We start from the raw sequence: 60,948 nt of genomic DNA, 5'->3' as shown, positions 1-60,948 counted from the left end.
CTTAGGAAACTACAGTTTAGTAACTACAGATTAAAGTAGCTCTCAAAACACCAGTTAGCATTGTGAAGGTTCTTTATCGCTAAATGATCCCAAAAAGTTCAAACTGCATTAGTTTTAGTAACAGCATAAACTGTTCTCAAAAAGATCGTACTGTCCCAGCAGGAGGGTTCTTCAGAGTGCAGTTCAGCGGGAGCTCAGAGAAGGGAAAGCCCATTTCATTCGTAGCTAGCAGCCAAACCACAGCAGGCCTTCTGGGAAACAATGCTCCTAAAAGAAACCTCTTGTTTCTCATAAAAATGTCCATAACATTTTACTCCTTAACATAATGAATTAGTCTATCATTTTACTAAATCTTGTCTGCAAGCTTCATTAAAGACAGTGTCAAGGCAATGCGGTCATAATGGTGGGAATTAACCTGACTATGTTTTTGTCCATAAATCCAAAGTGTTCATATGAACAGCTTAAGTATCGTAACGCCTGAAGAAGGTAATTTTGACTTATATTTTGGTTTGTTCCTGACAAAAGACTTTGAAATGCAGCTCACATGTCATATGGACGATAGTTTTATGGTACTTTTTTGTTATTTTGGGACTAAACGGCTCCATTCCTCATTCACTTTCATTATGAAGGTCTAGTGAGGATGTTCTTCAAAGATTCATCTTTTGTGTTCCACAATAGAAAGTCATACAGGTTTGGACCAACATTAATGTGATGACAGAGCTTTCATTTCTTACTACTCCTTTAATGTTGTTTGAGTCTTATTCTGCACATTCAAAGTAGACTGTGTTCCCCTCTTCAGTGAACCCTGATCCTATTTGCAGTGACGCCCTCTATTCTCTCTCAGAAACATGATATCACCTTGGCCACATATCCTTGAATGAATTACCATCACAATAGCCTCTATTCACAAACATTTACTGTCATCCTGTAAATAATGTGCTGATCTTTATTTTCCCCTCCACTTGAATAAAATAGCTTTTGTCCAACTTGTGTGTGAACCCATGGCTCTGTACATGGTTCCATGTGGCCACATTCCCAACAAAACAAAAAAACACTATTGTGTGAGGCCGGGTCTATTCATTTCAAAGAAAACAACTGTCTCCTGAATGTGGAGTCATCTTTTTAAAATCATTCACAGAAAATGTCCTTGAAGTTTGTGAACAGCAAGTCTAAAACCCCGACCCCATTTTCAGCAGTTCAATTGCGTGTTTGTCTGAGTGTACAAATGTGGGTTTTTTTTTTTCTTAGCCAATAATTGCTCATTAAATTAAATTAAATTAAATTAGGCTGTTTACTCTAATTCCTATTAAACACAACAGAAAGAACTTCTTCTTCTCAGTTCCTTGTTTTCCTGAGGTCATTATTTGTTTACCATCTCCTGCCGCAAAGCATATCAGCTCTAAAAATTTCCCCTGACCATATGATGTTCTGTCACTTGTTTATGAATACAAAAAGGTCATAGGTCATTTTTAAATTTATCACTGGAACAATGAGCTAGAGTTCCACTCAATCCCTTTTTTGTATCATGTAGGCCTATCTCCAAACTCAAAACAAACAAAAGAAACCACTGTTCTAACTTAAAGGCTGCACTTTAAGTATATGGGCTTGTGGGTACTGAGGTTACTTATTTAACATTACTTTTGCATTGAAATAAAAACATGAATTATATTTGATATATTTTTTATTCATATTAAAATAAATTCTACAATTAAATACTAAGATATATATATATATATATATATATATATATATATATATATATATATATATATATTTTGTCTGAATAAATTAAAAATAAAAAGTGCTGATACATATTACATACTAATATCAACAGATAAGCAATAAGGTACATCAGGTATCCTTAATTTTTAGAATATTAGTCAAATCTGAATTGCTCAAAGGTCCAGAAGTCATGACCAGGAGCATTGGGGAAGTTTGAACGTAAATCCTAAATTAACTAATTTCAATAAAGCCCTTTTGACTCACTGTCAAGAGACTTGATTCATGAAGTCTTGTTGACTTGTAGCAGGGGTTCCACTAACGGTACATTTACACAACAGCAATGTACTAAAAACTGAAAATTTCCTTTGCTTTTTTCGCATACAGACAACATTATTATCAAAGCGATGCCCGTTCACACGGATCCGCGAAAATAACTAAAGACACACGCTGTATTATGCATGCCAGTAGTTGGCGATGTCACTTTGTAGAGAACCATTAGGCGCCTATACACTGAACACGCAGTACGCATGCGCATGACGTCACCGTTTCACAAATTCATGTTTTTGTAGTTTACACGGAGAAGATAACAGTATCGGTTTCAAAAACTTGCACTTTGAAACTCATTTTCAAAAGTTTTTTAGTTGAAAACGGTGTTGGGTAAACTGCCCCTTAGAGTACATAAACCAGCAGACGCAGCTGTTATCTGGAAAAGCTACCGTTTCCAAGAAGCCTTGTTTTTGTTACACAAGCTTATAGGCCACAGCAATGCATATTACATTGATTAAATTAGACCTTCTTTTTTTCAGACTTTGTTTACTGTTTGTTATTTGAGCAAAGTTAATTTACACTATTTTCCAACAGTTTCAGCAAAAGACTGAATCAGAATATAAAACATGGCCAATGTTTGCCAGTCAAAAGAGTTGACTTTAAACTTCTTCTTCTCTTTTTTTTCCATTTTGATGCCAGCTCTTTTACATTCAGTGTCATGCATGAGATTTTTTTTCACACTTTTGATACCTGATAGGTCCTTATTTTACTTTGTGTTATACATGTGTAAAAGGTATAAATATTTTGGAGGCTATGCTACTCTGAGGCATTGTATTGTGTCATATCATATCCTGTGTTTGCAATTAATCCACCCAATCAAATAACTGTGCCAAAGGATTGAGTTCAATGAACCAAAGAAACCTTGAACAGCCAGTGTGATATTACATTTAAGAGTTTTACAGCCATGAGTAAAGGCTGACAGTCTAAGTCATAAAATCATAAGAACAATACACAAACATTTAAGGTGGGAATGTTCCACCTTCAGCTGTTGTTTATGGATAATAATCTGTATACCTTTAGTATACATCATTTCAGTGCATTCCCCTCAAAAACCCAGAAGTGCATTGTAATCTATTGGTGACTAAATGTTTTAAGTATAAGGTTTGAATTTTCCCTTTCTAACAACTCAAAATCCCTGGTGTGGTAATGTGAATACAAAACACTATACATACACATAATACATAACATTAAACATGCTATGTAGTACATACTTAAGAAACATACAAAAATGCTTTTTGGTTTATGCAATACATATTGCATAATACTATGACTACATTTGTTTCCTCATGCTGACTATTTATTCTGCAAGTTCAAGAGAGTTTCATTAGAATCATGTGATTTTCAAAGATGTCTAGATTTAGCCTGGTCATATGATTGAATTATCATGGACTGAAGGATAAATGACTGTAACTGTAATGACTGTTAGATAATGTCTGGACCACTCATAATGAATGACGCAGTCCACGCCATAATGAATGACGCAGTACACCAAAGCTATGAGATAACTGATCTTTGCCCCATAGTAAAATGTACTTATCTGCCATTTTACATAAGAGTCTTGTTTTCAATAAAACCAAATAATTAAATCCATTAATCAAAAGAAGTTATGAATAAACCTTGGCAGCTCATAATGACAATGACAGATATGTGATAAACCTAAAAGTGCCTTCTCTAAATCAGTTATAATGACTGCTAGGAATATGTCTGTCATCAGACTTAAGATATTACAATTTAATTGAATTAATTACTGTCAAGGTTCAGGACTGAACTTCATGGTGTGACTGGGCTGAGTTTAAGACTGATCATGTCAACACAATCACTAAATCCCACAACAAGCACTTTTCTTCACAGATCTAATATATTTTATTTTATATTTTATTTTTGTTATAATTTTTCCTTTTGTTATATGCAGTATTTAGTACATTTTCTCCAGTTTTATAACAAAATTGCAAAACAAGCCCTTGACACCAGTTAGAGAGTTACTAGCTCAAGTGAACCTTAAAAATTAAAATCACAGTTTAGCTAATCATAACCATCTCATATACGACCAAGCTTTAAGTATTGCTGCCAAACCCATTAAGAGGCTTTACAGGCACCCACCTGCATGCATATCATGTTACACCCATATCTGTCCACACCTTTGAAAAACACAGTCCTTCATTCTAGGATTACTATCATTGGCCCTCAGTAAAACGTGAGGTACACCAGATAAGGATTTTTGAAAATCAAGCGCTTGTGAGTAGACTGAGGCAAAATTGCGCTCAGATTACACATCATAGGAAGGTCTGTATTACAGAAGATTAAACTGAACAATCCCTAGGCATTGATCAGAACTCTGATAAATTACATCTTTGCTTCCGATCTGAGCAAAGGAGGACTATAAAACATCAAGAAAGCTAGCCCTTAGTCTTCCCATTTATGCAGCATCTGTGTGTTAAAACGTAGCCTATTTGTAGTGTAAATGAGCCCTAATTTGCACAGAATACACACTAATAAATATTGAGCATTGCACCATTATAATTACTTACTCCAAAAAAGTAACCCTATACAAATGTGTAATACATAAAGTACATATTTACAGAAGCATCTTAGCTGGAATACAGCAGTCTGATTGTTTACCATAATATATTTACATATTTAAGGTAAGGAACTAAAGGTGAATAGGGTACATTAGAGTGGCTGTGTCTGAAATCGCAGACTCTCTTGAGTACGTACTTATTTTGAATAAGTAATTACTTCACGACCACTGAAAAAGTATGTTCTATATAGAACGAGTATATGTAGTATGAATGTAATTTGGACGTACTACATCCGCCATGCTGTCATTATCATGTGACCTACTACCAGCGTCAGTTACGCCGCTTCACTGTCATTCATAAACCGTGGCCTCATGGGATTGTAAAGTGTCCATCGTAATGATAATATGCAATAATCTTGTCAGAAGAAGTAGGTCATTCGGATACTCGAGTTCTGTGAATTTTATACTTTAGTCACATACTGTTTTTCACCAGTTATATAGTAGGGATCGATTTCGGTTGCAGCCTTTCTTCTCCTGCTGCCTATTCTGCGATCCAAAATGGCAGCACAGCTGGTTTGTTTGAGCTGCGCCCTCTACTGTACATGCATGCATTTCCTTCAGCCTGAAGCTTATTCATTTCACTTTTGGTGCCTTTACATTTGCCTTTTCAAGGGCATGTACATTTGCTCAAAAAAAACAAGCAAGCCCAACCCAGGTGAGAAAAAGTAACGCAAAAAAAAGTAGCGTAACACATTACTTTCCATAAAAAGTAACCAGGTAACATAGATGCTTTTTAGAGAATAACACAATACTGTAATGCCTTACTTTTATAAGTAACTGTACCCAACACTGCATGGCTTTTGAATGACGTTCAATGGAGAAAGACACTTTTTTTGCAGCTATATGGTGCAGTTACAGCATCTTCCAGCAGGGGCTAATGGGACTGAGTTAATCAGTAAAACCATGAACTTTTCAGTTCGGGCCTGTTTTGATACATCAAAACAGTCTTGAGAATGAAGACTGTTAGCAGACTAATTTTTCAGACCTCAGTAAACTACGCATACGAAAGAGCTAAGTGGCTCAGCATGCAGTAGTTCATTTCACAAGAGCCTGGTCATATCCAGCAGCTCCAAACCCAGAGCAGGGGAGACCAGACATCTTCCCGCCGAGCAAGGGTGAGGGACACGCAGCACGTCCTGGCCACGCCATCCCCTCCACTACACTCTTTCGCATGGATTAATGCAGCTAAATTACAGCTTGTGGTCAACGCATTGAAAATAGCAGAAAAACAGCATGTTGTGGTGTCTGGCTAGGCGTTGTGATGTCTAGCCGATGGGAAGAGCTGTGAACCGCAGAGGGCTGTAAATAATTCTGTAACAGGAAGCAGGCCTGTTCACATCAGCTCCCAACTCTTTCCTCTACCTCTCGCTCTCAAGCAGGTTCTCTATCAGCACTCGCAAAACAAAGACAAGAGAAAGAATTAAGATCTGCATGCTATGAAAATCTAATGGGGTATTTTCTAGCCATTCATTGAGAATTGAAACAAATGTTGGATCACAAGCAGCTGCGAGGTGCATATGAGGACATTGCTTGTGTCTATGTATTGAAGGTTTATTTATAAAAACTTCGCCTTAGCGTAACAATGTAAATAATGATAAGGTGGGCTGATATGAACTCCACTTGGAAATATTTGTTTATAATGACGTCAGAGTTCGGTTTTATTATTTTATGACCATGTACAGTGATATATTTTTTTCAGTATGATTCAGAAGTGGAACTTTGCACAGTAGCACAGTCATCAGACTACACTCCTTCAAGCTGTAAAAACTGAAATGTTTTATAGAGGCATGATTCAGAAAAGGGACTTTTCACAGTAGCGTGGCTGCTTTATGCTCTTAAAGGGACAGGTCACTCAAAAATTTAAATTGTGTCATTATTTACTCATGTATTATTATTAAACCTGCATGTTGTTATTTTTTCCGTTAAACAAAAAAGGATAAATGCATAAGAATCACAGAAATATTTTCCATTCAATGACAATTTTTCCAAACATGTCTGATAAGGACTGAAAAGGCAAAAAAAAAAAATGCATCTGTTGTAAACAAGCTCTAATTAACATACAAAAGCAGTTTACATACACTCCACATCATAAACATCTTAAGTACATTTTCTAAATGTCTGTCTACTTCTGACAGGGAAAAAAAATACATCTTTCAGATGAAATGCGTGCAATAAATAGACGTCTCCTAGATGTACATGTGCTATCAACTTCTAAAATCTTCTAAAAAATATATATATAATATTGTACATTTGGTCGCGTAACCTATGATTGTTTTTTGTTTTTTTTTTGTTTTTTTTACTCTCATTTTGTGTTCATCATGAAAAAATAACAGTAACTGGGTTTGGAATATAGGGAACCAAGAACTGATTCCATAAAAAAAAATCAAAAAATTTAAATACCGGAACCATTGGGTTCCAATGTGAGCGGAACACCACAGTGATCCTACACAACAACACTATACTGAATCTACAGCACGAAAAAGACAGCATGTCCAGTGTAGTCCGACTCCTGAATGACTCTTACGATTTGACTCTTTTTAGTGAATAAAACACATAAAGCATACTCCATGTCCAACTCCTTCAAAAAACGTCTCTTATGATCCAGATCTTTTTAACTCAAAATACAAACAACGCAACCATGTAGTCCGATTCCCCAAAGAATAACTCTTATGTGCTGTTTTTTTTAAAACATTTTTATAGTGAATCAAACACATTCAGCACAATCAAGTTGTCCAATTCATGTGAGAATGATTCTAATGACCCAGTTCACAACTAGCTGTGAGTCTTACTTGGTAGTTAATGACAAGTATAAGATACACATGCATATGTGTTTAATTAAAGTCTCGTTATCTCGTCATCTGGAATTTTTTTCCCATATACAGTTTCTTTTTTTCTGGTGTATGAAATGAAACTTCAACACAGCAGCTTCAGGGCTTATACAGAGCCAACAACTCCCAAAAATGCCCTTGCAAAACCTTGCAGTCAAAAACGTGTTGTCAAAATGCTGCATCATCTTCCCTTTTACCACACAAGCACTTAGCACACGCCCGAATGATTAACACAAAACTGTTGCATGACTTACAGTTGGTTTCGACCCAGTCAGACATTATATAACTGCAGTAAGTCAGTCTTGATGAATCAGGGGAATATGGTGGAGAAACTGCGGCTGTCTGAACCACAACCTCCCTACACGCTTCAGCTATCATTCAAAGGCCTGACCTTCTCCATCACAGCATCACCATATTGAAGGAGGGGAGTAATTACTGCAGCTAACTATGATAAATTGACTGCCTGATTAAACGGGACACTTAAACAAACAGTCTCTTCATTAATCAGTCATGTTCACGGTTTTCCACTTTCAAGTGGGCTCTGGCAGCCATTTGAGGTAATTAAACTCTTTTCCATGACTGGGATCTGCCACTTAACGCTGAGGGGTGCACCAGGCGTGAGTTCACCCGGCCTCCTTCTCTTCTGGGTGGTTGTGCTCCAGCAGTGCCCTTGAGCTGGGCGGTACATATGGACAACATTATCCCTCCTATTTTAGCATAGCGTTAAGGAGCTAAATTGTGCAAAGAGCACATTCTCGTCATGCATAGACCTCTAAAAGAGGAAAATAAATTGTTTGCATTTCAACCACACAGTAATTACAATCATAGGGAATTATTTGAGTTGAGGTGAATTGTGTTGGTGAAGTTGAACTACTTCAATATTCGAATATGGATATTCAAAGCTTTTTTCCCACTAACTACAAGATACCTGTAGAGCCTCCAGAGTCAAATATTGCAATAATTTATATGATGCAAACTTTAAAAATTAGACAAATTCGAATTATCTTAAAAAAAAAAAAACAGGGTCATCATTAAGCTCAATTCAGTTCAGTGTTGGTTCACTTTAGTGTAAATTGAATCAGTTATGAATCAAGTTCATATAAGGAATAAGCAGCTTTACAGAAGACAATAGTGGCAAAAATATTGATAAAAATATCGTTCTCAAAAGAATAGGTAAATATATTCAATCAACATTAATTAAATAATGCTATTTTTCTCCATTCAGTGTTTGGTCTCATTTATGTTAATGTTGTAGTGTTTTACTGTGATTACTCCTGCATGTTTGTTTTGGATATTAATAAAGTGTTTTTGTTGAATTCTGCTTCGTTGTGCGCTCATTACACCCACAATGTTACAGGTCATTGATTACCAACCTAATTTATTTGCAATAGATTATAATTATTAATAATGATTTAGAACAAAATCCTGTAGTAAATACATAGACCATTTAAAAAATATTGAATAGGCTAGTCTTTTTTTAACACAAAATGTAAAATTATGAAAAAGATGAAAAGGATGGGAAACATTGATGTAAGTGCTAATAATATTTTGCTCTTTACTGAAATGACAACTATTGCTGCATGTTTAGTAAGTAACACAGCTCTTAATCCAGTATGAAACTACATGTTTTGCAATGCAAGATACTGAGAAAATAGAGGTAAAACACAATACAGGACAGAAAGAATTATGCTACTGACCCATTTTTCTCATCAAATCAACCCAGACTAAAAAGGGTCAGACTGTACTTATCCCAGGTTCATTAATACCTGGCAGAGAGAGAGAGAGAGTGGCAGCAGATGGTACCGAAGCTGCAGTGACACAGATGCTCAATCACATTTCATGTTTGGCTCCAGACACCATTCCGACTACCAGGACACAGTTTGGCCCGTATCGTAAACATTTTATTCCCATACACGTCACTCCTACGGTTAACCTACATAGACCCTGATTAAATGAGAACGCTGGTTACTGATGTTTGACATTTTCAGCAGTGGAACTGACAGTTCCGCCATCCTAAAACAACAAATGTAAAAATTATTACCCTTTCAAGCTTTAAATCTTCTCTTAATGGCTCAGTGTGTGCACATATGGATGAGAGCATAACGGAGCAGTAGAACGATCAGACGTTTCATCTTTTGAAATGCAGTTTTGGGATCGGACATGCCGCGTCTTGTGTCCTCCTGCTGACATCAAAAGGCTGATAGGAATCAGATGCAAGTTTGAGATGAGTCATGGGGAGTGCTGAAGCTATTTCATGAGAAATCATTGCGGTATTAAGTATACGTTTGAGGCAATCCAAAAATATTGCTTTCAGCCCTTATAAGCAAGCAGAAAAAAAAAAAAGATTTGACTAATTCAGAAGCAATGAAATTTGTTGCACAACATATCCTTCTTATTATCAAGGGTTTTCAAGGATTCCAAATATGATGATTGCCTTGTGACAGACCACTATTGAGGAAAATATATATATATATTCATATGTAAAAACCCATTTATATTTTGTTATAAAAAATATTAAGCAACAAAAAAAATTGTCTCTTAACTTTACTAGTATATGTCTCTTCTTGTCTGACTTCACACTGCTGATCATAAATCCTTACGGTGTACATTTCTACAGTATCCTGTATCTATGTAGGATACATAAAGCTTTAATAACATTTGGACTGAATCTTTCAGAGCAAATAACATCTTAAATCTCACATCATCCGGAATTGGTTACTTTAGGAATAATATTATGAAATAACACTTAGTTGAACGCTGGGGACTGGTGCGGTAAGGTTGCATTTATATGAGCAACATATAAAGATGTTGGATAAATCCTTTTCCTGGCACAGGGAGAGTAGATGGAGTTGTTTGGGGGGCCCAGGCTCTTAGGGGGGCTATCCCTGTTTAGGAGGCAAAGGCCCTGCGAGATGCATTGGCATGGAGCTGAATTCAAGTGTGCCAAGAGAGCAGCTTGAATCTAAAACCCTTCCCAGCCTCCATGACTACTCATTCCACTATGAAGCATCAGGCACTGGCAGCAGCCATGACGGACTTGGCAGCTGTTGGGGACATGGATGGCGTGCCTGAAAGACAAGAGAGAGAGAAAAGGAGAGAGAAAAGAAACATTCTTTGGCACAGACAAACAGAGTGAATCTCTGTCCTGTCCATACTGTCAATCTGAAACACAAGACAATTCTGAATGTTTTTTTCTCCATTCTGTCACCTGATGGAGTTTGGGTTTCTAGCCACTGTCGCCTCTGGCTTGCTTAGTTGGGGACACTTAATATTCAACAGTATTATTGACCTGACTGTACTGACGCTGTTGTATGAGAACTGAACTGAGCTGGACGAGGACATGATCTTTTGCAGAACTGTTTTATAACCGAATTGAACTACTTTAATAATTGATGATCTTTACTAAGGAAGTGAATTAACACTGAACTGACATCAGCTGAACAACAGCTGAAATGAATCATTTTCCTGTAATCACTATAAAGTTGCTTTGAAACAACCTGTATTATATAAAGCGCTTAGGTGACTAGACTTAACTGTAGGCTGGCTGTGACACTGATATGACACTGAATCAGTCATTTTTGAAAAGAATCAATTAGGTGGCAAAAAGAAAAATATATGCGTTGGCCGAGTGAGTAATCTCGACTCATTTTGATCTCATAAGAGTCTTAATAGAGAGGACTACCAGCTAACCCATCGCTTATCATTGAGAAGAGCTGTAAAAAAAATCTGACAGTATTTTGTATATTTGCAAATGACTCCATTAATAACTTGCAGTATGGATGTCAAACATACAGTCGGAGAGACTGTGGTGAGATGCCTTTTAGAACTATTCAGAATCTTGTAATATGACAATGACAATATATTTAGAAAAGGCCCACTATATACAGTATACAGGCATATATAATATGTTTATTTATATATAAGTTCGGGGTTCAAAAGTTTGGGGTTAGTACGTTTTTTTTTATATATATATAAATATTTAAATGTTATTTCATATATAGCTATTTCATATGCTAAGCTGTTAGCCAATCACAGCAGTGGGCGTTTACGCTGAAGTCTCACAGCAGACACGCCCCTTAAAAATGAGCGTTCAAACCAAACCAGAGGGCTAAAATCAGGCTAAAATGCCTTTTATTTCTAAATTGTGACAAACTCATATTTAGTATTTGCACAATGACAGGCAGCCTTCTGTGTGCCTGTGTATTTAAATGTTTAAATACACACAAAAATGTCTAAATCTTTATTTAATTTGTATCTTTGTTGCATTTATATGTTCTATTGCTTGCCTAATTTGTGAGTCGCTTTGGATAAAAGCGTCTGCTAAATGACTAAATGTAAAATGTAAATGTTGTCATTTTTTTATTTGTTCTTATTTTATTACTGACTGATACTTGTCTTCAACAATTTCTTGAGAACTTTACTTACAGTTAGCTTAGTATTAGTTTTTGCTGTGGTATTGAATTAAGAATAGTGAAATTTCACTGGTATCTAAAAGAAAAAATTTATATTTTATGTACTGTTGAAAATTACTCATATCATGATATAAGATTTTGGTCATGTTGCCCATCCCTACTCCTTGCTACATTGCAGGAAAAGTTCCCCAGTTTTACGAAGTTGGTGGTAGAGGAAGGTGAAATGAAAACAAAAGTTTCTAACAGTTGTACACCAAAATATTCTTTGCATTCCGAATTGGTCCGGATAGATTTCAGCCTAATAGTGATACTTCACTGATGGCCACACATTTTGAGTATTTTCAAAACACAAAATACTGTATTTGAAAGTATTTGGTATTTTATTTTGATACATTTCAGGTTTTTTTGTATTTTTATTTTAAATACATTTTCATGTATTTATGCCCATATCTGTATACAGTAACTATACAATTATTTTACTACATTCAGAATTTTAAACTGGTCCCTGGATGGTTTAAACAATGTGAATAAGGTGCAACAAAACATGGGAAGGTGGTTTAATTAAATTAGTCATTTTTGCCATTTTATCATTTTTGATAAGTCATTTTATTGTTTGTGTTAATTTTGTTGTTGTATATTGAAACACCCATATATATACCAGTGGACTACATTTTTTGAGAAATGATATTTATCTCATATCATTTTATAGCAGAATTATGATTTTTAGATGTATTCCTTTTACTTATCTCACTTCTTACCTAAATGACAATTTCAGTAAAAAGTGGCTCATCTTAACCCACTTGCCTGTATGTGAATTTAATAGAGTCGGACTGTTCGATCTCTGGAAGAGGATGGCCTCTCAACGTTCTCCTTCAAGCAGGCCAGCAAGAGAGCTGATTCCCAGGCAACTTATTACCATTCTTCGTGAGTGAAATTCCCCACCGATATTTACAGGTCAGCTATGGCATTGTTTCTGCAGCTGGAGTGGCTTGTTCATGCAGACTTTGAGACACACAAGAGCCTTTCCACATGTATTCTATCACTCTCTGCCACTTTTCCCCCTCAGTATTTCTTTTAAAATTCCTTCAGGATATATCATCGTTTGGAAACAACCTAAAAAAGATCTACTGCCAGCCCCCATGATGAAATCTCCCTCCCTGATATGGCTCATTCTCAGCACTGCAAGTGGTTAATGGCTGTTTTCTTTCTTTTTTTTTTGGTGCTGTCTCTCACTTTACCTCTTAAAACCTTCACATGGTAATGATTTTCAGTGTCTGGTTTGATCTGGTACCTCTCCGGCCCATCTGGAACAGTCTAGTCTAAACTGAGAGTTTTCCCTTTGATTCAATCCTCAGAGAACCATGCATGGGTTTTTCTCATTTATATCATGTCTACATTGTTTTATTTGAAACTGCAGGACCGGAATTCCCTGTACAGGGTAGCACAGAATGTAACGTGAATTCAACTTATTGAGTGTTGTTAGGAGTGAAAAATCTGCGATGAAAGGGTTTGATGTCACTTCACTCATGCAGGGGGACAAAAAATATTTACACACATGACCACAGGACATATCAGATTAGTGTATGAAGTAACACCTCGAGTGTTCTCAAGTAGGGCATTATATTCCTCCAATCACACTTTCCTGTCACTGCAACAAGATCTAAAGTTAGTTTAGTCATTTTCTAAGATGCTCCAAGTAAACATACAGTCTAAAACACAGAAACAGAGCATGAAGATGTGAGATCCTGCTACTGAGAAAACTCTCTTTGTGAAAACATTTACATGTTAATGAAGCTCTTGTTATACAGTACAAATGGGTATCAGTTAGTTCAACTGCTATTTAAGACAAGAGACCTTTAAACAGTTTTTGTTTCGTCTTCTTAGACTAAACTAACAAAGAAGTCAGTGTCAAATATGCAGACACTGAAGCTACTCACGAGCAGAAATGACACCATTATATGCAATTAGACATTACTCTTTAACAGAAAGAACAGAGTGTGAGTTTTGCTGTCTCTCGCATCCTCTTATTTGGTAGTTATGTAACAGGAGATCCTGTATTCAGAGAATCATGAGTTAAAACAGGAAAAACTCTTACACTTTTAAACTATGCTTCTGGTGATCTGCAACCAAAGGCAATGAAGCCCAAGCAAATGTGAAAATGTTCCTAAGGTTTGTCAAAGAAAATTTGCATGGCTTTCTGTAACTCAAACAGTAGAGCACGTCATTAGCAATGCCAAGGACAAATAGGTTCAATACCCAGGGAATGCATAAACTGACAAAACAAAGTATAACTTCAATGCAATAAGTCACTTTGAATAAAAGCATCTTCCAAATGCATTAATTTAAATTTGTAACGGGGATTTAAGTTGTGCATTTGAATGTCTTCACAATAACAGTTTCACACCAAACAAGGGACTGTTTATAAAAGACTCTTGTATTTGTCCCCATGTGAGACATTTATTTAGCAGTCTACAATGAAGACTTCCCACATAGGACATACCCAACAACAGCATCACCCAGTTGGAATGAGCCATTCGGTCTCGTTGGTGTCCCACTGGTCGCCTTCTGGATGAAAAGATCACTGATTTAACTATCTGATATGACATGCTGCAACCTACACTGCTACAACATTGCTGGGATCACTACCGCTTCCAGAGGTTTCCAACAGTCAACATCGCCAACAATATTACTAATAAAAAGAAAAATGGGCATACTATTAGCATTCAAATTTTCCACAGATTCTGTCTGGGTCTGTTTGAAACAACTGGTTTAAAAAGTCATGTTTACAGAGACAAAAAGCGGATACACATCATGTACTCCGCTATTACATGCTGAAGAAACAAACACGGATTTGCCTTGAAGTTCCTTGAAACATGACTTCAATTCATCACAGCAAAGTCTGTTGAACCTCCTGAACCTGCAACAGTTCCTCCATCAATAACACATTTCTACTGTTATAAGCCAAATTGGACCCATTTCTCTCGTAAAAAGTATATACAGAAACTCCCAGCCTTCACCATTTTGAAAATATTACAGGCAGGAATGTGCTGTTCCAGACACCCAAACAGCACACTGTTCCAGCCAAGCTGCATACTTGAGATGAGTGACCTCACACTGAAGCGCCAGCGCTCTGTGTATGCAAACACATTGCCATGGCAACCGAGAAGTCGGGATGACACTGGGAACATTGATATGAAAATCCACTCCATTACACACAGCAACTCATTTACGTCAGGCTCGACTCTAGCTGAAGATCTCCAACCTAAAACAACTGTCAGAGGAGATGCCATTTGCTTGGAACAGATTTTCCTTGTTCTCGTCTTGCTTCAGAGTTTCCAGTATTTATATAGGAAGAAATGAATAAAACACTTACGGACATCAACAAAATTTAGTTACTGAAGAGAAACTCTTTCAAGCAGGGGAACAAAAGACGTAGCTTGTTTGTATTGTGACTATCATCAAATTAAATTTCAGTCTAGACTCTGGTGTTTGAATGAGCATTTTTTTTGTAAATAGAGCCCTTAAAGCTGCATTCCGTAACTTTTGGCGCTCTAGTGGTTAATAAACAGAACTGCATGAGTCTTGCAGAAGAACATTGTAGCCAGAGCTACTTCTCTGTTTATGTCTATGACAAGTCACACAGGTACTGGGCTACTCCGAAGTGATACGACCCGAACCAGTCTAAAACAGTCAGAATATAAACACTTAAGTGTACCATAGTGATTCAGGATAAGACAAAAACACAGTTTGGAAAATGGATTCATTATGTACTTGTTCATTATCATCTTTGTAAATTTTGAACAGACTGCAGCTTTAATCAAGACAAACCTGATTCTGTGTGAAATGTTATCAATTTGTAAATTTTATGCTGCGTTAAAAGCAAGACAGACAAATGAAGGTTTATCTTTGAATATTTTCAGAAGTGAGACTATATTTAAATGTTTTAAGAGTCATCATGCACTGCACAGATTTCCATCCAATCAAATGCTCTCTAGAATGAGAGTGTCCTGTCCTAATACCATTCATAACTAGCAAATCATGATTAATGGCTGTACAATCAAAATGTGAATTTAATTCTTTTTTTTATTCCACTAAGAACACGTTTCAATATTAAACAGAAAAAAGTTAGATATAAGTAAACAGAAAAAATAAAAAAGTAAACAAGCAAACAATTAAGTAAATAAGCAAATGAAAAAGATTAACTAATGAACAGACCATTTTCATAGGGTTTAAGAGCATAAAAACCACAAAGAGAACAGATCAATTATAATAAACTTTATTAGATAGTTACCAATATTATCTACATCACTGAATACAAAGAGAATGATGGTCTGCAGGCAGAAAGGGTTTAAAAACAGGGAACCAAACTATCCCCCTAATGCTTAGCAAAATGGCTGCCAAACAGGAACTACATTTACACATCTAAAAGACTAGAATGGGGAGAGGGGGGGACATCTGGAAAGAAAAAAGACAATAATTGGCAATCGTACTTTCTCTGCATCAAGACTTTAAAATAACAGAGCAAGAAATATCAACATTTGCCTGCGTGCCACTTTTAACATTAAGTCATAGACAAGGCACCACACAGCAGTGTCACTATTCAATCCCTGCTTTTCTCAAATCATCAACAGGTTAAAAACAAACACTCGAATAAAACCGGCAAAAAGTAATTGTGGGAAGGGTGTTCACAGGTTTTAGGGGCCATTACAGAAAGCAAGCTATACAACCGCTTATTGATTAATGTATGCTACATAGTTTCACAGTGATGCTATCTTTAATTTAATATAAAAATGACTTTAAATCATGGCTTTCTCTTAATATACCAGTATCATGAGCCAGGCACTTCAGATATTGCAGTGTTAACTGAGGTGAGGGACTTGTCGAGAGATTAAAAAAGCTAGCATAACGCACTAGCTGTGTTTGTTTCCATGAATGTTAGCCTCTCAACTCCCCCTTCACAAACGTCAAAGACTTTTTCCAGGCCAGACGGTCAGACTAACAGCTAAAACCAGGCTATTTTTAACCTGCCAAGAGTGAGCAGGGAAAGACATCACCTTCCCTTGAGTGTGTCATCAACTTGCTGACCTGTTAACCGTGGCCACGGATCGGAAGTTGACTCAGCTACATTATTATACTGACCGCAAGGGGAAGGACAGTTGAAAAAACATATAAAAATCTCAATATCAACATAAAAAATTGCTGGTTGTTAAGCCTAAAGGTGTTGAGAAGGTAATGTATTTTGCATTGCCTGCAAAGAGTCACTATATGGACCCTCAAATGAATGACATAATACAAAGAAGGTGCCAAAATCTCATTTAAAAAAAAAAAAAAAAAAAAAAAAAAAAGAGGAAGGATGGAGTAAAAAATTATAAAAGGAAAAGGCCTTGACAAACAGCTGAAGTTTCACTAAGCCATGATTAGAGAGAAGGGTTCTTGTTTTCATATCTGCCACAGGATTCCAGCGAAAGCATTCAGGTGGATATCCAGTAAATGAGCGAAGCAAGAGGCGTTGCCACACTTGATCCTGAAAGCATCAAGCATGAGACACCCTTGGTCTGATTTGTAAAAAAAAAAATATTGTTGGTATTATACCCAGTGACCGAGAACGGCACCGAAACCAAAACAAAGATGTAATGAAACAGGCTTGCCAGAGTGAAGATTAATCCCAGAGAGAAACAGAGGTGGATGCTATGCCTTGAATGGTTGTAAAGGCACTACTATAATCATTGGTAGAGCAAGTAGTTCTTAAGGGAGGCAGGTAAGGGCAGTCCATGGATTTCACTCAGTCGTTCTCTCCCCAACGCGACCCGTACCGAGCGCCTACAGAGGTCCATTAATGGCAGAGGTTCAGCTACAGGCAGAGAGAGAGACAGAGAGAAATTCATTAGAAACAATCACTCAAATACTTTGGAAACTTGTAAATCCTGACGTAAGCTGTCCTTCCCAGTAAGACTATGATGGGGTTGTGTGTCAGACTGGGTGTTTTATATCACTCATGTTGAGATATCCTCATTTACACACATAACAAACATGGTACAGCACAAGTCCAAAACTTTGCGTAAATGTTAGGAGTGCCGGGAATCTGTCGTGGATGGGCGTATGAGGAGCGAACAAGCTTATTCTTAGTAGAGAGCGTGTGGTAATATGATAACAAGTAAAGAAGAACGCAAACGTCTTTGTTGCATATTTGGTTTTCTTCAACCTTGGGCACTTTGTCTCAGGGGTTGATTTTTATTAACTAAAAGTAACAAAGCATTTATATTTTTGAAAGTGCTTTAACACGTAGTTTGAGATGTGGTGGAAGTTACGTTGTAGTGGGAATTTTCATGGCTTTCTAAAATAAAATAATAAAAAAAAACAATATAAAAAATAAAAAGAAATAATCTGAGATGCATGCATGTAAAGTAATCATGAAAAAAAATACACACTAATGGGTGTTCAATTTTGTTTTCTAAAAGTCTATATGGCCAAAATGCCCAAAGTTGAAGAAATATTAGCGTATGGATTCATTAGCTTACAAAACTGACAAAAGCAATTCATCAGCTGATGCTGAGATAATAAAGACTTGGGTTTAACTCTTTTACAATTACAGAGAGAAGAAATTGTGGCCAACAAAGAAAAAATTCATACAGTGTGCACCTGGCTTAAAGTATTACAAGTTTCCCCACAGGTCTCATTTAGCCCAGCCATATACACACCAGCAAGTACTTTGAATTTCTGAATGGTTTCCACACAGCACCACCTGCGCGGATGTTGAGATTACTTCATAAAACGCACACTTTTGCAAACGAGACACTGGGGAAACCAAAGAGTGATGTAAGGGATGAATAACAGCACATTTATACCTCTGTTGACCACAAGCATGACGAAGAATGCATTAAAGGCACTGACACAAGACAGATACAAAAGGAAGCCAAGGCCTCGGAGTCAGAGGCTGAGTAATACTCTGGCTACTCTTCTCTCACACACAGACGGGAGGAGAATTCTCCAAAAATGGGAACACCTGTGTCCTGAACTGATGCATTAAGGCAGCAACAATACTTCCCAAATTCAGACCTTCATTAAATGTTGCTACACATGGCTCACTCAGGAAAGAGACTTCAGAGTCATTCCATCATCTAATGGCATGCAAAACATCAAGGTGATAAAAGGTATTCCTTTGGAAAGGCCATCATTAGTGGCCCGGAGACTGCTTCCACTGAGAGTAAGGCGGGTTACAGCTGTCCCGACTCCCGAGAAGCCCAGACATGAGTAAGTCTGGCCCTCACCTGCATCCTTTCACTATATGACCACAGAATGATAACATTATAAGAATGCCCTCCAAAACTGACTCATTACAGCATACTGGGTTGAGGAAATGAGTCAGATTCGCAGAAACTACATGCAAAAACAGCCGAAATTATGTAGTCAAGAATGTACAATTTGATGGAAGACATTGCATGTTAGCTAGCTCTCATTTGAACGAATGACTAATTTTCAAAACTCTTGACCTTTTCCACTCTCAAAAGAAAACAAGCTAAAAAAAAAAAAAAAAAAGGGAAATATAAAAACTTTTTTTAAATGGCTGATGCAAAAATCAAAGACTGATTGACTGCCATTGCAAGGGAACCCGTTCCTAAAACTCAGCTATTCGTGTATAAAGACTAATTTTACTCAGCAAGTAAAATATTAAGTGCAGACAACATGTTCCCAAAGGCCATATGAATTTATTTGCATCAAATACACTGCGCAAATATTCTCTCTAAAGCGGATTCAGAGCAATATTACCATAAATAGCTACAACAAATCTTACTTTTTTACAATAAGCTTATAATTTCTTATTGTTAAAACTATGGATGTCAATAAAATAAAATTAGATAAAGAAAACATTATAAAATTTTCCACAAGTACTCTAGGAGCACTCAATAAAAAAATTTAAAAACCTGATCTTGGCTGATATGAAGAACATTTTAATGATCAAAAATGTGAAATTTCTAAATTTAAAAGAACAATATACAACATTTACTCACACTATAAAAACAAAATATAACAGAAAATGTTTTAGCCATTGAGAAGCCCGAGAAGACTTCTATCAAACTATCAAATATAAAATAGGTCATAGGTGTCTCACATAAAAAGGCTAATAATAGTTTTCATTAAGGAAAATCTGCTCAAGACGTAGGCCTACGTAACAATGAAAGAGCAGAGCAAAGCGGCCAGTTTAATGATTAGCTTCCAGGAAGTGTGCGAGATAATGATGTCATATGCTGTGTTTGAAATCGCCCCCTTTACCCTCATTCACTATTCCCTACATTCCTCCACTAATATAGTCCACTTGAAGGAGTGAATGAAAACGAGTGAGTGAATTCAGAAACTGAGTGCGCCGGAAGGGCTGCCACTTTTGCATAGTTTGTGCTTGCCTTTTAATAATCAAATGAAACTTAGCAAACTGGCATCTCCAGTAGTAATGAAAAGATTTCTCTTGAACTCTGCTATGGAAAGCATGTATAAACCGCTATTAAATAATTGAATAATCAAATAAAAAGGAATTTATTCCTGTATGATATTACGCTGGACCAGCGCGGTTTGGAAAACGGATGGATGATTGTGGGATTGAGTGCACTCAATAACGTCCACTATAGTTTCTAGGGGAGTAAATCGGACAGTTCATCACGATACGACATATCGATTCTCTCAGCCAGCGATGCGATATTTGCAGATACCTCAAAATTCTGCAATACAATTACGATTCAGGGCTATATCAACTGATTTATCGATTTTTAGATATTATGTGCCACGATTACACAACCAGTTACATTTTTATTAACTCACAAATGCAACCAAAATTTTACATGAACATTTAATTAAACTCTTTGAAAATTGCACACCCTCTCCCATTTGGGACATTTACAACAGATAACTATCAAACAAACTGCAGCTGGGTTGTTTTGATTAAGTAATCAATAAATAAATAAAAAATACAGCTTACTTACAAAATTAAAAGTTCACTCAAAGTATGTTTTATATTAAAAGTTTGTTTTTAGCAAAAGCACAACTACAACAGATGTTTGATCGATGCATCGATCCATATAGATGTATTGTTACACCTCTAATAGTTTCGGAGACACCTAAAAATGGCTGTCCCCTCAAATAGTGCCCTATTTAAGGGTATAGGGGTGATTTCGGAAAATCATAGCTTTTATCAGGTAAATTGAGCTGGCTTCATATTAGGGATGGGGCCGATCCGATCCAGTATCGGTATCGGGACCGATACCAGCGTAATTCACGTATCGGATTTTCCCGATCCAACCTGCGGAGATATCCGATATCCTTGAGTCATGTCTGCGCTTTAACGTTGTCTGCTGAAATGACTCCAAAAGTGATTCCCGCCGGCTAGTCTGCTAGCTGGCTGCAAACTGCGGAATGGATTTCCTGAACGGAGGCGCGGCTCAATGAGACACAGAGTTATGAGACACGCCACCGCTCAGGAAATCCATTCCGCAGTTTGCGGCCGCTGTGTGGAAATTCTTCACACTGGAAACACCGCAGAGCAAGACAGCAAAATGCAATGTTTGCAAAGCCGTAATTCAGAGCTCGTTGAAGCTCCCTCGCGTCGTACAACACAACGAATGCAATCAAACATTTAAAAAACCACCACGTTACTGTGCGTTCACACCAAACGCGAATAGCGCGTCAAATTCGCGTCTGCCGCGTCTAGTTGGACGCTTGAATATTTTGAATCCATTCGCGCGCCCAGAGCGAAATTGACGCTCGTAAAAAGCAAAAGTTTGAAGCGAAATTGACGCGCGTCTGAGGCGAAATCCGCTTGTCTGTTTACACATGGCTGATGTTGATCGAGCATTCATCGAGAGAGTTACAGCATCGGAGCGAGGATCACCCTTTAGATAGTGTGTGTGTGTGTGTGTGTAAGATGTTTACACTTGCACTTTTCTTATATTTCAAGACTCAAGTATTTGACATTTTGGGAATGTAATAAATATTGACATGACCTACAGTTGCATATTTGTTTTCAGAATGGGATTTTTCCTGTTAACAGGATTTACTGTTTTTCTGACTTCCTTTTCTGACCTTATACTTACCATACATGCATAAATATGTAGGCCTACATATCATACTTGCCTGTTGAGAGGAGTTTATTTCAGCATCATATAAAATAAACAATAATGATAATAATAATATTAAAGCAAACACAGCTCTGGTATCGGAATAGTATCGGTATCGACCGATATCCAAATTCAGGTATCGGGATCGGATCGGAAGTGAAAAAATGTGGATCGGTGCATCCCTACTTCATATAATTAATGAATGAGAAACAAATCCCTCCATATAGACACACTAGCTACAGCCACTTTCAATGTTTAACAACCCACAGAGTCAACCTTGTTATTCAAGAGACGAGTGGAGGAGGAGCCATGAAAAAACAGACATAGATAACAAACAAGCAAATTCAAACAAGCAGAAAGAGTGATACTTACGATCAAGTCCATTGATGTACCGGATTCTGATTTCACAGTGTCCCCACACAGCACTCACTACAGGGTATAGCTTCCTTCCTTTGAGTCCTCTGAAAGCAACCCCTAAATATTGTCCGTCGACAATAAAACTTAAAGTCCCCTCGTCCATGTCCAGGACCACCAAAAACGAGTCTGGAACGATAAAGGTCTCATCAGGCTCAAGAAAAGCTGGATACGTCCTACTGGGCTGATTCTTGCCATCATGATAGAGTTTGTTACGTCCCAAGTCCCAGCCCCAGGACTCGCTATTGTTTCCTACAAGTGCAGTGTATCCTACAGAATGCAGCGGGGCTTCACCCGTCGCCACGCCAACAACGGCATGGGTTCCCCGCTGGCGCATGGCCCAGCTGATCTCCCACACATGCAGTCCCCGTGTGTATCCCACTCGGCCCCGGATAGCATCTGTACTCTGCGCTACAGGGTGCCGATGAAATATGAGTTTATTGTCCTCTTTAACAAAGATGTTAAGCGACCGGTCATCATTGTTCCACGAGTGCTGCACTTGGACATCCTGCAAGGCTGATGGCATGTCTAACAACATATCCAGACGGGAAGGCTTGGTGTAGTCTAGGGCCTGCAGCTCTAGCTTGAGAGGCCGAAACGCCGGGTCCCGCATGTCCACAGTCTTTATGCCTCCCGGAACCTTCTGCCCCATGCTCTGGGTAGTCTTATTAGCACTTTACTCCCCCTCTTATCACAAAACGAAGCAAATAACAGAGAAAGAGGGCAGTCAGGGTCCACTCCTTCACCTATGCCCCTCCACCAATAAGGAGGCCAAGGCCGCTGTTTTTATGCCAGTGGTTGCTGGGAAACCAGGTCAAAGCAGCTGCTAGTAACGCTCACCTGGGGAGATTAAAGGGAGAAAAAAGGCACACAGTTAAATGACTGAAACAAATCAACTTTATGGTTGTCTGTTTAACCACCAACAATAACAACAGTATAATCATGTTATTTTTACCATTACAGTTATAAATGACTGTTTATTAACTAATAATAGATATTACAACTATAACACAAAAGTAAAATTATCCAAACTGACAGAGTGTGTTAAGATAAAGTATTGGATGACAAGTAATTTTCTTCTATTAAATTCAGATAAGACCGAGGCATTCGTTATTGGAACAAAAAACCTGTACACAGAATCTCTTTTAGAATACAATTTGCATCTAGAAGGGTATCCAGTTATTTCATCCTCTATAGTTATATTAGTAATATAGTTATAGCAACTTGTCTTTCATAGGTTACAAAAACAGCTTTCCACCTTAGAAACGTTGATAAGCTACAGAACATGCTATCCGTTTCTGATGCAGAAAAGCTAGTTCATGCATTCATGACCTCTGAAATCTATACTGGATTAATGCATTACTAGGTGGTTGTCCTGTATCCTTAAACAAGCTACAGCTTGTCCAAAGAGTTCTTACCTGGTCAAGAAAACATGGACGTGTAGTAACCCCAATTTTATAATTTCTACGCTGGTTACCTATTAAGTTCTGTATCGATTACAAAATATTACTACTGACCTTTAAGGCCCTAAATGTTCTGCTCCTGTGTATTTAACCGATCTTCTATCGCCCTACAATCCATCATGCTCTTTAAAGTCATAAAACTCTGGACTTTTGGTAGGATCTAGGATGTCCAAGTCCACTAAAGGAGAGAGAGAGCGTTCTCACATTTGTCTCCTAGACTTTGGAATCGCCTTCCTGATCATTTTCGGGGCACAGACTCACTCTCCCGGTTTTAATCTAGATAAGACATCTCTTTAGTCATGCATTTACATAATACATCTCATAACCTTGTACTCCAGTAACTTGTAAGTTATATCATATTAAATGCACATGTTTGTCTTTTGCCTTAAATGTTATGAACAGAAACTATTTTCCATTTTCTTTTCTGTTTCTACTAGAGATCACGCCAGCTCCAGTTTGGATCCATCCTCTTACAAAGATTTCGGATGACCCAACACCTGAAGAGAGTTTACGCCAACCCCAGCTAGGACTTCAGGTGACGCCAACTCTGAATCAACATACACAACTGCCAATTTATTTTTATTTTTTTTGATCATGATGATCACAACTTGTAATAAATGCTTTAATGAGATAATTGTTTCTGCCTAAATGAATACATGTTAGCGATTACTGCTTAATTTGTATTATCTTAGAACTACACATTTCTGGAAATATAGACATTACATGGACAGTCACTTCTGATAACAAATTACGTTGTAATGTAGAAACAGGCATTTTCTGTAAAGCTGCTTTGAAACGGTGTATTGTAAAATGCGCTATACAAATAAATGTGAATTGAATTACTAGGTTTATTAAACTACTACTATTACACAAAACGGATCATGAAATGTGTATGTGCATCATGTATGTTATACAAGCAGATCTTTGGTTTTGTAACAAAACAATATTGAACTCAAGTTACATATCTAGTAAGATTTTAATGAGACACCCTTGATTAGGCACATGTTTGACAAGCAAAATAAATCTACTCTCCTATACAAACTCAGACAACAACAGTGGACTGTTAATAGCACAGTAACTGTATAATTCAGTCAGTTGCATGCTCAATGCCTCACTTGTGTGTGTTACAATATGGTTTATTGCTCCAAGGCACTTTTCAGAGTCCCATTATATCACATGACATGCGCATAGGAGAAAACAAATCTCTAGCTTTACCACAACTAACCCGCTCCTCTTGACTGATTCACACAATGCCCTTTAAAAATAAGGGATATAAAGGAGAGAAAAAAAGACAGGCTATTTCCTCTTAAGCTTGTCTAGTCTGAAGATAACAGGAAGAGCAATAAGAAGTCTGACATATAGGCATAATATATATATATATATATATATATATATATATATATATATATATATATATATATATATATATATATATATATATATATATATATATATATATATATATATAAAAATACAGAGCCGAAATGTTTTCAGTGAAAACCGCAAATTCAGGCCAGCAAATATTCCACCAGACAAGGTCAGTGGCAAAAGAGGCAAATAAAAAAAAAATCATTAGACATGCTTAGAGACTAGACATACCAGTGGCGTGTGTGAAATCCCCACCCGATGTCCTGGTTTCTAACGCAATTCCTGCCCTCCTAAATTACATCACTGTTAAATCTGATATTCAACAATTAGGGCAGTCTACTAAAAAATTAAAAAAATAATTAAAAAAAGCTTTATGGCTGTCATCTCCCACAACATAAAAAGTCAAGTCATTTGTTCTTTCCGTACAGTGCATAAATGAGCGAAACTGCTTATTGAAAACAGCATTTCATAATAAGCTGCTGAAGGGCCCCAAGGGTAATTGAATTGTAGACAAGAGTTCATTGAGGAGCATCTTAGCCCTTTCTCTGATACAAGTAAACAACCTTTTAAATGGGTCACGCCTCTCCGCCACTGGCCTACCCAGGCAGAGGAACACCAAGAAGTGGGTGGCAAGTTTGTGAATGCCAAACAATACAGTCTTCAATGGCTGTCCAACCTTTAGAAAGTAGGAAACATGTTAATTTGCACACTCTCTATGCAGGGAGCAATTAAGCTCTGTGGCAAAGCACCAACACACACAGACAACAGCCTTTTACAGATCTGTTAGAACCCGGTGACCATTTTAAACCGAGATATCGCATTATTGCATGATACACAGGGGCAAGGTGATGTTGGTGATCCTGCAGGATCATCTCCACTCTTTGCATGGTGTTTTAAAAGAGACTGCTTGGCATGTCAGGTGACAACCTGACTGTTTTTGATTGGTTGAAATGTTTTGGTGGTTTATGAGCACTGAGCAGGGACTTTGCAGGTGGTTTGCCGACCCCTTCTGTGTAGAGCTGATTGAAATGCGTGATAGGGGTTCTGGTGGATTTGTTGGGCCTGGGGAACAGTGGTGGCTTTTGTCTTGTCCACATTTAATACTTATGCAAAACTGGGCTTCCCTAGACTTCTACCTCCCAACCTTGCACCTACTTGGATGCAAATATGTACCTCCAACTTGAATTTCCCTACATGCCCCTTTGATTCAATTTTGAACATTTTGTAAGATTTTAATGAGAAAACACCACTTTACACAAAATAAAGCTACCCTGCTCTACAAACTGATAGACAACAGTTGTTTTAATAGCACAGGAACTGTATTATTCTGTCAGTTGATTGCTCAATAACCCTGATGGCATCGTGAGCAAGTCAACCAGTGGAGATTTTGCTTCTATATACAAAACCTCCACTGGTTGACATGCTCACGATCATCAGGGTAATTTCTCTTCTCAAAAGTTGCAGCATGTATTTGCAAGATGACGGACGCTACTCTGAAATGGGGACATTATCTTCGACAGGTTTTAATCATGATACTGAGGCATCTGGCAGGCAGCTGTGAGTGAGGGGCAAAGCAGGAACGAGAAGTAGATGACAAATCATGGTGTCAACCCAAATGTCACACAGATGCTCTATTCAGACAGTGGGCAGACGAGGTGAAAATGGCAGACAAATGGCACTTTAACACTGCTTGATTAAAGAAGTGTGAAGACTTCTAAACTGAGAGACTAAATAAATCGTAGACGACATTCAAATGAAAATCATCCTTAAAGTATCCTCACATACATCGTTTTTTTAATTGCACTGCAAAGTGGTACATATACCATGCCAGGAAGGCAGCATAAACACTGGTTACAACTGCAGAAATAATGTTACAGAATTGCTTTTAAATATCAAGCAATGTTGGAGCAGAGACATAGTGGGTAGCACATTGTTCATGACACACAAGAAGCTGTTGTGCTCACAGGACCTGGGTTAGGGTGCGATTTGGGTCATGTCCCGAACCCAGTAACCCTCTCTCTCCTTCCACTTTCCTGTCAACTCTCCTATTTAAAAAGGCAATAAAATGTATATTCATAAAAATAAATATAAAAGCCAACAAACCAACATTGATTTGGTTTAAAAAAAACTTTTTATATTATTTAAACACATTTATAGCATTATTACACCCTTTGGAGGCAACAGGCAAGCAGCCTGAACTCAGCTTTGTAAAACAATTGAAAAATATGATTGCTTTAATCCAGGGTGAGTCTACGTTCATGAAGGGAGTGTCAATATAAAGACACCGTCATCTCTTTCAATACAAATCAGACCTTCATATTTCTCACACTTATTCTCATTGTTGATCATGTTTTGTCTTGTTGGTTACCTTTTATAACTTGTGTTAAATTGCATATAAGCTAAAGGAGTTTCATTTTAACTTAAAACATGAATTGCTAAAAACGCATTTGGTTTTGACATTAAGTACTTAACTTAAAAAAAAAATATATATATATATAAAATATATATATATATATATATATATATATATATATATATATATATATATATATATATATATATATATAAAAAAAAGTTGAATGACATTAAATGTCATTAAACCAACAAGACATAACTCCTTTAGCTTATATGCAATTTAGCACATAAGTTATAAAAGGTAACCAACAAGACAAAACATGATCACCAGTGAGAATAAGTTTGAGAAATATGAAGGTCTAATTTGTATTGAAAGATCACGGTGTCTTTATATTGTCACTCCCTTCATGAACGTAGACTCACCCTGGATTAAAGCAATCATATTTTTCAATTGTTTAACAGGGCTCTTTGGGGCTGACAGCCGTTATGAGAGAACAGGAGCACGCTTAACCAGTGCTCACCCACTAGACAAGCCCAACAGGTGCTGCTGTGAACCGTTTCAGAAAATGACAACACCCTTCACAAATATACACTGCAATCTGATAGAAATCTTCTGAACGTTGCTAAAACACTATGTGGAGAGGAGACCAAATTTGGGTGGTGCAGTCTCTGCCATGATGGTGGTAGAGGAAGCCTCTTGTTTTTAATGGTCCCTACCCTGTGTTCCCTACCTAAAAAACAACAAAGTCTTTTGATGAGTAACATTAACTGAAACTTAAAGACTGAATATGAAACTACATAAATATGATCCAATATTTTTTAGAAGAACAGCAACCTTAAAGGGGAAGTTAAACAAAAAGTATCTTTGCATTTTTGTTGTCCATAAAATGAATAATCCAATGTTTTTTTGGACCCTGTTGACTTTCATTGTAGGGCCAGGAAATGCTGAACCATAAAATATAGCATTTTGTATTCCACAGAATAACGCCAGTCAAAGTTTGGATACAAATTATAGGTGTCCATCCAACTGGATAAACTCGCATTACAGGTAAGAGGTGATGCTCTTCACAACAACCTGTCCTGCAACTTGACTAGCCTATGTAAAAACAGAAAAATACTGTATATGAAACTGAGCCAGGAAGCGAAAAATAATCTGAGACACCACATACGACATTGATAAGAGCATCCTAAAGGCCAATTTATACTTCTGCGTCGGGTGCGCGTAGAAGGTGCGGCGTAGCATACGCATTGACGTGTACCATACGTCGTACCCTTCGCCGTACCCTGACGCGCACCTCCTCAAAAATGTAACTACGCGTCGCGGCGACGCGGACCGCAAGATCTGTGATTGGTCAGCTGGATAGCATCGCGTTTCCTCCTACACTCTGCACCGCCCGCCCGCCATTTTTAAATTCCGAAGATCAGTGAAGAGCCATGGAAAAAGACCAAGTGACTGAGAGATTGCTTGAAGAAGTGCGGAAATACAGCCATCTGTATGACTCCTTCAGTCGCCATTGCTCGTAGAAACCTAAACTCAAAATAGCCGCGAGGAATGTAAACACAGTGGAACTGGAACATTAAAACCCACCCGCACCAACTAGCGTTTCGGCGGTGTAACTGCACATCAACACAGACATTCGCAGAAGTATAAATGCTCACGACGGCGTCGCCTACGTGCGTAGCCTACGACGTACACTACGGCGTACCCTCGACGCAGAAGTATAAATTGGCCTTAACTGTGGTAGCACCATCACACTAAAAATTAAATGTTAAATCATTCATGATTTACATTATCTGCCAAATATGACTTCCCCATGCATGCTCATCACTGACCTTCACAGATCTGATTCTGAATGGAGACATGAAACTAAAAATAGATTTACAGCCGCTCAGCATTTCTTAGTTTACAGTAAGGGCTGCATGTCAAGACATGCTGTATTGTTAGCATAATGAGATATTCACCAAATGAGTGCAGTAACGCTAGCAAATTAAATGCTCGGTGCATCGAAGCCAATAGAACAACAGATCATAAGAATCTCAATGATCTTAATTTATCAGAGAGTAGTGGGAGCTTTATTTTGCAACAACAAAATAGCAAAAGCTATTCAAACACCCTCGGTCACCCTTGAATGAAGCGAAAATAAATCTGCCAACAATCAATTTTCTGAACAAAACATTCATTCAGAAGCATGTTAAACAGATAAACATGCTAACTCAAAACATCACAAACTGAAGGACTTGTAAGTTCACACCAAGACAATAATTCATTCAGCTGAACCAAACCTGTGATCCTCACCGCATGGAAAAGTGCCAAGAGAGATTTTACAGGGAACATGGGCTATAAGAGACATTCATTAGTGAAGTTTATGCAACAAAGATCAGGGTAGTTGCAGTGACACGTACAGACTTGTGTAACTTAAGGTTTAATCTCAGCAGACACAAATCAATTCACCTCTGAAGGTATCAGGTCAAACAAAATGTCTAAGACCCTACATCGGTGTCTATGACTGCACCAACAGCATTGACTGACGCCTGAAAGAAAGTGATCATTTCCTGTTACTTCATGACTGACATGCTATATTGCTAAATATATAAAGCACAGGGCAAAATGACTGAGCTATAAGCGATAGATTAAACAAATTGCAATAGTTCCACTTTTGTTTAAAGTGGAATTTTCTTTTATATTAGGCCTATAGCCTAATACTTCTATTCCGAAAGATCACTTTAAATTGATAAATTGATAAAGTGCAGTACAAGACATTTATGTTAACAATATTTCTATTTCAATAATATTGATAGTTAGAAATGTTTCTTGTTCCTTCAAATCGGCATATCAGAATGATTTCTGAAGGATCATGTGACACTGAAGACTGGGGAGCAATGATGCTGAAATGAACTTAAGTTAGAAAGGTTCTTCATGAAACCTATAAAATGTAATCAAGAACTTCAAGAAACATGACAACACACGCACACAAAAATGGTTCATGATAAGTGCCTGAGAACCACAGAAGAACTTTCTTTTAACAAATAAAAAAATCTAGGCCATTCCATGTTAATGTTAGCCCAAACCAGACAAGCACCATTAGTGAAGGGGAAGGTGAACATGAGCAAATCACAGTTGAGTTTAACATTACAAAATTCGCATTGCTGTAATCCAGGTCAGTTCAGCAGGACGTCCTCTACAGCACAGGGTCAGGAGTTACCCGTTACACAGGCCCATAACATCTGTGTTCAGTCAGGGGCATTTAGTAAAGACATTTAACAGTAAATCAGTCCTACCTACTGTTCTTGCAAACACAAAGGAAAGATTAATCGGTCTTGAATACATCAACCACACAGTAATCTGACATTAAATAGGACATCAAACACTGAGCTGATGTCTCTGCGTGTCATCTCAGAACTCATTGATGAGAAACCCTTTTGAACCACAGTTTCTGACTAAATAGTTACTAAACTAAAGTTCAAGTTACAAAAATAAAACTGTGGTAACTTCATATTTCTAATAACAGTGATGTCAAATATAAAGCAACAAAGACACTGGCTGAAAATAAGATTTAGGGGCAGTTTACATGACACCACTTTCAACTAAAAACTGAAAATATTTTATGCATTTTGAGGGCCTGAAAACACAGAACTTTTGAAAATGGGTTCAAAGTGCAAGTTTTGATATAAAAAATTATACCATTATCGTCTCTGTGTAAACTACAAAAAAACATGAATGTGAAAACGGTGATGTCATGCACATGCATATGCGTTCAGTCTATCCACCTTATTTTTCAGGTAAGAGCAGGTATGGCCATTTGTAATTTTAATCTGTCTAGCTTCCTGTGTCATTTGCTTCATTATTTTTAGCTGTACAAAACATCTCATTGTGTGGCTCGATATTGCAAACCGGTATTTCTTACCATATTATTTTAATGTATTGTCTTAATGTCAGCCACCTACTGGCCTGGCATGCATAATACAGCGTTATTAATAGTGTGAATGGGGTTCGTTTTGACTGTTCGTCTGCGGGAAAAACTCAAAAGGATCAACGTTTCTGTTGTCAGTACATTGTCGTGTAAACACCCCACAAAACATGAATTTGTGATAACAGTGACATCATGCATACTATAGGTAGGGAGTGCTTTACAAAATGACGTCGCCAACTACTGGCCTGGCACGCATAATACAGCATTTTTAGTCATTTTCACTGATCCGTGTGAACGGGGACTTTGACAACGTTTGTCATCTGCATGCGAAAAACTCGAAAGGATAAACGTTTCTGTTTTTAGTACATCGTTGTTAGTTCTGCTATATCTTTAAATATAACCTACAACATGAGTGAGATTGTTTATTGCTGTAATATTGACAGCTAGCGGTTGAAATGGGTACTGCAGTCAAAATTCTAAATATTGGAGAGAGTTGTTTCCCATGCTCCCTTCTCCTACACAGTGAGGAGACTTAGCCTACACATGACTCTCTGTGGTCATTAAAAATCCCAGGATGTCTTTCGAAAGAGTAGGGGTGTAACCCCGGCATCCTGGCCAAATTTGCCCAGTGGCCTCTGTTCATCATGGCCTCCTAATCATCCTCATATACTGATTGGCTTCATCACTCGGTCTCCTCTCCACCAGTAAGCTGGTGTCTGGTGGGCGTTCTGGCGCAATATGGCTGCCGTCGCATCATCCAAGTGGATGCTGCACATTGGTGGTGGTTGAGGAGATTCCCCCCTTCTATGTAAAGCGCTTTGAGTGCCGAGAAAAGCGCTATATAAATGTAATGAATTATTATTATTATTATTATACTAAGTTGGTGAGTTGATTTACGATGAGTTGATATCGCGTTTTAATATGCTACCATTCATAGAGATTTTTAGATGGATACAGAGGCTTTTTTAGGTTGTGTAGAAGCTGTGAATTTCTGACCAAGTTTGTTCGCTGACTGGCAACCCGGGGTGTTGAAATATAATTGGGTAAATAGGCAACGTGCAAAAACAGGCAGACATTCCGACACGGAATACACATTTCAAAGTAAAATAACTGGCTGTAGCAAAGTTTTCCAAAGAAACGAGTATGTGAATTCAGCATGTTTCCTAAATATCTGCAAACATATGGTATTTTCATGCTTTTGTACTGTCAAAAACTTACAGCACTTTTAAGCTTTGCTTCTCACCGGTTTGGAATAAATATGACTGGAGCGGAGCGCAAGAGATTTCCCCTTCCCCCTCAAAGCGCTCTCTAATCACCCTAGTTCCACTCCGGGTTTTTAAGTTTCCCGCTCCTTGGCGAGATCTTGGCGGAGTTGGCGCGAGTGTGAAAACACTCACTTTCAAAGGCCCACACTCCCTTGCTGCAGGTAAATACACGCGATTCCGCGTCTATTCACGAAAGAACACACTGACTTAAAAAATAAATAAATAAAAAAACTTCAAAAACGCTCTTTCCCCCTGGCAGGAAAAAAAGTCGATAGAATATTACACAAACTAGCTATTACCAAATAGCACCCTTGGAACACCAATCAAATAACTAGAAAAACGGGCTTGGTTGTTAATATAGCTGCTAGTTAGTATAAGAATTATAACTAGCCGATAGCGTTGTTCATTTAGTAGTAAATAAGTAACGTACAGATAGCTTAACACAAATGGCTCCACACCAATGCTCTAGGTCTTTAAAACCTTAAACCGAAAGTGAAGCATCTCCAGCATTGTCTAGGCCAAACATCTTTGAGGTCGTGGAGTAAAACTATAAACGGCTGCAGTTTAAGCACAATTTTCATGTAAATACAAACTAATTAATTAAATGAGCTTCACACTAGTCAATAGTAATGCGACTACCTGGCCTTTCGCAGAAAGGTTAAGTGTATCCACTGGACAAAATAATCAGACACACAAATCTATTAATGCTGCCAAACTTATCTTGGGTAGGAAACTATTAAGCGTAGGTCCACGAGGCATCTTTGTTGGTTTACAACAATTTTATACCCATTATAAACGCAGGAAGCAGTTGTTGTTTAGTGAACAGCTAACGTTAACGTTACTCATTTATTATTTACACAGAAGCATTAGGAAAGGTTCCACAAACTAGCACGTTTATATCGCATTTCACGTTATCAGGCTATATATCTTCGGCTTGTTGAATGAGCACATCGACTGGTGTTTGCTTTCGAAAAGCTTGGAAAAACGCGAGTGTTTGCATGTGAACACACAGCAAAGACAAAAGACAGGCAAATGTGTAAAATCGAAACAATTTCAGACCCTACCTGCAACTGATACACGCCGGCAAATAAACCATAGGCGAAGGAGTGGAGCGAGTATGTTCCTTTCAGTCGGTATTCCCATGCAAATCCATGACTATACCTCCTCTCTGTCTCTTTAGCATAGGCTTGTATTGGGTGAAATGATGGCTGCTACAGCGACAGAAACATCTCTCCAGTCACGTGGTCAAATAGCTCTCAGCTGCTGCTGAACGAACGTCCCTCCCAATTGAGCTGAGCTGTTGTTGTTTAGCTCATTTCCCCTGATAAACCCTGCTAATTGTGGACTACATAATAATGGCATAATCACTCTGTGTGTGCATGCCAGATATACATTTATGCGCTAGTACTCTCTTTCTTTTTTACACACTTTGTTGTCCCAAGTTAGCAAAGCAAACCAAATAGCTTTATTTGAGGGAAAATTACCAAAATTTCCACTAAAAGTTATAAAAATGCCCATATATTAAAAATGTTGATGCATTGTAGCAACTTCCTCTGTTTTTTTTTTTTTTTCTCACATTTAATATATTTCGTAATGTTCTTAATTAAGGGTTTTATTAGTATGTTTTTTCTTAATTTTATTTTCTAATATAAAGTATCACCTGACGCTTATCATGCTCAGTGTAGGCCTTCACCCCAGCTACTAATATCTTGTGCATAAATAAAGATATTTAAGGTAACAGTTTGATTGATTATTTATATGTAAAACATTCATTCAATTTAACAATTAGAAAAATGTATGCTACTCTGGTTGCTCTATATAGTTAAGAGAAAATATTCTGATTTGTTTATTTGTCATATCAAATTTGATAAATTTCATAATATTATTTTTAGGGATTTATATTTAGCTATTTTAATAATATAAGTAATATAAATCGTGTTCATAGATATTTTTCATATCATGTTAAATTTATTTGAAAATAATTTATTGAAATTAATTAAACTGAATCATTACAACACCATTTATATATGCTGTTTGCTTTATGTCGTTACAGAAAAAGTGCTTTATGAAGGTTTAAAAAAAAGTTTTGTTTTTCCATAGGTAAATATTGCCTTTTAATAAATAGTTATTTCATTAATATTTCTGGCATTTATTTATTCATATACTGTGATGGGGGCATATCCTCTAAAATTCAGAGTAGTGATCCATTAATATTGGTTTTCTATTTCCAATCTTGAATGGTTGGTTACAGACTTGTTTTCCATCACAGTAATATTTGCACTTTCATATTCACTTTCAGACTGACTGCACTCCGGCATTGTTGCACCCTTTTGTGTGATGACTGCATTTCCATGCTTGAAGACACTGATTCATGTGGCTCCTCTCTATATGACTCAACAGACAACGAGGCATCTTGGCAACCCAAACTGTCTGGAGACACAGTAATAACTCCTCTATAGACCTTACACAATGGATCACTCCTCCTGAGCCCATCTCTGTGGTTGCTAGTGTCTCCAAAAAAATTCTGTTTTGGGGTGGAGTGGATGTTTTCCCTCTGATGTAGACCTCAGTGAAGAGGTGAGCAGTGATGGTAGAAACAAGCAGAAAGTTATATTGATCTAGCATCCCGCTAAGAATCACATTCTCGCTTAACCATAGTATTACCATTAAGGGACATGTGAAATGTTCTTTCATGTGAAGTCTTTTACTGTCCCCTTGTGTTCACTCTGGTTACTCACAACTCCAAAGCTTCTTTGAAATGCCAAGAGTAATTGTACAACACAAAGGCATATCCCAGATCTTACAAAGCCTTTTGTTTTCTAATAGTTTGATTGGCCATTCTGGGACTGGTTTACGTTAGCTTTTTTTCTCAATAGTTACATTATAGTTTTTCAACCTTTCCTCTTACTTTTCCTGTAAAAGGCGGTTGCTAATAAGTGGCTAAATGGGATACACAGAGGCTGCCGGGGACATTAAGCGTCATCCAAACTCATCTACATGCTAGTTCACTTTCATAGCCTCGTTGTGTTTATAATCGCGCTCTTGCTAACTCGAACTTTCAGGGAAAATATTTTTACACAATGACTGAAAGAGTTGTCGGAAGCTTATGGTGACGTACTGACGTTGAGGACATACGACCATGATAGCCTACCTTTAGCTTTTGACTTCTTTTGAATTGTATTTACGCTTCATAATTCATAAATGTCGTGTTCTTTTGTGGAGATTATCACAATGAACAAAACGTGTAAGAATCATAAGCTTTCATTAGTCGAAGACTGTAGTTATCCAAAAAACAATAGATAAAATCCTAATGGGTTTTTGTGATGCTAACTTCCGGTTCGGCCTGCAAAAAGACTTCATCCATGCACCACTCTATTACTAGATAATAGAAATAGGGCTGGTTTCATTGACATGATTAAGATTAAGCCAGGATTAGGCCTTAGTTCAATTAGGGCATTCAACTTGGCCTAGAAAAAAACATTACATATGTCCATCTTGAGACAAAACAATTTTAATATATGTCAGTGCAACTTGCTTTTAGTTAAAACAGCTCAAACAGACTCTGTATGTATAGTACATTCAGGGACCCCTGAAGGACAGCTTGTAGTTGTTTTACATTTCCATGATTAGCCTCAGTCCTTTATGCCAAACCAAGAGTGTTTCAATAAGGCTGAATAATGGCAAGCATACAAAAGTCGCACAATTTCACTGACTGTTTTTATTTAGCCAGACAACCACTAAGAGCCACTGCTACCTTTCACATGAGAAAAAGAAAACACATTCATCTTAGCTCTTTCCCTCCCGCTCAGACTCGGACTGGCTAAAGGGAATTTACAGTTTCCTTTCAAATGTTTAGGAGATTGTGTCTTTTAGACGAGCCAAACAAGAGTTAATATGATTAGACATCTTATACGGAAGTCATATTGTTTCATAGCAGTTTCTCTTGTATCCATAAAAGCAAATTGTAAAGTTTTAACACCAGTCGTATAGTATTTGTACCATTATGGTCTGGTTCCCTTTTCCACCAGCACGCAACAAACAAGTGTTTGATTCTGAGTGACTCACCTGCTATGTTTCCTCAGCAGAGCTCCAAACATCTCTGCACAAGCACCTCATTCTTTTCAGGAACTGGAATTGAGCTGCAGGAATGTGAGCATGAGTAGCGTGTCATAGGGAAAAGGAAATTTACTGTGAGCTAATCCCACCATCACACAACACTCTGACACATTCTCTGAGTCATTCTTCCAGCAGGCTGCATTAACTTTCTCCAGCACAGATGCTGTTTATTTAATATGGTAGCCATAAGTGAGGCCATGCTGTGAAATGAAGGACTGGCATACTGTTGAACGGATATTTTTGCTTTGTTGGCACAGCAGAAATATACTATAAAATAGGAAGTTTTCAGAGGCTGCTATTTTATTCTCTGACTCGAGAGGGTTTTTCTTGGATTTCTTAGTTTGGACTAAAGTATTTGCTTATGTACAGTTGTTTGATTATTGCATATGTTGGCATTTATTATCTTTAAGAAGGGTTTTATGTAAGATAGCTTTGCTTAAACTGAAAATTGGCAATCAAAATATGCACGTTTTTGCATTTATATATGGACTTCATTGTTTCCCTTTTATCCTCTTGATAAGCTAGTGGACTCTAGGCCTCATTTTTCCAGGCTTATTATTTGCTCAATGTTACTACAAGAGGTTTTGACATTGAGAACAGCTTTGGAAGGTATTGGGAGGTGATGTGGAAAAAAAGAAAAGTTGTTGTATTTAATTTGGTTGGGATTACTCCAAATCATTGAGCTACAGAACAATAATGCACTGTGACGGCTTAAAATAGAAAGGCAGCCCTTTTCTGCCACCTAGTGTTTAGATTTGTATGGCACAACTGCAGGACACCTGAAAAAATATGAAGGACAAACCTAAAGCGCAGACAATAAATGTGACCCTGGACCACAAAATCACATGGGTCAATTTTTTGAAATTGAGATTGATACATCATCTGAAAGCTGAACAAATAAGCTTTCCATTGATGTATGGTTTGTTAGGATAGGACAGAGATACAACTGTACAACTGATACTTTTGGCCAAGATACAACTAATGAAAATCTGGCATCTGAGGGTGCAAAAAAATCGAAACATTTAGAAAATGGCCTTTAAAGTTGTCCATTTATGTTCGCGATTGTGCTGCATTCACTCACAAAAATAAATGTTTTATATATTTATGGTAGGACGTTTACAAAATATCTTTATGGAACATGATCTTTACTTGATTAACGATTTAATCAACCTTTACTTGACCTAATGATTTTTGGCATAAAAGAAAAATCTATCATTTTGACCCATAAAATGTATTGTTGTTGGTAAAAACATTTTCTTTAAATAATTTTATCATAAATAATATAATCAGAATAGCATTTGAAATAAAATTCGTACATGAATGTTAGTATATATTTGTGTGGTGATCTTGATTTGAGAGTGATCCAAAACGTATCTTGTGCTTTAATGGAAATAAGAACTTCTTGTTTTGAATTTGCTTATTAGTGACCTAAATATAGAGCACAATGTTAAATATTTCTTTTTTATTTTATGTCGAAACATTTCTTAGTTTTAAATTGTTCGAAATCATAAATCTTTATGTTCATTTCCAAGTTTGAATTAGATTTTAAATCACTTTTGTTAACATTTGAACCTGATTTTGTTGCTCTCGGTTTTTTTTATACGCATTAATTTGCTGATCAGATTTCCGCAAGGCTTTAGTAGTCTGCATATTTCAGGAACAGTTTCATCATTTGACATATGTAATTTCCTTAAATGCTAACTGCTCTTATTTGTCAGTCATCCTTTATGATCCGATGAAAGGTTGTGTGGTTTTGAAGGTTATACGGCTCATTTTACACTTCTGGCTGAGAGAGAGAGAGTCCTGAATTAAATTACCCAGCACTCAGCTGTCTCTCAGTGAAATTCACATTTTCCTGTGCAGTGTTAGCACAATATGCTGAAGATGCTGATTGCTGCCGGTGAGCATGCAGACACTGCTGCGAGAGGGCAGCTTACATCTTCTCTTTTTCGCCAACCTTTTAAATGCTGTAATTTCAAGGTAATCAATACACAGTCCCACCAGGCAACCCGCAAATCACTCCCCCTATAGAAGAGCGTGTGTGGCTGACGGTGGGTTTGACAGCCCACAGTAAACTAAAAAAATTAAACCTTTGATGTAAACTTTTGAAATAATACTACTGGTAAAAATGACCTTAAAAGGTTCAAATCAAAAGTACAAAATTAATAATAATTTTGACTCAAAGCTGAATTAAATTTAATTAAAGATGTATTGTCAGAAAACAATCACCTTATATAATTTTGCCAAATTTAAATGCCTAATTTGCCTAATCTAAAATAAAAGTACATTAATCTTGATAATTAATTTTCTGAGAATATCTAGGATTTAAAAAGTATATTTTTAGATCAGTTTTAGATTTATAAATTAAAATTTTAATTTAATTGAAGATATCACCTATAATTTTGCTCAATTTAAAAGCCTAATTTAATTACCTGATTAAGTTGTTTCAAGGATGATGATTATACGTTTAATTTATCTAATTTATATTTTCCAAAGCTCAAGGACACTTTACAATGTAGAAGATGAATATGTTTTCTTCCTCTGTTTAAATCTAAAAATAGCTATGTTTTTAAGATGTGTTAGGGAAAATGGACTTTATTAGGTATATTTGCAATTCAAAAGCATTTTTGTTTTTCCCTGAAGGCATGAAATGGTATAAATTTTAAAATGCATATTCATTAAACATGACCTTCACTGTTGAAATAATAATACTGGTAAAAAATTACTTCAAAGGGTTCAAATCTCATTATGCTCAACCTGAATAGTATCCACTATTACATTTTTTTTTTAAATTATTCTGAATATAGCATTCTCTTTTTATCAAATTTAAAATGATGTTTAATTAAAGATATCACCTTGTACAATTTTACCTAAATGAATGTTTGCGTTTTCAACTGGAAACCCAGATGTAAAATACAGATTAAGAAAAAGAAAAATGTTACGCTTGAAATCTGTTAAAAGACGCGTATATCTTTCAACAAGGACAAAGTTCCTCTGTAATATTCTGAGCCGCTGCTCAGTGCTGCATTGTGGAGGTAATTACGACTCGCCCAGAGCAGATATACCTCAGCTTTAGGCTAAAGCCAGAACATCATGACAGCACTGCAGCTGAGAGAGAGTGTGTGTGTGTGTGCGCGTGCTTGAGCGTTCATGCATTGGGCTAATGGTATGTTGGGTGTAAATCATAGCGGTCCTGGTTGCGGGCACGTGCGCTCTGGGATGTGTGCTGCAGTGGAGGCATCCCCCTCAGCTCAGAACGTAGCTCATTTGTCAAATTGCCTGCAGGACTTGAATGCTGCATTGCTGCTGAGAGAGAGAGAGCAATCAGCTTTTCTCCATGGTTGGGGGTGGAGGAGCAGGAAGGCCCGGGGCAGCATGCTTTCAGCAGTCTCCTTGCTTGTAAAATGTGCAGTGGACACAGAAATGGTGGCAGTCGTGTGAAGGTCACTGCCGAGTACAAAGTATTAAATTGCATCTATAATTCCTGCTGTAGACTTGCTCATCTTTCTTTCTTTCCTTCTTTCTTTTTGTTTCTTCATTCCAGTCTTCTTTCCTTCTTTTATTTTTCCCTTCTTTCTTTATATATATATATTTAAATGTGCCTTTCTTATCTCTTTTCATCTCTTTGTGCTCATGTCAGTAGAAGGCTCACTTTAAGTGTGTCTTTAGTGCGGCTGCCAGTAAGGATTAGTTTAAGAGCAGATCTGTAGACAGTCCCAGGTGCAAGTGTGCTGATCAGCTCAGCTTTGGTGTTTTCTCTCTACAGCAGCTGGAGCAGGTGCCAAGTGTGCGGTACATACACAGTCCTGTGAAAAGAAATCTCTGCAACGTATGGCGATGAGCAATAATTCGGTTTTCTACCTCTGTTTAAATCTAAAAAAGCTGTTTTGTTGGGAAAATTGACTTTATAGGTATTTGCAAGTTTACTTGATAACATAAATTCTTTCAAAATTTTTTAAATGTGTACTGTATATATATATATATATATATATATATATATATATATATATATATATATATATATACACAGTTCATAACACATTTGGGACCTTCACTGTCGAGATAATACTGGTAAAAATGACCTTGATAGAAGGTTAAAAAAACAAAGTGCACAATTAAATGAACCTGAATAGTAAAGTACATTGTGTATTTTCAGATTAAAAACTAAGTAGGTCTGTGATGGCACAAAATAATGTTCTCATTGTTATTAATATTCATAGTCATATTGGCATTAGCAGTTCCCTGTACTCCTTTAATGAACTTCTTAATTGTTCTCAGGATAATCATTGTATCAGTATTTGCCATCATTGCATTAAATTGCTTCTTTGTTATATTCTCAGCCAGCTTTGAACTTGGAGATATAAAGTCAAAATTGTAACACTGGTAACAGAACTGCAGCTTTAAGTCACTGACATGCCTTGTGTGTACATCGACCATGTAGTGTACACGACCATTCTTGCATACAGATTAGCTTGTTGATTCCAGATAACCATTAAATGTATGGCTGTGGTGTGTACAAATAATTGGAACAGCACTAATGAATTCATATGTGATTATGAATATAATTATATATCACTATAAATCAAATAAAGTCTATCAAATGTTCATTAATGAAAGATGTGTATGACTTTCCTCAGCCCTAATCTGATTATTATTATGTAAAAAAAAAAAAATTACAAGATAGAATTAGTCAATATAATCGTTTTAATTAAAAGTAAAATGTGTTTTTCAAAATATACATCTAAATTAATGTTAACACTGTCAGTACTAGAATACCTTTGGGGAATACTTCAAATGCCCCTTGGATTGTGACTTGCACATTTAATTTAGAAATTCAAATGTAGCCTACTTACTGTGGCACATTTATGCAAATACATTCTCTGCAGGTCATTTCGGGCAATACCGTACTGTCCCTTTAAGCATTGTACTGCAAAATGTTCTCCCTTGATATGTTCCGCAAAGCAGCAGAACTGTCCTGAGCTTCCTTGCTGGAGAAAGATGGAATATCTAAAGGAGCAGTTCTTTGCTGCGTGCCCTTGAAATCTTTTGAATCTCTCATTTTATGAACATATATTATACTCATGACATAAGCACCTTTAATGTGGATTACGCATTATTATAATGGAATTATGATTGCATATGACCTGCTCTGTGATTGTGACAAGGTTCATCTGAGCAATGCTGCATCAGCTCAGACCCCTAGAGCATCGGCCCCTTTAATAAAGGTTGAAAGGGCCCTTCCAAATGCTCTCTCACGCAGCTCTCAGAGATTAATGACGCCAATCACTCAGAATGGTTTTTTTTTACTCGCACAAAAAGAATGTTACTTGCAAGATGATTTTGCTCCCCTATATTAGTGAATCCAAATTTATTCTGAGTGTGGTTGATACATACATTAATATATGTACAGAAAATATACATTCAAGCAATGACAAATAAAAAATAGGCCTATATGATGAGATAATTCTAATTTTGTTAAATTTCTGTTATAAGAAAAAAGAAGAAGGGTTTTATTTTTAGGGGACAGATTGTCCTTCAGTTTTGTTGTTTTAATTTTTTTTTCAATTTCATTGAATGCTTTTTAATTTAATTAATCTTTTAATTGATTTTCTTCTTTTTTTCAGTCTAATTTCATTGGAAGGGCTTTTTTAACGTAACGTTAATTTAATATTTTTTATGTTTATTTTTTCAATTATTTCATACCTAACAGCAGGTCAGTACTGTTCTTGCCTGTATCCGTTTGATAATCGTACTCGACGTAATCTGGCAGAGGCCTATATTGAATCCCTCTGCTTCTCCACTTCTGTCCTGTAGAGGGAGTGATAATGTTGTATGACTCTGATCATGTGAGTGATTGCACAGGATGGTTGTGATGCTGTTCTCCTTAGCTCAGCAAGTATTTAATAATCAGTCATTCATGCATTTCACTGAATAACTGGCACACATGCATATATATTGCATCAATGCATACATCAATAAGCTGCATTGTAGACGTGTGTTACACTCCCTCCCCTTATATATGTATACTGTGTTATATATACTGACTGTACAGAAAGTGCTGAAATGCAATTAACCGAGAAAAGCTGCTTGCTGAGGCTGAATTAGCTAATGACTCTCTGCAAGACTCCATGAATACAGCAATCTGTTTGTCTTCATTTAACTCCCCTGTATTTAATATAGCTCATGTGTCAGGCTAATTCAGGCATGTAATATCAACTTTAGAAATCAATGTACTGCCAGATATTATGAGAGGTTTTAAATGACCCATGACTGCTTGTTTCAACGAGACCGTTCTGTTTAATACTCAATAAAACACAAGAAACAAATAGACTGCAGAATATTTTTCTGTCAAAATTAAAAGCCCTCTTGACCCAGCACCTCGAAAGTTATTTGCTCCGAACATTCCAAAATCGTGATTTGTAAATCAGGGATGTAAATGACTCAAGCTTTGACAGCTCATGGGGTCAAATGTAATTTTGTGGTATAAAGCAGACGTATACTTCAGTTCAGCCGGTGCGGGGGAGGCCGATCCGTCATTAGGCCGTTAATCAAATGTGCCGACGACTGCAGGCGGCCATTCTTCACCGCACACATGACTCTGACACCACAACAATCCACTCCTCAACCACGGCAAATTAACATGCTGCCGTTATGTTTTGTCTTGGTCAGCGTCTCTCTGGACTTTTAGATAGGGCACGTGTTTCAGACATCTTTGTCGCAGGACGTCAGGCGATCCCTGGCTGGCCTTTATGGAGTTAATGCACTTTTTGATTTAAAAATAAAGGTTATTTATTGGCATGTAGAACCTTTAGCATCCATGGAACCTTTCTATTGCAGTTGTTTTTAGTGGAAAAATATTCTTTAGATTAGTCAAATGTTCCTCACACTAAAAAAAAAACTTTTTTTAAAAGAACTGATCACTGAAGGCTTTTTGGGGAACCCAAAATGGTTTTTCTATGGCATCGCTGTAAAAAAGAATGTCTCATTTGTTAACATCGCTGCATTACCTAACACTGAGCAATATATTTTTACAACATTTATTAACCTTTGTTAATGTTAGTTCATAAAAATGTTAATATTCATTTACCATGTGAGTGAGTGCCTTGGAGTATTTCATCTACATAATATGTTAATATTCATGTTTGTTCACACTGATTTACTAATGTTAACAGATACAACTTTTGATCTTAAAAATGTATAGTAAATGTTGATATTAACATTTGCTGATTTTTAAGTATAATCAATTTAAATGTTTAAGTCATGTCAACTTAAATTACATTAAACTGACATTAAAAAATAAGTTGAATCTTGTATAACTTATAAAAAAAAGTTGAAAATGGCTTACCTTATTTTGATGAGTTAAAGCAATGTAAAAACATATGGTGTCATAACTTATTGATCATATACTGTAATTATTTACAGTGTAGAAGTATTGTTCATTGTTAGTTCATGTGGTTATGTAGTAACTAATATTATCAAATTAAGCTTTTTAAAGTGTTACCAACCAAATATATCAGTTATCAGTCATAGCATGAAGATATTTATCGTATCAGTCAGAATTCTAATATCATAAGATTATTCAGTTTTACATCTTTTTAAAATATTTTTAGCTCTAATTTGCCTGCTGTATTTCTCAAACTTGCTCATCTGTGTGTCTAAGGTTAGAGGTTAGCCTAGTTCTGTTGCGGTCCTATAGGCCTAGAGAGAGATCTGGCCTGCTTCATAAAATGAGGTCAGCTGAGAGGTACAGGCTCGTTGAATTCCTGCTCTCTGTCAGTTAGTTAATCCATTCAGCTGGTTGTGAGAGGTAGGGATGGGATGAATGAGAGAGGCAGAGGGGCTGCAGCTATACTCTTCTGGAGGACAGCTGGCTCTGTCAGACCAAAGTGGGAGCTGCAATTGTAGACAGATGGTTTTTCGGTTACAACTTCCAATCTGAGTTTGAGATCTGAAGAATCACCCCTGTTATCTGTTAGAGATAGACGTGTTGTGTCTGTTTGTATTACTATAAGTAATCCAGACCAAATGTGCCTTTATTGTAGTAATACAGACATATGACAGCCAAGAACTAAAGAAAACGAATTATATGTGTGTTTCTTCAACAAACTTCAGTCTCTGTACACAGTCAAAAAAAAAGAAAGAAAAGCTTTTCACAATACTTTTCTGCAAACAAACAGTGTGCATACATTCATTACTTGAACATTCTGACATTTCTATTTCATTTATTGAAAAAGATATAACACAGTGTCATTTTCAGCGTGTTTGACATGATTCGAAAACTACCAGTTAGCGTCTGGTTTAAGACGTGCTTTTTTGGGCGGTAAATAATGGCACAACCAGTAAACTGACATGCGCAAACCTTAGTAATTCACATTGCATGATTTATTTAAATACTCTCCTCTAATAAATTTTGCATCTGTAAGGGAAACTCCTACAGATGCATATGTAATAAGGTCAGCCGCAAAAATAACTGTGCCCACACCTTTTCAGTGCAAATTTTTTCACTGCGTGTCTTTAGTAAATCCTGACAGTAGTTTTTTAACGCCAAAAGAGGGTTTGCGCTGGCGCAAGCTGTTTGTAAATCTGGCCCTAATACTTTTATTTAGCAATTAAGGATGCAGTTAATTGATCAAACATGACTTTTTACATTGTTACAAAAGATTTCTCTTTCAAATAAATGCTGTTCTTTTGTACTTTCTATTCATCAAAAAATCACAGTTTCAACCAAAATATTTAGCAGCACAAGTGTTTTCAACTTTGAGTAATGATGCTGAAAATTTTGCTTTGCCATCACAGGAATAAATTACATTTCAAAATTTTCATTTCAAACATTTCAGTCTTTGTTTAAATCATCCTGAAGTATCAGTGCATGCAGTGTTTTCACATGCTGGCTGGTGATGAAGCTGCTCCCGTGGGTATTCACGGCCAGCTATAATCCCAGAGCCGTGCGGAGGCGGAAGGGGACACTCTGACAGCTGACTCAGAGCGTCAGGTGAGGCGAGGGGTAATGTGATCAGCCATGTAAAAGGGCCCTTCACTCATGTTTTATTTATCAATGGAGATGCCATTACCAAAATGCACTGCTCATGAAGGAGATGCTGGTGAAGGCATTTCTATGTGTCAAAGTCAGCACAGGATGCTCAGAGGAGAGACGCAGCGCACCAGCAGTGCTGAGGTGCATGTGGACAAACTAGTGGTTGCTCAATATGATTTAAAAAAATAATAATTTGTATGGGTGATGCTGATCTCTAGAGAGCATGGGTGGCTGAGGGCCGGATGGATGATATACTATTATATACAAATATTTCTTGTGCAATGTTTAGCAAATATTATGGAAATGCAAGCGTTTAAATGAACAAATGGTATTACATTAAATATAAAATAATCTAATAGTAAAACAAATTAATATGTAAACCTTATTTATTTAAACACTGATTTACACAGTATTTATCAAGAAATGTTACAGTGTAGTATTGCATTATAAAATAATTGAACACGATTAATGTCATCTTTAAAAAAAATATTAATTCAAACATATATTTTACACAATATTTAAGACTTTATCAAGAAATGTTTAAACTGCAAATGTCAAAATGGCCAAATATCAGCTGATAAAAAAACAAATAAATAATTACTCTTCAAATATTGTATTGCGCACCTCTCATGTTACTGCCTCCTTAGGATTAATTGCTGAAGTTGTATTCCTTATTGGCAGTCGCTTTGGATAATAGCATCTGCTAATAGAAAAAATGTAACTGTAAAATATGAATGTACAGTATATCACTTGTCTACAGTGGCATCAGTAGGTGCAATCATCCTGATTTTCTGTCCATGATTAGTATCTTTCTTTGATGTCACAGATGAGACAGAGGAAAGTAAACACCATAAATCATTTGAATGGCTCAGTGAGGATGTGAAAGGTTTAGGATGTTTCATTAATACTTCCCCCTACCCCCCCTAACCCCCCCTACCCCCCCAAAGTATGATTTTTGAGTTTTTAGGGCCTAACCGATTTGGAGAACAAACTGAAATGTGCGCTAACAGCCACGCAGATGTGCGAGATCAGCACAGAGTTTGTGCTCGATCGCTTTCTGTTCCGCTGGGCAAACTCGCAAAGCACCAATCAATACAGTTATGATGACATCTGCCTTTTCTACAAAGCCCCCTCATCGGCTCCTAACGTGCTGCAGCCATTTATATTTTATCCAGAGGTCATGGTCTTGTGAGCTCGGCCCTGACCAGTGCACTCCTGATCGTGTATTTCCGGTATTTCATTGAACAGAAGTAATTGTAGCTCAGTGAGCTTTCTGCAGTAGTACTGTAGTAAAAGCTTTCGGACTCAAAGCGTTGTGCTTTACAGAATAAGAGCGGGTATGGGGGAAAAATCCGCTGCAGAGTTGCAGCTCCAGCTTTGCTGATGCAAAGAGTTCCAATTGATTTACTGTACACAGAGCGGGCCAGCCCTCTCAAACCCCCCTCTGTTAGAAGTTACGGTAATGTCAGATCTCCAGACGTGTAAGTCAGGATTTAGAACGTATGGCGAATGGAACATGAAGCCTCAATCATCTTGATTGTCAAAACGCTTCGTGGTCCGTCCAATATAATGTTGCACACCGCTGGTAATGTATCTCTCTAACTCCCAGACAGTTGACCTCCTGGTTGCAATGGAAGCAACGATACACCTCAAACACCCCCAGATCTGGTTTCTCAAGATCTTGGTTTTGTATTTCAGGTTTTTTTTCGTCACCATCGGTACAAACATTTTCTCACAGCCATGTTCAGTTCATTCACCATCCAACGGTTTTAAACCCACCTGACGAAATCGGCCACATAGCCTCATTAGGCGGATTTGGGCCAGTGTCAGCCGCTAAGATGTATGGTGTCCGCACTACGAGCATAGCATATTTTAGTTTTAAAAAGGGTCACCCGTTTAATCCGAAGGAATTGAGGTAGTTTCGATGCATTCACCCCCCCCCCCCCCCCCCCCCCTTTCTTTTTCTTTTTTTTCTTTTTTTTTTAAGGAATGTCTTGACCAGCTGCTGCGGGGGGAGGTGGTGGGGGGGTCGTGATAGTGGGAGTGCAGGGGGGTGGCGATGAGGCGCACACTGACCCTGGAGGTTGCATTCCCCTTTAAAAGTCACGGCACACTTGGATACGCAAGGCTCATGCAGGAGCTGCTGCGGCAGTGGGAGAACACTGCTGAGCTGTGCAGTTTGTACTGCCAGTGAGCGCGCAGAGAGGAGGAGGGGGAGCAAGAGATAGAAAAAGAGAGAGAGAGAGAGAGAGAGCAGGAGAATGAAGCAGGGAGAGAGAGCGAACAATGTCATTCCATTCAGCAGGCAATGCTGCAGTCAACTTTACAGCACCGGAGGAGAAGACACGGCTGCTTGTGCATCATCCCTGCAAGACTCGGAGAGGAACGGAGGCTGAGTGAGTATGTGGAAGTTTGTCTTTCTCTACAGGGCTAGAGGACGCATGTTGAACTTTTCACCCAATCACTGGGGGGGTTCAGCTTTGTGGGATGTTTCTGTCTGATTGCAAAATTATTCACTCACCTGCTCTTAGGTCTTAAAGGACCCGTTTGCATTGACCTACATGATGAGTGATCTTCTGCAGTCAGGCTATGGCACTTCGGTAGTCATCTCCCTAACCAATGCCGGCCGGTCTTACTGATAATCTTTGCACACGCAGTTGCATGCGGGATACCAGCAAGAGCACTTAGCACAGGACGAAAAGACGCACAAGCTTGATTTAGGATCAGTGCCGGTATAGAAATGACGCCTACAGGCATAAATAAAAGATGTAGGCCAGAGATATTTTGCTTCAGGGTGCCATACTTTTCTGCACTTTGTTGTGTTGTGTAGCTTGAAGTACTGATGCTGCAGTTTGCCTTGCATCCAGAATGTCAGGAAGGGAAAGAGTTAAAGAACTTGCAGCAGATGGGAAAATGGAAGTAACGTTTTAGGACGGCCTAGGGAGGACAGAACGCAGTGTGCGAAGCGTGTCAGCTAGCAACTGTCACCACCATAGACTCTTAGGGCACTCGGACAGAAGATTTCGACAGAACGGTTTAGCCAGGTACATTAGAGTCTCAGCTTCAAGGGTGTTTAATAACGTGAGTGTTTCACACTCTCTGTTGGACGGTGCTGCACTCTTACTAACCGTCCCATTCGAGAACAAGAGAGAGTGACTTAAATAAAGCGGTGGGGGGACTCATAACTCTTTCACTGCAGGTATTTTTCTGCTTCAGCTCACTCTCCACTCAACTATAGATACTACTTGCATGCTTAAACATGGGAAATATACATATTGTGTTTATTCTGTGTAGTGTAATGAAATCTGATGGGATCATCTCGTGACACTGTTGCGATTTTTGTTTGTTGCAGTTTGACTACCTAGATTGAACTGTTAATGAGCGTGACGTTTATGTTTATTCAATGTAGCGCTTTGAAATGTAAAGGGATTTTGTCATGACACTTTAGCGGGCTGTGTAGGTTTCAGTTTGAACATAGCGCTCATTACGAGTACACAAACTCTGCGGTGATGAGTTCAACTCAGGTTACGCACATAACCCATCCATCCCAGCTGAACGTTGAAGAACGGCCGCGGTTGTGTATATTGCATGCTATAGGGGAGGATTAGATCTGTGTACAGCAGGAATGTGAGGAGTGATATATCACTGTCAGATCCACTGCCTGACATCATTTGCAGAAACTGCAGTTTCTCATGGCGCTCACCAAAGGGGGGTGGGGGGAGGAGGTTGCTGCTGCTCAGCCAAAAAGCGTATTGCCGCACTCACCTGATGTTCTTTAACACCCATCCTCCCATCTCCTCTTACTCTTCCTCCCCCATCTCTCCAGAGATCTGCTTTGAGATACAGAATGACTTGAACGCACAAACCTTACCATTTCCCCCTCCAACACGGCTACTTTTTCTCCATCAATGTTTCCTCGTGAAAAGTTACAGATTGAGAGTAAGAACGAGAGGGAGAGCGGATACCCTGCAGTGTCCTGCAGCACAGTTCCTGCAGTACTGCCAAGATGTGGCAGCAGCGAGAAAGACAGGCAGCTACGCGGTCACGTGGACGACAAGAGAGAGAGAAACAGAGAAAGCAAGTTAATAGAAGGATGTTACGGAAGTCTATTGCTCTTGTCTGGAGTTTGGCAGCCCAGATTGTGGATATGCCCTCCTGACAGAAAAAAAAGATAGAACAGCTAGATTAGCCCTTTTACTCCCCCACCTCCCCCACTGAATCTTCTACCCCCCCAACCCAATGGTGCATTGTCCCATACTAGTGCTTTAGTTCAGATGATGTAATCAATGCAGCAAGCTTTGATCTTGCCGGAGTCAGGATTCCACACTTGCCCTCCAACCTCTCATAGTGTTGCAAGCATATTTGCACAAGGCAGATGTTTAGGGATTTCCTTTATTTCAACGCTTCTGAATTTATAGCCATCCGCAAAGCAACTTCACATAATCTGCCGACCAATTAAAGCGGCATGATACAAAAGTTCAGGTTCGTAAAGAGATTTATTTTTTTATTTTTTTAGTACTCAAAGGGTACAAGGCTCCAATGCAGCAGAGAGTAGGCCAGTGAGCGCGCTCGGCGATATATTTGGCACCCTCTTAACGTCCACTGCAGCATCTGTGTCCAAAAGCCATCAGTCAGCTCTTACTGACACTCCACGTGGTCTTGTAAAACCAATAGGAAATGTACATGTCAGAACAAAATGTTACTTCAGCCACCTCAGAGTGGGGCGAAACAATTAGAAGAGGGGTAAGTGGGAAGGGTGAAGGTGAGCTACAGGACGGCGTGGAAACGCTGGCATTTGTGACTCTGCTCTTTTTATTGGTAAGGTCATCAGTCTTGGACTGCTGCAATCCAGTGAAGTGCAGTCCTAGTACTGTAACATACAGTGGACCAGACTGCAGAGAGAGAGAGAGAGAGGTAGAGAGAGAGAGAGAGGCCACAGAGTTACATCTACTGTGGTGCTGAGCTGTGCCGCTGCACTGCAACTCTGCCTGGTGATGAAGTTTCTCTAGAGCGCTGGGCTCTGCGTTACTGCTCTGGTGCCTCACTTTAATTAGGGTTTGTGTTTCATTACTACATAAATCAGTGCTGGCTTATATCCGAGAAATCATTTATGTGGATGCGTATTCCACTGAGGATTTGGGTAAGTGTGAATATTTGTGTAAAGATTCTCTGTGAAAATTTGATTCAATCATTTAATTAAGCAATGCTTATTGGTTTCTTTCAGTAGATCAACCTAAAAATTGCACATTTGGCATGTATTTACCATATGCTATGCTCTTTTTTTTATTTTTGCAAAAAAGTTAAATGCATTATTAATTACTATGTTATTATCAATATTATTATTTTTATTATATACACATTTTTCAATTGCATACATTACTTTATACGTTATTATTTTATTTAAAAAAATCTTATTATATTATTACATATAAAATATTTTAGATACAGATATCATTGTTAAATATTTGTATTAGTATTTTCAAAATGATCTTGTATCCTAAAAGCAGAACAGTACATACATCAATTTGAACTTTGGTGCAGGAAGAACTTCACCACCAGGGGGGGCAGTGCAGGGTCCCATGAAGAAATCCCTCAGGGAACAAACTGCGTTTGCTTCAAAAACAGATCTGCTCTATTGTACATGATTAAAAGCTAAATCTATTGAGTTTTTAAGACCCTCACTGTTCTAATGCTTTTAAATGTTTTAAATTAAATCCTAGAAAGTTTTAATAGATTTATTAATTGAACTGCGCTTATGAGATGCCCTCTCTTAATCGTATTTTATCTTTCAAAATAAAAATTTTCAATTGAAATATTTAACAAAATAATCTATAAAATAGTAAAGGAAATCCTACTGTGGCAATTCTGTTATACGCTTATACTATAATTTTATCTTTAATCCCACTTAGGCTACTTGAGTCGGTTAAAATGCCTGTGCAGACAAACAAGTGTAAATGCGAATGAAATGTAGGGTTGTTTTAACACTTTGAATAATTCCCATCATGTTACTAAATTGACGTTTTCTTGCACGTGTCTGTACGTAACTTTACTCACACATCCTGCCTGAGTCACTTATTCATGTGTTGTTGTATTGCGCAGTGACTATCTGAACATGCTTGTAAAGACAGTACAGTGACCTCTGAGAGAGAGATGTCTCTGATTTTTCCTGTCACCTCTAATGCTAAGTCTTCTCTACCCTCTTTGCTCCTCCTCCAGTTCTCCCAGTTGAAGCGGTAGAGCAGAGGGCGCTGTGCAGAGCAACAAGAACATGCCTTGACTTGTACTGGCATGTCAGGAGGGAGTTGAGGCTTGTGGTCAGCACCAGTAACTGTTTCTCATCCAACTGACCGGTGAAGACGAAAACAGCATACTATCGACTCTATGGATATTGGGACAGACTGAACTGACAAACATCCAACACCCAGGTTAGTGTCACTTCTCAGCTGTAGCTTATGGAAGAATAGAAGTGCTTTTATTCAAAATGTTTTTTTGCTTTATAATTACAGTGTACTTAAAAGTACATCAGTACACTGCATAACATTTTCATAATCAGTAAATGCATCTTTTTTTTCCATTAAAAACCATCTAAGCATCTTAAAGAAACACAACTGTGTGAGATAACAAGACTTGTTTTTAGAGAATATATATATATATATATATGTATGTCTTAAACATAAATCTAACAAAATGCAGTAAAGTTCATGCTTAAAATTAGAAGATTTGCCAATGGGGTCTATATATATATATATATATATATATATATATATATATATATATATATATATATATATATATATATATATACTGTATGTGTTTATATATATATATATATATATATATACTGTATGTGTTTATATATATATATATATTATTTAACATTAAACAGTGTGAGTGGACTCACTGGAAACCACAGAATGAGTAGAGCTCACAATCAATCAATCAATAAATACAAATAAATAAATATTATATAATATTACAAATATAATAAATATTTTCAAATTATTTTATATATCTTTTTATTATATATATATATATATATATATATATATATATATATATATATATTAAAATATATATAAAATAATTTGAAAATATTTCAATTAAAAATACAAAGATGCAGTGTAATTGGCTACAAAATAGATTCATTTTGATTTATGAGCTGCCGTTTAAACTGAAATGCAATGGCTATAAAAATCATTGGTGTCTCTCTTAGCAAACTCTGCCAATAATTTATTTATTTAAGAGTCATATTATTTCCGCCTATGTGTCTTAATGAAAGTGGATTTTTACAGAGATTATTGATAAATTGTTTAATGACTGTGCCCTCATCACCTTTTGTGCTTTGTGAACAAATACCGCTGACCTTAAAAATAGAGAAAATCAATCTGAAGCAATGGAAGAATAATGGTTCCCTTTGTGACTCAGTCTTTTGTGTTGTCTGAACAAACACATATATGAACTTGACTGACCGTATAAAGGGATGTTTTTACAGTCTCTGCACTGGCTGTTCCCTCTCTGGAAGATCCCTGACCTCACCACGGCTGATTCTTCTGATGACACGTCTCCTGAGACAAAAGGTGAGATGTTTTACCTGTCTTGTTTTATGTACTGACTCATGTCGCTGTACATTTATTTGGTGGCTACCAAAGTGTTGGTTTCTCCCCTGAACCAGCGGTTAACTCGTAAGCACCTCTGCTGTTGCCAGAAGCATCAGTGTGCTGCTGATAGTAATGTGTTTTACTGGCTGAAAGGTGGGCTGTGTGAATTATTAATGTATTCTAGCTCTACAAATAGAGCTTGCATTGATCAACAGTCTCTTGAGTAAACTGATATTGTTTAGGAATGCAATGTTTGCACTTTGTCTCCCCATATAGCCTTGCAAAGACTTGAGGTTCTAGCTTTTTTTGGTCAACAAAACTGTCAGTCCCCTATGACAGTTTACCTTCATTTTGTGTATCTTCTTTTATTTTAAGATATTTTTATTTTCAGTACTGAACAGTGAAAAGCAGTTGTTCTTAAAAATGTTTGGTTCTTCTGAAATATTATCTATAACTACAAGGGTCAGAACTTAATGAGGCCTCAGGGCAAAATAAAAATGCAATTAAATGTGACAAAAATGTTATTAATGTTTTTTTTTTTATGTCTGGTATATTTCTTAATATTCTACTTATATAAATTATCACAAAATATAAATAAAAGGGTTTGATATGAATTTTTTATTTTTATTTTTTTTATTAGACATAAAATAATGACATAGAGTGTATTTTATATGGTTTGAAGAATATGGCCTTTTAATAAACATAAAATATAAAAGTATTTACCTGTAGTGGAAACATTTATTTCTGACCGTAATAGCAAATTTATTTATTTGTATTTATTTATTGATTGATTGTGAGCTCTACTCATTCTGTGGTTTCCAGTGAGTCCACTCTCACTCACCCTGTTTAATGTTAAAAAATTAATATAATAATGCTTAATTAAATTATATTGAATTAACAATGAAATACCAACTACTTAAATAAAATCACAGAGGGGAACTTGCTGGCACAGTAATAGTTTAATTAGCTGAATAAAGGAAAAAACATGAGAAGTTTTGCCAGTGACATTTAGCAGTACTTTCCCTTTAAGATGATTAAGTCCGAGGAATGAAATGACTGCTGTACTATAGACAAAGTGACACAACCGTGGGAGAAAGAGGGCGAGAAAACAACAGTGCAGACGGTGGTAAAAAAACCAAAGTTCTTCTTTTACAGAAACGTATCCAGATGTCCTGGAGACGATGAGAGACCTTGAGTCAGCTAGATTAGCAGAAAGGTGAGTGTCTGATTCTAGTTGTCTGTCCTTGTTGATATACAGTTTTCTTTCTTAAATCAGTTTCAGTACAAATTGTAGCTGCATTCGGAGTGCTTTGACATATTTGTTCACAAATGTTGCCAAAAATGTGGAAAAATCCGTAAAAAGCAATTCATTTTTAGGTCAACTATCCCTTTAAATGATGCTATATACATTAGATAGATAGTGGTTTGCTCCTCTACTACTGGTTTCTACTCAACCACACCATTTTTTTTAGACATTCAGATTTTCAGTTTTCACGTAAACTGTTAAACTAGTTCAAACAAACTTTGTGACTCGTAAATGCATTAATTTGATCTGTCAGTTAATACAGCACCTGTGTTTTTGGTTCTGAAGTGTGTAAGAGGCGTACAGGCACACGGCAGTGCCAGCTGGCAGGTGTGTGTGTGTGTGTGTGTGTGTGTGTGTGTGTGTGTGTGTGTGTGTGTGTGTGTGTGTGTGTGTGTGTGTGTGTGTGTGTGTGTGTGTGTGTGTATGCGCATATGTTTTTCCCCTACTTCCTGAAAGCCTGTATTAGAGATTACATCAGGCCCAAAGCAGCCAGGAATTCCTGCCATCATGTGGCCTCAGCAAGCCGTCGGCCTCACGAGACAAACATAGGGACACAACACTGCAATTTAGCAACTGCAGCAGAAACCAAATCACGAGGCGTGTGTTTGTGTATGAGTGTGTGTGTGTGTGTGTGTGTGTGTGTGTGTGTGTGTGTGTGTGTGTGTGTGTGTGTGTGTGTGTGTGTGTGTGTGTGTGTGTGTGTGAGTATGTGAGGGTCTGCATGCTTTTACAAGGCATTGCATGTGGTTTAATGAATTTATACATCTGTGCTGGTTTGGGTGGCATACATGTAGCGTTCCTCTTTTTCTAATGACCGTCAGACAGCTGTGTGCTCATTCATGTGTGCGTGTGTTTATCTTTGTCTGTCCAAAGAGCCGATCAGATTTCCTCAAAGCAGCCTTCAGATGTGGTCTAATGACACTTTTGGCTGCTAGATAATCTGGTAATACGTACCAGTGCTGGGGATGTCACTTAGCATGCGTCTTGTCATGTTATATCGCACAAAACACCTACATGTTTGATGCGATTTACACATCCAGGAACTAAGAAGGCAGCCAAGCAGGACTGGCAGGTTTTCAACACTCAGACAAAAACAAAAATATGATGTACAGTCTGATGGGCAGCATACTTTATAACCAGTATTTTTCAGTTCTTAATACTTGGTGTATTATTTAAAAATCTTTCAAATAAAATCCTTAAAGGAACATTTACTTGAAAAACAAACCTGTAGAAGCTATTTGCAAAAGGCTTTTTATATCTGGAATGTTCTTGTTTTAAGCTTTATATACACACAGACACACACACACACACACACACACAGGTACACACACACATACCGAAAATATTGAAATGTATTTTACATACAAGTATATATTGATATATCGGCATAACAAAATATGCATTAAGATTGTTCTTTTATTAATTTTTTTTTGCTTTTAAATCTAGGAATTAGGTGAAACTTTCCACTTACTGTTTGTTCTTCCTTGCAAACCAGTCAAAGAAATTCCCTCAAATATATGTTAATTTGTAGTTTGTTAACAGTTTGGGTAAAATGTAGAAATAAAGGAAGCTGTTTGAAGCCCTCCCCCTCCCCCTCCCCCTCCCCCTCATCCTGCGGTGATGTCAGCATTCATGTGAGGTACTGTAGCAGTCAGCGCAGGGCTGTTACTGAAATAGTCTCATAATTACAGGTGTGTTTGCTCAGACTCAGATAACGCTGCGGACGCAACAGAATATTATATCAGCAGTTGCTGTAAAAAGGCTTTACTGGTGCCTCTTGCTCAGACTGAAGAGTAGGGAATGAAGATAATATCACATGCTCTACTTAGCCCTCTCTTGACCTCAACCTGTTTTCATAGGCAAATGCTTATTTCAAGGGTTAATGTGCATGCCTGCGCTTGGCAACTCAGCTCTGTGGACTTTTATTACCTGCCATAACTTGTCACCAAACAGCAGAAGAAAGCAATGGTACAAGAGGACAAGCACCCGCCTCATCAGGGTCACAGTGCCCCTTATTGCATGAGTATGGGATTTCGAGCGTCTGATGACAGTGACTAAGTCTGGTGTGGCGCACATCTAATGCTGCAAGCGCTTCTACTGCATTTCAAGACCCTGATCTGATTTAACTGTCACCGGCAGCCACACGGCCATTTTTTCATCACTTTCTTTCTCTCTTTCACTTTTTATTTCTCTTTAATTGTGCCTTCTCTTTCTCTTCCTCACTCTTCCGCTCTCCCACGCACATGCTAACTCTCTCCCACTCTGTTCTAAGCCTTCTTGCTAAGTGAGCAGAGGCCCTTCTTCTCTGGCAGAGCCCTTAAGAGAGAGGCTGTCTGCCCAAAATAGCTGCACTGTGGGGAATACCAACAGATAGGGCCTTCACAGTGCTTCTGTAGGTGAACAACAAATCAGGGACCGGAGTCACCGGACTGAAACTCCTCAGTTATTTTAACTCATAAACATGACACCCTCATACGATCGATCTTGCTCTTTCACATGCATCCGTTCTCACAGTTTCTCACAGGCAAATATAGGCTGAACCCTTTTGAACCTAGATTCAGCGTTTATTTGAGAATAAGTGAGTCACGGCTCTATTTGCGTTGTAGAGGGTGAGCATAGTTCATATAAGTAATAAAGGAAGGTGTGCTCTCCCCTCCCTGAGGTGTGGCGCTCTCTCAAACTCTTTTTTTCTGAGGATTGAGTCTTTCTCTTTCAGATGTAAGCTTTACAGGCTTGTTTACATTGGAGGGAGTCTTAGCAAGCTAGCGTTACTCTCATAAAGTGTTGGAAGGGTGCTACTGCGCGTCAGTGTATCCTCAGGGCTTGTTTTCGTCTGTCTTGTGATTATTGAAGGTGAGTGTTGTGGGTTCTGTCATAGCTTTTTATTAAATGCTAACCTGGAAGTCCCGTAGCAATGCTGAAATGACATCACAGATATGAGAACTGTGATTTTAGGTACTTTCTAATACAGTCATCATTGTCCCTTTGTACTTTGGTTTAATTTGTTAGTTGAAACTTTCTATTTCTTAATCAGTACTTTTGTCTTCATTTCCAGTAGAAATATTATTATGAAATAAATATAAAAATTAATATTTTATGACATTTTTTAAATTATTTTAAACAGCAAGGATGCATTCAATTGATTAGAAATGACAGTAAAAACATTTTACAAAAGTTGTTTTTTTGTTTTTAAATAAAAAAAAAAATAATTAAGCATCACACAACTCTTTTCAACATTGATAATCATAAGAAATTGAGCAGCAAATCAGGATATTATACACTTCAGACACCGAAGACTGGAGTAATGATGCTGAAAATGTTGCCATCACATGAATAAATTACATTTTAAAATATATTCAAATAGAAAACAGTTGTTTTAAATGGTAATAATATTTGACAATATAACTGTATTTTTTGTAAAAGAAGTGTATATAAGTGTAAATAATTTTAACTTGAAAACAAAACAAAAATACTGACTGAGAATTTTTTTTTAATGCTGTCATCCCTTGTGTTATGTCACACAGTTCTGTTTTCGTATGCAACAGTGGTGATGTGTAATAAACTGGAAATATGAGATATTTTCTGTGTTTTCAGGCGACTTCTCACCTACCGTCATCTCTTGGAAAGTGAAAGCAGAACAAAGGCTTATTCGGTAAGGGGAAATCTACCTCTGTCCTTGGCTGTCATAGAAGAACTCTGGACATTCCATGAGCAGAGTATTAAAGTGTCCAGAGCTCACCTGCAGAAGACGGGAGAGTCATGTACAGTCACCGACAGATGAGGGCGAGAGATGCTGAAGTGATGGGAGGAGAGCGAGCGAGTGAGGGATGAGGGGCGCTGCTGTGAGTGGTTCTTTGGCAGTGTCTTAGCTGGTTGTTGTGTGGAGTGAGAACGAAGCAATCAGCAAGTATACTGCCGCAGAAACTCATCACTTTGGGAAGCCCATCCATCCGACCCCGCTCGCGCACTTACAGCCTGGAGAGAGACAAGACCTCAGTCTCAACATATTACCAAGCTTCCCATTCATTCTTCTTCTAATTGTGAGTGTGAGCTTTTGTTTCTGTCACACGTACAGCGACTGATTTCATCAGTTTCAAGTGAAAGACTGATTCATGCTTACAGTATCTTGGGTCATTTTTTCCATTACGCTGTTGTCATAGTTTAGATCAAACCATTCTTTCTTTTTTTCTCTCTTACATTAGATCAGGAGTGATTTAGTCAAGTGTTATTGTGAAAATCAGCTGACCAGATTTCAGTATTGCTATGACATTGTTGTGACATGTTTATACTTGACCTATAGCTTACAGTCTGATGACATATTCAGATGACTTTGTGTTGCAATATGTTCATTATGAAGTTTGCTAATGGTCTAAAATATACATTATCATCATAATGATGAATGGAAATACTAATCATTCTGGTTTGAAAAATATCTAGAATATGTTTTTGAAAATAAAAATATATGAAATATGTACACATTAATTTGTATAATATAGAATGTGTTTAATAACTATTTATTTATATATATTTATATATATATACACATATATTGATTGTATTAATATTGATTTAAATGTATTTTTAATAGACTGTATTCTTATGATAAAAATATATGAATGCGTTTTTTTAAAATGTTGTCATTATTGTCATGTGTTATTTCTTTATTACTGGTTTCTGTTTAGTATTAACTTTAAAGCAATTTGTGTGTATTACGTCGAGTTCCATTTTCTGGGAATTTCATTAGTGTTTTGGTTTCGGTTGTTGATCATCAAAAGGGTGGTTTGAGCAGGTGAATGAAACGCCCGTAACTCACTTGAGTTTTTGATGTAATCACATCAGTGTGGCAATAAGTCTGAACTTGTCCAGAAAGCTGAAAATCAATTTAGTAAGGTCTTTCACAAAGTATTAAAGCACTTTGTTATAAATCATACCCTGAAAATGAGATTACAGTATAGATGCAACAGTGTAGCCTTCACAGATTTAATATCACAAACATATTAATGTTACTTACTTTAATATACAACATATAACCAGACTGCATTTAGAATTTTATTTTACTTTATCACTTTAGTCTGAATTGTATTTCAGTAGTTTTATATGGATATATTATCTGTGATGAAAGATCAAAACTGAACTTGCCTTGTTAACCAGACCTCCTAATGTGATTCATATCAGAATGCAAAATAAAAAAAATTGACTAAGTCCCTCTGAAGTATATTTTTCATTGGATTACAATACAACAAAATATATTTTATAATGTGATATATATTATTCAACACATTTGGAATATAACAGTGCATTTTGCAGAAAGCCTCATCATTTCTACTTAGACTGTATCTTCACACCTTATACTGACCATAAACTCATGAAAGCTTTAGCGTAAGTTCTACCAGGAAGACTCAATTGTTACGTCACTTATTACCTTCTCATCTAACCAATCGTGTTCTAATACTCGTAGTATAAAAGATCGGTACTTACACATGTCTGAGTTTGTAGATGCTGACGCCTACATTCACCTCCATCCTCCCCACCACCACCAGGATGGTCCCTTCCCATACCTCCCAGGGGGTTGGCTGCGCCCCTGCCTTCGTCTTCAGGCAGGAAATGCAGATTCCGTACCCTCGGATTGCGAGCCATGGACAGGGCCAAAGCCAAAGAACTTTATAACACAATACTTGCTTGCTGGACTGTTAATAAATTAATGCTTTGTTACGTCATTTTGCCTCCCGAGTCTTTCTGTTAGAACTAAGGGTTGCCTTTAAGGGGACCTATTATACCCCCTTTTACAAGATTTAATATAACACTCACAGCACGTGCCTCGGATATTCTGACAAAACCTAAAATATTTGTTTGGTGTTGATTATCATCTCTATCGGGGTTACTCTCACCTGACATTGCTGTTCTTCATCATCATGAAAGTTTATTATCTGCATGCGTTTTAAAGCCATATCAGTCTAAACTTCTAATATGTTTTTTTGAGCGCACGCATCTGAAGCACGCGCAAAGAAAGCCGGCTGTCAGACGGCGCGTCACATAAACGAAGTTCTTTCACGTCTTATTGCGCTTAAACTGTCAAATTCACAAGAGGTTATGTCAAAAACAGAAAGTTCACAAAGACAGTCGGTAATGTCTGTGAAAGTAAAGAAAT

At 37.4% G+C, this 60,948-nt stretch overlaps 2 protein-coding genes across 5 annotated transcripts; one reads left to right on the top strand and one right to left on the bottom strand.

Moving 5' to 3' along the window:
• Window positions 1-16,127: 16,127 nt before the first annotated feature.
• spsb1 (splA/ryanodine receptor domain and SOCS box containing 1) lies at window positions 16,128-33,982 on the bottom strand. 2 transcript variants are annotated; one of them, XR_014200032.1, is made up of 4 exons: window positions 33,811-33,982; window positions 22,343-23,224; window positions 16,871-17,718; window positions 16,128-16,807 (listed from the first exon to the last, which is right to left on the bottom strand). XR_014200032.1 is itself a non-coding variant. In XM_082146434.1 (3 exons), exons 2-3 carry the CDS (start codon window positions 23,034-23,036, stop codon window positions 17,591-17,593), a joined length of 822 nt encoding a protein of 273 aa, XP_082002560.1. In that variant the 5' UTR covers window positions 23,037-23,224; window positions 33,811-33,982; the 3' UTR covers window positions 16,128-17,590. The 2 variants fall into 2 exon arrangements, 1 of the variants encoding a protein (XP_082002560.1); XM_082146434.1 differs by having other exon boundaries at window positions 16,128-17,718.
• A 13,920-nt stretch (window positions 33,983-47,902) lies between these two features.
• Window positions 47,903-60,533, top strand: LOC309480340 (uncharacterized protein). Of its 3 annotated transcripts, XM_082144770.1 has the most exons (5): window positions 47,903-48,292; window positions 52,113-52,321; window positions 53,375-53,473; window positions 54,650-54,710; window positions 58,395-60,533. In XM_082144770.1, the coding sequence occupies exons 3-5, from the start codon at window positions 53,377-53,379 to the stop codon at window positions 58,579-58,581; spliced, it is 345 nt and encodes a 114-aa protein (XP_082000896.1). In that variant the 5' UTR covers window positions 47,903-48,292; window positions 52,113-52,321; window positions 53,375-53,376; the 3' UTR covers window positions 58,582-60,533. The 3 variants fall into 3 exon arrangements, 2 of the variants coding, with proteins under 2 accessions (XP_082000896.1, XP_082000897.1); XR_014199593.1 differs by having other exon boundaries at window positions 47,904-52,321; window positions 53,389-53,473; XM_082144771.1 differs by lacking the exons at window positions 47,903-48,292; window positions 52,113-52,321 and having other exon boundaries at window positions 53,001-53,473.
• The last annotated feature ends 415 nt before the right edge of the window (window positions 60,534-60,948 follow it).

Source organism: Leuciscus leuciscus (assembly GCF_965113295.1).
Source record: "Leuciscus leuciscus genome assembly, chromosome: 18".
NCBI classification, from domain to species: domain Eukaryota; kingdom Metazoa; phylum Chordata; class Actinopteri; order Cypriniformes; family Leuciscidae; genus Leuciscus; species Leuciscus leuciscus.
This window is presented reverse-complemented; position numbering and strand designations above follow the sequence as displayed.

Bases quoted from the DNA above. Each gene is read 5' to 3' on its own strand.
- spsb1 (XM_082146434.1), bottom strand. From the start codon at position 23,036: ATGGGGCAGAAGGTTCCGGGAGGCATAAAGACTGTGGACATGCGGGAC. The intron at 17,719-22,342 runs GTAAGTATCACT...CTCTGCCTGTAG, and splicing joins GTACATCAATGGACTTGATC to CTGAACCTCTGCCATTAATG.
- LOC309480340 (XM_082144770.1), top strand. From the start codon at position 53,377: ATGTTTTTACAGTCTCTGCACTGGCTGTTCCCTCTCTGGAAGATCCCT. The intron at 53,474-54,649 runs GTGAGATGTTTT...CTTCTTTTACAG, and splicing joins CACGTCTCCTGAGACAAAAG to AAACGTATCCAGATGTCCTG. The intron at 54,711-58,394 runs GTGAGTGTCTGA...CTGTGTTTTCAG, and splicing joins TCAGCTAGATTAGCAGAAAG to GCGACTTCTCACCTACCGTC.